Below are 55140 nucleotides of genomic sequence, written 5' to 3' on the forward strand. Positions count from 1 at the left end.
CCAAGGACTCCCATAGCACAGTAGGTGTCCCGTCTCCAATTGGAAAGAACCTCCAAGGCTCATGGAGTTCAACTCCATTTCAGCCTTTCTTTACTAGAGGAGCTGAACACAGTTCCCTGCAGCATTCACTTCTCATCTGCTCAGGCCAGTAGCAGATACTTCACAGTTGTAACAGCTGTGAACGTTAAGGACAACGAACACCCCCAGGATCTACCAGCAGCTGCTCCTCACCAGCTCGTTGCACACAGTTTTGAGACTCAAATTAAGGACACCATAAACACAGTCCATACACAAAGGCCATAATGACTCAGATCTATTCTGAGATATCTGCAAATCCAGGACTTTGGATTCCAGTCTGCTCTCAGCACTGCAATGTCAACCCAAGCCCATAGCAGTGCTACTCCCCTTTATACCTACAGCCCCCCCCCCATCCCCTGCAGACCCTCTGCTGAAAGCAGTCCTACAATCCAAGCTCCACATTAAAGTATCCCCATGTCCCACCAGCTCCATAGATACTCCACAGGCAGTCAGACAGCACTTCTTGTACCACCCAGAGAAGAAAGAGCTGTTTCCATGTTGATAAGGATGCAAAAAGGCTCATGGTTGGGGCACACCACTACCTGGGAGGGTGAGACCCCACAACCCAAGCACGAGGTATAAAGGAACCTAATGGCTAACCCCAAAATCTTTCCAAAACAAAGCCAGCTACAACAAAAAGCACCCAAGCTCTGTGGCTCCACAGGGAACAGAATCTTACTCTAAGCACAGCCAGGCTTCAGCCACAAGCAAAGCACACACTTTACAACAACCCTGCTGTTCCCATTCATCCCTTCATAAAAAGGACACAATTTCAGTAAAAATCTTACAGTACAAAAAGAACAGATCACTCACCGTGGGCGCAGAAAAACCAGGAACATCTCAGGAGAAAGAAAGACACAAGACTCCAACCAAGAAGCAACCAGGAGACTTCCAAAAATGCTAAAACTGCAGCCAACCTGTTTTTATAGGGGCTGGGGCAGATGAGCAATTACCAACACCTGGAGAGCACAGCAGGGACCCACAGCATCGTTAGCTCCCAAGGCTGCCATCCTCTTTCTATTGGAGCTGGGGCAAACGAGCAGGCACCAGCACCTGGGAAGCACAGCTGGGACCCATTGGGTCATTGGCATTTGTGAGCTCCAGGAGAGTAATAAGTTCTCCTTGCAGAAAATGCCTGCTCCTGCCCACCCAGTTGGTACTGAAAATTAGCAGTAGTTTATTTATCAGACATGCTTTAAGGAACGCTCTCAGTAGACAATGCTGCTTGTGGCCCTAAGGCTTCTCTAAAAGGGGCTGAAGTTTGAATGGCTACAGTGAAGTATTAAAGGGGAGAAATGGGGGTAGAAATGAACGTTTGATGTCTTACTTTGCTGCCTCTCAGTCAAATCCCCTTTATTCCCTTTAAAGCCTCACTGTCAGCTGAAATAAAACTCCAAGATTTATTCCTGGGGAAGCGCATGAGTAATAAAAGAAGAAAAATTAAGCACAATCAGAAGATTGCACAACAGCAACCCCAGCCTTAACCCTCCACGTTTCAACACGAGAGCCATCCTCTCGCTGATGCAAGGCAGGATGGCTTGATGGTTGCAGCAGTGCACAGAGCAAGGCAGCAATGCTGGAGAAAAGCAGATCAGGTTGGGACTGTTCCTCCAAGTTAAGATGAAAGCAGTGCTTACAGAACTCCTTCTGAAAGGAAACAAACATCATTTGAAAATAACCCCATCCCCGGCCGTATGAAAGTGACACAGTGAGTGATGTAGGTGGTATGGCACGGCACACCAAATCTAAGCCACACGGGATACAGAAAATCCCTGCAAAGCTCTTGAAAGCCGGCCTTAAACGATGGTGACATGTTTTGACACCATTCCCTGACAACAATGGCTGAAACACAAACAAAAATTAATGATGTCAGTATTAGCACTGATGCTGCGTGAACTCAACCAATGTGGTCCCAATTACGTATCGTTTCAAGTATGGTTATAATTTGAGAAATGATCTGCGGAAACATCATTGCGCCATTCCTGCTCGTGCCTCTCCCCGATGTCCGTGCCAGGTCTGCGCCTTTCCTGTGGGATGTGGCCCCTTTCCCAAGCCTGGCTCATTTGTGGCTGCTGGAGGAACCCCGATGTACAGCAGGAGCCATCTTCTGTAAGTTTAGGTCTTGGTTTATTTGCTGAGCCACTACGGAGGTCTCGTGGTGTGTTTTTCTCCATGAACACGAGGGCTACAAAAGCATTCCCTTTATCACAAAAGCCAATGTGATTCTGAAGTCACTGGACTCCAGGAGGAGTGAACACACATGGATTTGAACAGAACTCTTAAGCCTTGGCAGCACCAGTCACTGGTCATAAATAATGCAGCAAAGAACTTCACTGGTGACACGAGGTCAGGCGCTGCCCAACGCACCCACGCTACGCTGCCTCCAGTTGAGGATCTACCCAACTCTCAACCCCTGAAATACATCCAGGAGGTAGCGGAGTCAGCGTGGTGATGCCTGTGTGAGGACGTCACAGACTGGTCCTACTGGGCAGCCTTTAGGGCTACGATCTGCTCTGCTCTTCACAACAGCACCGCGACCCATTGACTTGCACAAACATGAACAGGCTAACACCTATTTACCATGCCTCCATCATTACCATGTCTGTCTCCATCATTACCATGTCTCCATCACACTTTATCTCAACGCTTCTATGGCAGATTTCCCTCTCACCTTCCGCTTGCTCCCTTCTCTTAAATGGTCCTTACTTTCCTTATTCCCTTCCTCTCAGAGACAACGACAGCCTGCCAAACACTGACGGACAGCTTTGTAAGGACCTGGCTCAGATGGGAGACAGCGGTCACCCCTCTGCAAATCCCACCTGACTGCACAGCACCTGAGCAAACGCTGCTCTGAGTTTCAGTCAGGGGGAAAAAAAAAAGACCAAAAAAACTAAAACAAAAATTAGACAATTAAAAAACCCCCCTATAATGCGAATACTTTATTATCAATGAGTGACTGGTATTAGCTTTTTGTCTGGGTATTAATAATATTTCAAAAAAACCATACATCAAAATTAGGGCTTTTCTCTCCTATTTTTGCTGTATAATTTTTTTTTTCTTTAAATCTGTATTGAAAGAATTATATAAGCCAAAGTGCATTTTCTGTTTTTTGTCCATATACACATTGCACCATACATAAATAATTACATTGTAAAAATGACTCCATAATTACAAGTATAATATATATTTTCATATAATATATAAAACTTTATATTAAATCTAGGTAGATGATATTTGGGATAGTCTGTGTCTTTCTTTTTTTGTTTTCCTTTCGTCAGAGGCTGACCGTTATCGATTGTTACTGAGCAAGATCTCCAGCCAACACGGGCAAGAAGTGATGAACTGTCTCGAGTAACACGGCCCCCAGCCCTTGGCGAAGCTGATCCGCACGCTGTTGGGGTCGTAGGGCCCGTCCGCATAATCCAGCTCTGCAGTGTGCTGCAAAAGGCAGGACTTCTCATAGTCAAACACCTTGATGGAATAGCCCGGCATCACCTTGCGCACTATCAAAGTCCTACAGTTGGGGATGTCCAGTGTCGGGGAGTTGACGAAGATGGGATGCTCGCTGCGATTGTAAGCCCACACACCGTCCGGTTCTTTGCTAAGTAAAATCCCGTAACCGATTTTACTTCGAGTCCTTCTCACAGTCTCGCTCCTGTTTTCCAGGTTTAGCTGTCCGAGGCAGAAGCCGTTTCCTTGAGGTAGGTCATAAAATATACTGACAGACTGTTCGTACACTGTGTAGAGGCGGCCGACGCGCGTCCGGTGCTCCCAGTAGGCCACGTTGCACCAATGGCTCCTCTTCACGGCATCGGGCGACGTGCTGGCATCTGTGGGGAAAGAAGAGCACAAGTCAGGTTTGCTCTGACCACCTCTGATTAGACAGGCATGGAGGGCAAATGCACGGCGATTCCCACCCATGAGCTCTGCTCACGTGAACAGAACTCGAGTTCAGCTCAAGGTTTGTCCTTCAACTCAAAACGCGTCATCAACCCAAAGCTCATTATCAATTAACATCTCTAACGCAAAGCTTGTCCGTAACCCAAAGCTGGTATTTCATAAATTGTGTCAAATGCCAACAGGAAAGAAGGCTCAAGCAAAGCCTGGTGATTCAGTGGCCTGCTCTCCGGATCCCATGGGGCTCAACAATTTCTTCTGTTTAATTTACTGCTCAATCCTGCCTCCATACGTCAGGATCCCACGTACTCGAGAGTTGTTCCTGTCACAGAATCATAGAATGGTCTGGGTTGAAAAGGACCACAATGTTCATCCAGTTTCAACCCCCCTTCTCTGTGCAGGGTCATCAACCAGCAGACCAGGCTGCCCAGAGCCACATCCAGCCTGGCCTTGAATGGGGCATCCACAGCCTCCTTGGGCAACCTGCTGCAGTGCGTCACCACCCTCTGAGTTTCCAGCACCAGAAGCCCATAGTGCCATGACAACCCAACAGCTGCACCATGGCTCATCCACCCCTGAGCCTGGCAGGTCCCCAAGCTCCTTCTGCATCCCATGCTGCCACACCCTCATTTCCAAAGGTCAACATTCATGGAGCCATGACGCTGGGGATGTCCATGAAGCGTTCAGATGAACAACCTGGCAGTATCTCCTCCATGTAATATTCCTTGACAGCAATGTGAGTGTTCCCATGGGGAGCATGAAACTGGAGAAGGCATTTCATGCCAATGGGGAGTAGTTTCTCTGAACCATATATGTCATCCTACAAAGCCATTGGAATTCTCTCCAGAACAAGAAATATCTTTTTCTAGGAATTACATTCACGGAAGATGAAAGGCACACAGATTGCCCGAAATTTGCTCAAAGCTCACTGCAGTGTTTATGGTGCCTCCGGAAGGAACACGGGAACCTCAGCCCTGGAGAGGGCGAATTAACCTCTTGCTGGACATTAGCCTCACTCCTACCCTCAGTTAAAAGAAAATTGCTCTTGGATTTCAACAAGGAGCTCCTCAATGAGCCAGCCCTGCATTAAGCTCCCTGACAATATATCACGCGCCTGTGGCCTGCTGACCCCTCTGCATCCGTGCCATCAGCTCCGATTAACTCACACGTGGAGTGATGCCATTATTTTGCTTCAGAGACCCCATTGACGCACAGGATTTCAAGCACATCCCCGCAGCCCCATTTCTTTTCAGGCTCAAATTCCCCTGGAGGGTAATGGGCTCTCCTCCCCATTAGCGATCTTTGAATTAAGCGGCTTTGTTAGAGTTTAACTTGAGTTGTAACTGTGCAAATTTAAGGGGAGGGAGGCGGGGTCACTGAGCAAGCGAGGAGGCAGCAAAGCTGGCGGGATGCCCTTGGCTGTGGGCAATGCTCATGGTCCCCAACCAAGCCCTCCATGAGGTCCAAACCTCCCCCAAGATGCCAGATCCCCTTCTTTCTCCCCACTGCCTGCTGCAACTATTTATAAAGCCCCACATGGGTGCCAAGAGCCCCATTTTGATGTATGTTTTCTCCAGATCTGGGAAAGAATTCCTGCAGCAATAACAGACTTCAGCCCCACTGGGAAAAGTTTACCAGCATTTATGTCCATCTGCCACTAAGGAGAAAGACATCATCTCTGCCCCCTGATTCTGGAGCTGATGTGCTGTGCCTCCTGAAGCCATGGGAAAATGTGTGGCCTGCAGCTAAACCCAACAGAGATGGCCAGGATAAAGGAGGACCATGCTTCAGGTGGGCTCTATTTAGGGATACTGAGGTTCAATAACGTAACGCCCCTGAGGAAGCGTTGCACCCAAGCACCAACAACACGTAGCAAAGCAGCAAGGGAACGACATTTCTCTAAAGGGCTGGAAACCATTCACTGCCATGCTGCAATAAGCTCCTCCAAACGCTGCCCTTTGCCAACAACGAAGATCAGTCAACACAAAGGTTTTTCCATTTTTTACTCTTTGGGCAACAACTGGCATTTCCTTTTCCATTCCAGATCTCTCTGGCTGCCCACGTGAACAACCCAAAGCATTCCAAAGGGTTGGCAACTGCTGGATCAATGTGTCACATCCACGCTCATCAATTCATTGATGCTCATCAATGCTGGCTGGATCTGACTCCTGCAAAAATAAATCATGCTGCCTTGCAAAGCACGAGCCATGGGAACAAGGGGGTCTAGAGGAGGAGAGTCACATCTAATTCTGGATTAGAAAACATCAGATTCCTAGTGCCCACATGACGCACTGAGATCTGGTGAGAAAAAGTTTTGGAGTCTCTGTGCAGCACGTCTACCATGGTTGCAAAAGCTTTATTTACCAAACTTATTATCAAAAACCTGACGCCAACAGACTCACTGAGCTGAACATTCCGGAAGCAAAACTGTCCTCAGCCACATCTGCACAACCCTCAGAAATGAAGAGCTTAGCATGGGTGAAAACCAGTAACAACCCTTGGTCTACCACCATGCAGATGTCAAAGTGCTTTGCTCATTACGAAGCAAGTAATCCCACATTTTGAGACATGAAACATTTGAAAGAGTTCATAACTGATGAGAACAGCAGTACAGTAGGCAGGAAAGGTGCTGAGCACCTGAATGTCACCAGGAAGTGCATCACAACATTCCCCATCACCCCTCCGATGGAACATAAGATAGCTGAGATGCCCCCAGTACTGTTCCCAAATGACAGATGTTGCTGCTGTCCCATCCAAGTGTTGCTGGAGGGGCCACAGACGAACTCAGAGCTTTTCATCTGGGGCCCAAAGGCTGGTAGCATCTCTTAACCTCCCAGCCTCCATGGAGCCCCACATACCCATCAGGTAAGGAGGCTTTTTCTTATTTTTTCTTATCCCACTTTTTAGAAACTCCCACTTGTCTCTAAATTTCCTTTAAGAATGAGGTAACTTCAAAACTCAGGTTTCCCCATCAGCTGAACAAATTAGGGGAGCAGGAGCAGAATTAGGATCATTTAGGCTGGAAAAGACCACTAAGATCACCAGGTCCAACCTCAACCCACCCCCACCACACATCCCTCCCTAGACCATGCCCCCAGTTGGTTCCCATGGTGTTTTGTGAGTTAAGGTACCCACTGGGGGGAGCAAAGCAGGAGAAAAGCAGCACCAATGCTACAGGAACATCTGCCTTTTGGGTATCCCCAACGTGCCACATCTGCTTTCCAGGAATTGGAAGCATTTTGGTAAAGATGCTGATATATCACGTGCTCCAAACAGGGAAAGGCTGTTAATATCTTTTGTTTCAATGCACCTAAACTATGAGATGCCTTATCGGTGCACAAATAAAACACTCTGAGAAGAAATAACTTGGTCTCACTGGAGAAGTCCTGCCCCAAGGACCCTCCTGGTGCCGGGCTGGGTTCCTCACCTCCTTTTATCTCCCGGTGCACTCAAACAAACCCTGGGAAGATGAACTCATCTTACAGCCCTGACATAAAGCAAGCACTTTAGCAAGCCCCTCGTACAAGGGGGCCTGTGCTGTGTCTTATCCGCTGCCAAGTATTAGTTTCGCCTCCAGCTATTAGCCGCTACCACTCAGCAGACAGCAGGGGCGGCCGGCAGAAAAGCAAGCCCCCTGCAATTTAAATAAATATCCCATTTCTCCTCCTCTCTTTCCACGCTGCCCTTTATGCACAGACAAGAAAACACACTTTTTCTTTCTTTCTTTCTTTCTTTCTTTTTTTTTTTCCCTTCTTCCCTGGAACAGAGGCGTGCTTGTTGCCTCCCTTTTGGAAGAAAGAAAAACATTTTAGTCCCGCCGTGCCTCCCTCGATGGTACACGCCGCATTTCTAACAACTATCATTGTAGGCAGCTCCAACTCACAGCTACATTTTGGCTGGCGTCAGGGCTATCTCCCCATCAAAGCCACCTCCATCGATCCCACGTACAGACTCAAACTCTGGCTCTTGTTTACTCATGGGCTCGTTCCTCCCAGTCCCCATTTCCTCTGCTGCAGCGCTGCCTTGCAGCAGGCGCATCCAGAAGGAAATTCAAACAATCTGAGATTAAAAAAACAAGATAGGAAGTGAGACGGGGGAATCAAAACCAGAACTTCATGGGGAAATGGTCTCAGGCAAATGGGAGCCAGGTAGAAGGCGTGCAGAAAGCAAACTCTGTGCTTGCTCCATATGAAAGAGTGGAGGTAAAGAAAAATAAGTGGAGGTTTGGGGTGTTTTGTCATTGGACAGCACATGGAGCCACTCGGGCAGTTCAAAGCAGTTTGTTAAAAGAGAAAAACAGGCTCTTTTCCCAAAACACAACACTGTGCTGTCCCTGCCCGCTGCCTGATGCTGCTCTTAAGGGCAGGGTGGGAACCATGGGCAGATCGGGTGTGCCACTGAAACACTGACCCGTGCCAACAACCCTGCTGTATCAGCCCTTGGTGGCAATGGGGCCCCAGTGATATATGGCTGCAAATAAGGAAAGAGGGGTGAAAAAGGAAGTCGTGCCCCAGCGGCCCCAAGTACCACCCCCAGCAGCACACCGTGTGTTCTGTTCACTCACTGCAGGGAGGAACACACTGATTTTTTTGCACCAATTCCTCATGAAACAGCCCCGAATCACACAGGTTGGTTTTTCAAACAGAGCCCACTGAGAACAGCAGCCCCCCCCCCTCCATTACCATCTTGTTTGTGGCTTGTTCAAGACACACTGGCAAGCCACCCAAAGAAAGGAACGCATTCAAAGAAAACTCTCTGCAAGCTCCAAACATGATGGGGACTCCAAGCATGTCGGGGCACCTGGAGGAGCCCTAGATGACTGCTGAGGGGATCAAGTGGGACAATTGCACGTGTCCCCAGGACTCGGTCTGTCTCCCATGTTCACATCCCACCTCTCTGCAGCACTCCTGAATCACTTGCTGCCATGGGCCCAGCACACCTGATGCCCGATGGCCAAGCTCTTCCCACCATTTTATCCCACCTTGAGCCCTATTAGATACAAACTCAGCCTACTTTTCCTGCAGCCCAGGAGCGTGTTTGCAGCCCAGCACATGGCAGCAGGATGGCTCACTGTGAACGAGGTCCAGATAAAAAGCCTGGCACAAGGAACACACACATTTCCCAAAAAGCTTTTAACAGCTCACTGGGGAGCCATCAGCTCAAAGCCCTGATTAATGCCCTTAGAAACAAGCTCCAGGGGTAAGGAAGAGGTTAAAACTTTCCACAGCATAAATGGAATTTTTATGGCCCTGCAAAGAAAAAAAAAAAAAAAATTAATTGTCAATCTGCCCCTGCAAAGCTCACAACCATTTTCGCTAAGCCAATATACTTAAAATACCTCAGCCTTACAAGTTTCAGCTGGAATGTGTCACCCAGCCCCCTGTGAGCCCACGGCTGCAGCCAAGAGCAGAACAGGATGCCCAGACTGGGACAGCCCTTGTGCCAACTGTCCTGCCCGTCCATCCCTTGCTGGGATCACTGGGGTGGGATTCCAAAGACAATTTCCCAGCTTTCTATGTTCCATATGTTGGCTAGCAGCTGCTTCATCAGCCCACAGGAGCGTTCCAATGTTGGCTCTACTGTATATATGTAAGGTGATGGCCAAAGTCCACCTGCAAACAGATGGAGGTGGCCATCCCATGGTGGTTCTGTGACACCTGAGGTGTGCTGGCAGCAGGTCTGCATCCAAGCAGAAATCCACAAGGACAAGGGCAGCTCCATCCTTTTCTGGATGAGTCAAGAAGCTACAGGAGGACAATGGGCAGCAGAATGGGAGAAGACAGCTGGGTGGCAGCAGGAGGTTGGATGGCTGTCAGCTTCTTCCTGCACCTTCTCCTTCATGTCCAGAATCACTGAAGGGTGCTTGAATATCCCAGCTTTAACCAAGACAAACTCAGTCCCTGGAAAAATCTCCAGCCAACAGCCACAGTCACTCACAAGGACAGCACTCTACACCTTCCCTATGTTAAAACCACCACGCTCCCTGCCAGGCTGCTGCTTTGCAGGGCTGGCAGAGACACAGAAGTTCAGCCTTACTCACGCCCATAACTAAACAAGAACGTGACCTCCTATTGTGATTAATCTCGTGTCACCGCCATTGTGGCCAAAAGGGTCCCAGCTCCTCCATCCCCAGCAGGAGGTCCTGGTGATGTCCTCCTCCTGCACCCCTTACCTTGGACCAGAGCTTTGGTGCCCCCCAGCCTCTTTCATGAGCCTATTTAATTTGTTAACCCAGCAGATGATTAACTCAGAAGAACACTTGCGCTGGGTTAATTAATTAAATTAGTTCAAAAAATAGGGTCTGGCGGGCAAAGGAGCCAGTGGATGAGGCGCGTGGAGAGGGCTGGGGGAAGGGGGGACATTTCCATGGCAGCCCGAGAAACAAAAGCAACACAGGACAGGAGCCAACGCCAAGAATGGGGATGAAAACAATTTTCTCTGCATAAAGAAACCACTCTGTAAAATCATCAGCTCATGCTAATTTCTTATATCCTTCAAAGAAAAGCACATGCCATGTTTAGTTCTGCCCTGGAATTCGTAAGCATCACTGGTTAAGTTATTTTCAAGCTAAACTCAAGTGGTTTCTTTCCAATGCACTCTCTCTATCCATTCAATATGCACTCCAGACTATGTTTGAAGGTATTTTAGCAGTTCACTTTTTCATTTTCCACCTCCCCTGCGCAGTTTCCAAACGTCTTTTCAGCCAAAGGTGAAACAAAACCTACCAAGCAAACAAAAAAAGAACCCAACCATTTAGAAGCGCCACTCGTGTCTTTCCCACTGATGTTTTTAGGCATCACTTTGGAAGGCAACATTCAGGGAGATCACGGAGATTTCTTTGGGTTGAGCATTCCCAGGGTAACCTCAGCTCCTGGGCTGTGCACGTGGCCATGCTGTGCCTGGCACGCAGGGCTTAGCACACAACAATGTAAATACCTCTTCAAAAGCAGCCCAAAACATAATCACCTGCAGTTGCTGCCAATTATGAAAGCACCGGACCTGTCATCAGCTGAAATCTGGCTGAGGTTCCCCCCCCCCCCCCCCTCCAGCTTCTGGAAGCCAGCCTTGGGTCCATCCAAGTCCTGCGAGTCCCAGGGTTAGGGGCTGCTCAGACCAATCTCCCACACCATCATTCATTTGCTGAAAACCTTCCCACTCCTGCCCAGTAGGGGTTGGCTTGTTGTTTTTTTTTTGCTGGGTGCGGCACAAAATGCTTTCAAATGAGGGTAAAAGCCTCATTCCCTGAGGGCCTTCAGTAGGAAAGGAGTCTGAGAGGCTGTGACAAAGAACTGGGGAAAAGAAAACCCCTTTTTTTCACTCTTGAACACTCTCAAGTTTGCATCTTCTCCAAATGACCACAGTTTGAAAATCTGGCACATCCTGAGCCCTGCTGAGCCCTGCTCACTTTCAAACCCATTTGCTGCTGCTGGCTTTGGGGTTGGCAATGTCAGAGCAGCTTCCCGTGCTCTCCAAGATCCCCAGCAATGCTCCTAGGGAGGAAAATCATCCACTCTATGGCCAGAGCTGGAAACTGCAGCAATGCAGAGCATCCCACAGAAGAGATTCTGGAAAGGGGCGTTCATGAATAATAATAGTTTTTGCTTGTGGAGCAGTTTCACTCGAGAGCTTCAAAGCATTTTAAAAGCAAGACCTAATTAGTAGGTTCCTCTGAAGAGAAATGGGAACAGTTCTGCTCTGTTGTGCCCCGCAGGCAGAGCCCACAGCTCCATGACCAGTTCTGAGCGCTGCCCACTTCCCAGCAGCACCAAACCAGGGGCTTTCCGCCTGTAACAGCTGTGGTGTTGGGTCATGGAGCTGCTCTGGGGAGCTGGATGCTGATGTGCTGAGAGCACCGGGGCTGTGAGAGCCTCTGAGGATGCTCCAGCCCTCCCACTGCCCACACTTGGTATCATTCCTGCAGCACCCGCACAGCAGCAGGACCACGTGAGATGCTGGAAGCATAACCCTCTGCCATTACCAACTGGAGGTTGGAGCTCTTTGACCTTTAAGGTCCCTTCCAACCTAAGCCATTCTATGACTCTACAACAGAAGAAGAAAACCAGTGGATATTTTTAAGGCATTCTTTTGGATAATCCTTCTGACTGATGGATGCCTACACCTGGCCATCCTGCAGAAGCCACACCAGGTAAAATCCATCTCCCACCACCCCCAGCCCCATATTCCAGTTCAGCTTCTTCCCTTCCCAAAATCTGCTCTTTTCAGAAGGTCAAAGCCCAACAGTTCCCCAAGGTCGGACCTCTTGGTCCCCCAAAACTCCAACAAACTGAGATCTGTGGGGCAGAGCCCTTGCACAGAACATGGCAAACAAAGCCAGCTGCCAATGCAACAGCTTTGCCATACTCTTCTGTTTTTCCTAACCAAAGTAGTGGGGATACTTCACAGAGAGGAGAACTCAAGCAAAACCAAGGCAAACATCACCACTGGTTTTATTAGGCCCTGCACAGCCCCCAGGCCCCAACCCATGAGTGCTGGGAGAACAAAAACCTGTTTTTCCCCCCCAAAATCTGATGCTGTGAGTCCTGCGTCCCAACCCACCCTCTGTCCTCAAAAGGACTCTGCTTTTCACTTCCCTGCAACCTTCCCAATTCCCCCCAGCAGCCTTTACATAGGTTGCTGCTTTCCTTTTTTTTTCTTCCTTCCCAGTGCCCTTACATATATGGGAACCAGGCAGGGGCTGAGAGTGGAATGGAAATTCAGGCTTTGTTCTCACTGGCCAAAGCCCAAGATCCTTCCCCAGATAAAGCTCCCAGCCTTGCTGGCTGAGCCAGCCTCACCAGACCGGGCCTCCTCTGCTCTCATCTCATCTCACAGAGCTTTTGCTGCAGAATTTAAGGATCCGGGGAGCCTTTGTTTTGCAAGGAAACAACCCCCACTGTGTGCGAGCTGAAGGGGTAAAACCTGCCAGGAAGGTGCCGGGGCTGTTATCTGGTGGAGATAAACACAAAGCCATGGCCATGCAGACGGCTCCTGCCCTCCCTCACCCACACACCGGCGCAGGGAGGGACGTGCAGAGGGCTGCGTGCGTTGTGTCTGCACCCACACAGACAGATTTTCCGATAGCTGCTTCATGGATTGATGTGTAAACATTTTCTGGGGCCATTCCAGCCCTTCCCTGCAGCTAGCGGCTCGCTCCACCAACACGCTCGTGGCCAGCATCCATAGGCTCTCACTCCCACTTCAAGCAAAGACTAAACAATGACTCAAGCATCTCAGGATCCGCGCTCTGTGCTGGTCCCTCACCCCAGCAGCCAGGCAGTGGGGCTGCTCCTGCCTCCCATTCCATGAAACCCACAACGCTGGCAGTCCTGCAGCAGCATAGCAAGAGCCTCCCTGAGTCCCTGAAGGCATCTCCATCTCCCGGTGATGTCCCATCCCTCACCGAGGGTTTGTGCAGGGCGAGCGGAGGTGACTCACTCTCATTCCCCTCCCTGGCCATGCAGGACTTGTTTTCGTTACGGAAAACCACAGTTTCTTTTAAAATAAATAAATAAATAAATAAACCAACCAAAATACACACAAGTCAGTGGGATGCATCCTGTGCTGCCGCACGAATCCCAGCCACCCCAACAGTCCTGCTTGCCTTTGGATGGTCAAACATGGCCAGGAGATGCTGCAGTGGAAGGTGTGTGCTACATCAGATTCCACCATCAGTGACAGCCCCGTTAGTCCCATTTCAGGGGGTAAAACAGAAAAAGAGCAGGTCAGGCTCTTGGTAAAATCAAAGACAGGGAGATTACCAAGAGCAGAGCTTCCTTGTGGGTTAATGAGCTCAAGAATGCACGCCCCACACTCAGCCTAGTGCTAATGGAGGAATGCTGAATACTTCTCCCCTCCAGGGAAACTGAGCTATAAAGTGAGGCTTTTGGGGGGAAATACATTAAAAACACAGCTTGTCAACCACTGCAAAGAGACTCGTGGCTCTTTCCGTTCCCCTGGAGTTCCTCTATACAAAATACACATTGGATGTAAAGAAACCCCAGCTGAAAACTGCCTGAAGAACGACTGAGTGTAAAGATCAGACTCGGCTTTTTGTGCAGAAATGCACTCACAGAGCAGCACATTTTCAGCTCCGGATGCTTTCCTCCTTTGGATCATTTTGCTCATGACTGCAACACTTCAGGCTGTTTGTGATGGGGAGGAGCGACACGGGAAGCCTCAGCCTTAAAGCTCAGCCTTTGCATGGCACAAACAAACCACTCTATGAATGCTAAAAATTTGGTCATGTTGCTGTGCTCGAATCCTTAAACCGTTAAAAATAGGAAAGAAACTGCACAGTTCACATATTTTATAAAGCTGGGTTAAATCAACATCTGCAAAAAATATCCCCGTTAAACGAAATAGCAGGATTTCATTAAGTAAATTGCAAGTTGGCAAAAATTCTGAAAGAAAGGGAAAAAGCCACAGCCAGCCCCATAATTTAAACCTTATTTTAACTGTGACTGCATGACTGCGAGAGGCTGCATTTCCAAAGGGGTGGGGGAAAAAAACAACGTCTGAAAGGAAGGCCTCTGCTGCCCACCTAAGCAATACCTTTGGGGCCGGTGCACCCCCCCATGCTGGGTACCAGCGGTTCAGGATGCTGGAGCAGGCAGGGCAGCGCCTGCCCTCCCGGCCACTTTTCCAAACCTGCCAAGCTCCTTTCCTGCCCACGGTGACTCACTTGGGATAGGCTGTGCTCTTCCCACAGCTCTGGCCAAAAAAAATCCCCTGTGAGAGGGAGCCCTGCGGGGACTGGGGACACCCCGGGGAGCGCTGTGCCCCAGGGCCGCCTCACCCAAGGTGAACCCAGCATGGCACCAATTCGAGCAGTGACCCCAGACTGACAAGGAGAAATTCATATCCCACCCAAGAGCTCCTGCATCCAAGGAAGCATCCTGGACACAACACTGCAGCTGGCAAAATCTGGCATCCAGTGAGCACTGAACCCCTTTGCTTTGGAAATATGGGCTCATGGGGTTAAAAACCTCAAAACAAAACCTAAAAACAACAGGCCCGATAGGCAGACTTGGAGCAAAAGAGGACAGCTTTCACAGAAGGCACAGTTCTTTTCTTGCAACGTTTTGGCTCCGCTGTTTTTCCTGGCATGGTGAGGCTGGATTTATTTTGAAGGGCTGTTTGCTGCACGCGGAGCCCAGAAAGCAAAGACCTGATTTCCTTTTGGGTCTAAACATCCGTTTGCTGTGCAAGCAGGAGGAAAATAAACGAAACGTGCATCTTGGGAAGTGCTGCTGGGGAGCACCCAAGAGGGGCTGCCAGCACCAGGGCTGGGATGAAAGAGGCAGCACCGCTCAACTGCAAAATGCAATCTGATGGCACAAGGAACATTCACCACGGGGCAAACTGCAAGGCAAAGCAGGCAAGGAGCTGAGCGCTGCAGAGCTTGCCCCAGGGCATGGCCCAGTGTGATCCAGCTCTGCTCTGCCTGGGGCAGCCCAGCCCAGGGCATGGCATCTGCTTTGGGTGCTGCAATGTAGGAAGGACAGAAAGCAGTGAGATTGCTTCCAAAGGAGAGCAACAAAGACAGGGAAGGATCTGGAGCACAAGGCATGTGAGGAGCAGCTCAGGTCCCTTGGTTTGTTCAGCCCTGGGAAGAGGATGCTGAGGGGGATGCCTCACAGCAGCCTACAGCTCTATCACAACCCTACAGCTCCATCATCCAAGGAGGCTGTGGATGCCCCATCCCTGGAGGCATTCAAGGCCAGACTGGATGTGGCTCTGGGCAGCCTGGTCTGGTGGGTGGTGACCCTGCACACAGGAGAGAGTCGAAACTGGATGAGCATTGTTGTCCTTTTCAACCCAGGCCATCCTATTATGATCATGACCATACCATCTCCTGCTCACAGCAGCCTGCAACCACAAGGGCTACAAGCCACAGCCAAAGCTGCTGCAGTTCCCCACTCAGGCTGCCCCTGCCCCCACTCCTTGTGCACAGAACACCTTTGGAATGCCCACCCTTCATCCACCACCTCCTCTCAGCCCAGGCCATGGCCAGCCCAGCCCACTGCCATGCTTCTACATTTCCTGGCTTTGGAGGACGCAGGCCAAGCCATTAACATTATTTATAGGTTCCTGTGCATGAACTTCCATTTGTTTGTCTGCTTAAAAACACTGAGGTGAAAAAAAAATAAAAAGACGACATTCCTGGAGGTCAGACCATTAGAAAAAGAAATAAGAAAGAAGCAAACAGCTACGATCTGATGGGCCCAATGCAGCAGCAGCTCCTTCAGAGACATAACAGAATTTCCTTAAATGCTCGTTCTGTAAATATTTAAGCTACTTTATAAGATTTTTACAATGTACTTAGGAAGCGTAAATCTCAGCAGCGGAGCACGGCACGCCGTCAGCGTGGCACATGCTGGGATGTTTGAGGAACACAAACATGGACGTCTCCCATGCTAACACTGAACTCTGGGCCAGGAGGGCACAACCACAATGCTGCTGGGATGGAGGGCCTGTGGAGCTCAGGGTCTTCCCAGCATCAGAGCAAGGAGGAAATAATTACCTTCGCCCCCAAGCAGAGGGTGCCTATGCACTGCACTATTATAACCCCCAAACGGAACAATTTACAGCTGCATGCTGGCTGCCAGCTTTGACCCAAAGCCAAATATCTGCCCATTGGCTTCTGCACACACAGCACCTGAGATGCCTTCTCACAGGTGAGCGTTCCCTCGTGATGGAAAAACAGCATCATGCTGACTGACGCATCCATAGTCAGGGTGGTTCCCATATGGAAATGCAGTGTAGCTTTATGAGCTCTGCTTGGATACGGTGGTTTCTACCTCATGTTCTCCCAATAAATGCAGGTCTTTTCAACTAACCAACACACCAACACACGTAGCAGTTCTCCTCTGCTGTCATTTAGGTGTGTCTGAGGCAATGACAACAAATGGAAATGGAGACCTGGAAGTTTATTCGCATCGTCACAGATGACAAAGTGCAAAGAAAGCCCAGAAAAGAACTTGGATGCAAGTTCAAACACTGACGGTCTAAAGATGAAAGGGTGCTCTTTGATTCAGTGTTTAAATAAAAGTTTTCTCCTATTAAATCACTTAAACATTTTTGCATTCCCCGCATTTCTAGAAGCACTGTTAGCTTTTATTCCTTACCCTACCCCAGCGCCCTCAGTGACCACTGCTATTGGAGGCAAACCACCCTCTACAGCTCTCCAAGGACAGCAGGGAGCTCACCACAAATGGAGCACTGAGCCACCTGCACTCACTTCTCCCATCACCATCCCATTTTCATCCTTTTCTGAAGCAAATTCTTCCTTGCTGCACACAAGGGTGGCCAGCTCCTGTTCAACACACTGTCCTGAAATTCACGGTAACTCAACTGACTTCACCGAGTTTATTTAGACAGCTCTAACTCGGAGCTGAGACTGTTTACTGCTCTCATATTGTCTGCTTTAGGAGCTATTGCCTGCCCCACCAGCTACAGAGGAAGCCTGGGTCATTCAACATCAGTCATCAGCAGCACGAAGCAGCTCCAACAAGCCCCAATTCCCCATGCAATACCTCCTAACAATGCAATTACATCAAAGACAAGGGTCCAGACACACAAAATTTGGCCACAGCACTTCAATGCCTGCAAAATGACACAGGCAACCTGTGCCCTGCCACCATCCTGATGCTGGGAAAGCTTTCAGATGCTCACATGACCAATGGCCAAAAGCCTTTTTGGTTTGAGAAGCAACATTCCCACCCCAGCAGGACTCGCTGTGTGCCGCCTTGCATTGCTCTCAAGCTCAGTGCCTACCCTGCACTGCAGATCCTAAAGGAAAGAGCTACCGGGAGAGTCCCAGAATAAATGTGGGCATGTCTGTTGTAAACTTAGATTAGAAATATTGCAAAGGGTTCCCAAGGGTTTCCATCAGAGCACAACACAACAGCTGGGTGGAAATGTGGATTTCCTTTAAGACAGAACTCAACCAAGATATCACAGTTTTCAAAGCAAGCAAGCAAGAGGGCTGAGAGCAGCCCCACGTGCTGTTGGCAGCCCCTCTGCCCTTTTCTGCTTGTAAATCCATCATAAAGGCAAAAAAGAAAACCCTCTTCTAAAAACAAGTTCTTCTTCTCCTGCACTTGCCCCACAAGCACTGAGAGCCCTACACAAGGGCAGTGGGACGTCCCAAGGATCATTTCAAGCTACAATCCACATGACCCAGGTTCACAAAATTCCTAGAGGCCAACAGAAGCAAGAGCTGATGGCACAATGTGATGATGTGAGCTGCTTCTGCTCCCACTACAGAAATGGCATTTACCACCAACAGCACAAAACCCAGCAGCACCAAACTCAAACAGCACAGAGCTTACTAAATAGCAAACAGGTCAGGAGGGAATGGGATCAGGACCAGAGCCATCCTGAGGACTGCCAAAGGTGGCTGCAGCTGTCTGAAATGAGCCCAGCAGGGATGAAGGGCTGCAGCCAGGCCCACAGTGCTCATCCAGTTTCAACCCCCTGTTACATGCAGGGTCACCAACCAGCAGACCAGGCTGCCCAGAGCCACATCCAGCCTGGCCTTTCCCTGGTTCAGCAGTGAAGGTGCTGCTCACAGCACTCCTATCCCAAACCCAGCGATCTGTGAGTGGCACTTTATATTTTTTTTTTTTCTTCAAAACACACTTTTGCTGACATTTCCCTTTCATTAAAATAGCTCAACAATGGGGGGAAAAGCAACTCACGGCGCACATAGGATCTTTACCTTACTTTGTACTCACAGAGGAATTTCCTTCATCTCCTCCAGAGTGGAAGTTTCCACCGACCCCCAGCTCCCATCACACGCAACGTGCAGCTCAGCAGGAACTGGGCTGCTCTCTTTTTGCATGGTAAGGCTGCACACCTTTAGGGCCAGGTGTAAAGGAGCTGGGACAGGCAGCTCCCAATGGGCAGCATGTGGGTGATGGTGGTTATCAGCTTCCAGCGGTGCTGTGCAAGCCTCCAGATATAGCCTAGAGCAAGTGAAATTCTAGCATGGATTCCTCTGTTGGGAAGCTCCTGCTGTATATGAAGATGATTCAAATGATAAAAAGGATCTGTGCTGGTGCCTGGTTCTAAATGCAAGTCATCATCTAGCTCACCGAGAAGCATCCTCAATCCTCCACATCCCCCAGAGGTTGCAGCATCTCCAGTTCAGAATCTCAGAATGGTTTGGGTTGGAAGGGACCTTAAGACATCCAGTTCCCACCCCTGCCACGGGCAGGGACAACTCGCAACACACCAGGTTGTCCACAGCCCCATCCAACCTGGTCTTGGATGCTTCCCTGGGCAGACTCTTCCTATATCTGACCACTCTAACCCTTACACTACTGTGTAGTCATCCTCAGATCAGATTCCTGCACTGCTCCAGGAGGGCCAACTGTAACAGCCCTGCACAAGCACCCCGAGCAGCTCTGTTCTGCCTGCAATGAAGCAGGGGAGCAGATGGAACACAAGGGTGCAGCACATGCACATCCTCACCTGCACAACAGGAACCTATGAGAGAGACAGAGGAATAAACCCCCAGCCAGGTTCAGCATCCATCCCTACCCTCACCCAGCTCTAGGCCCCAACCATAAAAGCAGCTCCACCAGAGCATTACTTATTTGTCTGAAGTCGCAATTATTTCCAGCAGCAGCAGCAGGGTGGAAGGATGCAGCATGCAGGACCCTGGGCACGCCAGCACCAAGCCAGCCTCAGAAATGGTTGGCAGCCAGCGGAGCAGCCACCCGTTCCTAGTGAAGTGAGCTCGTTACTGCTAATTCTTACTGGCTTCCCAGGTGATTCATAAAGTTCAGGTTGTTTTTTGTTGTTGTTTGGTTGTCAACTTCTCCTTTTATTTTCTGCAGAAATGTAATCTCAAGGAGTGCTCCTGGGACACATGGAGGGGAAGGCACCCAGCGCTCCCCACCAACAGCTGCTCCCCGTGCTGTGGCACAGTGCAAGGATGGATCCCCAGGGCTTTAAAAATAACTTTTTGGACAAGTCAAAACAATACTGACCAACCCCAGCAGGGCCACACCACCTGTACTGAGCACAGGACTGAGAGCAGCCAGTCTAGCCCTTATCCATCCATATCCATTCTGCAAGCATCAAGTCGAAGCCCAGCACTAAGGGTGAGACAAAGCACTGCACAAACCCCCATTTCCCTTTGTGCAGAGTTTTGCTGAGGTTTCCACTGACCTTCCATCCACAAACATCTCATTTCCACACGTGGGCCAGACACAGACATCATGGGAACGAGGACACAACTGTGTTCTGTCAGTGTGGACAGGGCAGAGCCAGGGGTGCTCACAGCCCCCAGGGCCATGGCTGCCTTCCCTGCAAACCACCAACTGCATTTTGCTCTTTACTGAGTAGACCAACAGCAAATTGCATCACTATGCATGAAGGAGTAAAGCAGTTAAAAAACAAACTTCAGGGAAAAGAAAAAAAAAGTCTTTAACATTCTTTGGCTCCCTGAATGGAAAAACCTCAGCAAACGAGACCTTAATAAATGGAAAGAGCTGAAAAAACAGCCCTTCTGCTGGCATGTTTTGCTCCTTCTAATGGGATATAGAGATAAAACTGGTGCAGTGCTGCAGTAAGGAACCCTCTCCACACCCTGCCTGACACCAGAGCCCCACTGTTGTGTGCACAAAGGAGCAATGAGGTTCCCAATGGGGGTGCCACGATGGGATGCAGGCACTGCAGCACCAAGGATGCTCTGCAGCAGGACATCCCCAGCTTCTCTTCCAGCCTCCACATCCCAGCTAACAGCAGCTACGTGGGTGCACAAGGCAAGGGCCAGCTCCACAGACACACGGCCCAGTGCAGCTCTACCAAACCCAAGCATCAACAGAAAGGTCTCCTGTAAAACTCTGAAGTTTCCACTGACTCTTTTCTTGTCTCCTTGGGAACGTGATCTGTCTGTTGGCAGACTTTGTTCATGGGTTTTTATAGACTGAGGCATCCACCACCAAGTGCTCCGGAAGCGCTTTGGCCAGGCTGCTCCCAGCACCCATGTGCAAGGCAGAAGGCTTTGCTACGCGAGGGAATTTGGGTCTGAAAACCCCTGGGATGGTTCCCACCTCCAGCTGAAAAGGACCTGAAGCATTTTTGGCCCCTGCAGCACAGACACACCGATGCTGCTGGGCTTTCTAAACCTGGGAAGGGCCAAACAGGCAGCAGCAGCAGCAGCCAAGCAGCACCTTGTAGCCTTTGAAGCAGGAAGGGAGCAGCTTTTCACTCCTGAGTGCATAAACAAGCAGCATTCCAGCAAGGCAGGTCTACCCATCAGCTCTGAAGGACGGCTGATGTTTTCCTCAATGTTCTTCCCAAGTCTTTTCCTTCTTCCCCCACTACAGGCACCTCAAGCCCCCTGCTTGGCTGGGAGCATCCTCTGGAGGCACAGCACAGGGCAGGAGTGCAGAGAGGACAGGAGCAGCCTTTGATGCACACACAGCCCATGGACTTCAATCGCTTTGCTCAGCGCCGCGGATTTAATAAGTTATTTCCATGGAAAACCTTTGCAACTCGGTTATGAATCAAGCCTATAAACACCTCCTGCTCATCAAAGAGCCACGTAAAAAAAAGAAAATAATAATAATAAAAAAAACCCTATGACTGTAACTGTGAATGCTCGCCTCTCTCTACAGGTCCCCGTCAGCAGCCAAAATTCCCCTTCAAAACATTCACCGCTTTCAAAGGCCATAAATACTCTGTGTGTCCAGGATCCTGCAAGCCCCTTGCAGCAGCACAGTTCAAACAAAGCCGTACCATCAGATAGGCACTGCCCAGAGACACAACCCCAGCGACATCAAAGGCACTTTTACTACCTAGAAAGCCATATGCCGCTCCTAATAGGCTGCAGGAATGCGGTGTTTTGGCTACAAAGATTAGACTAATTTACTTTTAAGTAACTTGCTCACTTCCTGATGTTTCTTTTTTTCCCCTTTTCTCTAAGCACGATGTTCGGAGAAGTGAAGGCTGTGATTACTCTGTGATTCAAGGCCAAACATCACAACCACTCACGAACCACAGACAAAAACACGTTTTATCGGGCACTGTGCTCGCTCCAAGTGCTTGCATGCAGAAAAGGCCCTGCCAGCAGCTCACAGCCAGCACAGTCTGGGTAAGGGCAGGAGGAGAAATGCAACAGGCTGCATTTGCTCCACAGCATCCTACTAGTTTCACTGCAAGAAATCTTCTGTATGTCCCACAGAGTTGTATGCATACAAATCTGCAGAGCAGCCGCAGTCCTTGCATGATGCATGAGGCCCAACACAGGTAAGACCACCCTTCTTCCACACATGGTGCAGCACACCAGCTCTGGCTGTTCCCTTCTTCTACCCTTCTTCTGAATTGGTCACCACATCTCCAATCATCCATATTTTCCCAAGTGCTGTGCTGGAGGGCTGAAGCAGGAGCAGCAGAAGAGGAAGGACGCTGCTCCAAGGGAAGCAAGGCAAGAGGCAGATTCCAGCTCTGCAATCCGTCCCATGTACCTGTGCCAGTGATGCCCCATCACTCCCAGCGCTGCAGTTACCTCCCATGACATTTTGGTAGGGCCAGGGCATTCTCCCACTGCACTCCCCAAGAACAATCCTTTCTTGCTGCACAAACCGCCTTTCTTTGCACCCAAATTCCTTTTCCCACCTCTGGCCAACCCCCCAGAGCTCTCTTCAACCTCCACAAAACTCATTTCCCCACACACATCACCAACCTGGCTCAGCTCTCAGTCTGAGGACCAGAACCCTTGCATCACAAGCTCACAACCCAGAGGCTATCTTACAGACAGCTATTGCTTGCCTTAAAAACCCCTCCAGAGCCGTTTGGCCACTGCTGGAATTGCACCCTCTGCGTGGGATGCGGGGCACACAGGACCAAGCACTGTAGAGAACAGACTCGGTGCTTTCCCAATGGGTCAACCACAGTCTCCAAGGGTACATCTGGGAAACCCCAATGTCTTTGGCCCTGCGGTGGGTGGAGGAAACAAAACCATCATCATTACATCAGGAGAAGCCCACCCAGCTATGGGACCATCCATCTTCACATCTCCTCCCCAGGAAGGACATCTCTCTGGGCTCCCCAACCCCCCTGAGCAAGAAAGAAGCATAGGAGTTGGCATGAAAGGAAGGATGCTGCACTGCACCCGAGCATCCACAGCAGCATGAGGAGAAACCTCCCCAGAACTCCTCTCCAAAGCACACTGGAAAATAGATGCGCTTTTATTTCCCACTGGCAAACTAAAAGTATGGAGGAAAAATGTTTAATATAAAAACATCTGACAAAGCACCTCCAGGATGTATTTTTTTGCATCAAAGAAGTAGCTCTTGGCAACGCGCGCGCTGCTCTGCCGAGGAAAGCTTTTGGCCAAACCCTGATTGTTACAGACTGCTCCGCGTCAGACACGCCAGCGAGCCTGCAGTTAAATAGGAAAGAAAAAGGAAACCAAAAGCACCGCTGGCCCAAACAAACATCTGTCTGCGATTACTCTGCCCATGCAGATACGCCCAGATCTGCCTTTAGCAGAATGGGGGCAGGAGGAGCTGAGCCCAGCGCCTGGTCCCCACCAGCAGAAGTCACCATGGGAAAAATATCACCTCTTCTCTGAATGGTAATGGCACTGTCCCTCCCCCTGCCTGGAAAGGGCAGTGTTTGCCCAGTTTCCACACACATCCGCCTTACATATTTATAGGCTTTTTTTTTTTCCCCTTTCCTACTCTTAACACAGAGGATCTTCATAAATTTCCTTGTTAGCATAAATCCTCGCAGCCTGTTATTTCTGGGGGGAGAGGAAGAGAGACGTTCACTTTCTCCATTCAGTGGGTTTGAAACTATGTTTCCTTGAGCTCATCCTACACACTGCTGGAAGCAGGAACACCCCGCGGTGCCCCCTCCACAACCAGCCAGGGGCATGGGACAGCCCCACCTCCCACTGCCATCCCTGCAGCTCTCCGAGCCTTGGGCACAGGAGATGTCAATGAGCTCTGATCCGCTCAGTCCTGGCTCCCTCTCTCTCCCCGATGCCACCCACCCCCCCACTTTAGCCCACAGATGCTACCAGCCTGTCCCATGGGGCTGAATCCAAACCGCCCTGCAGTGTTCTCCACTCTTCCCATTTCCTTCAATGAACACCAATGCCCCAATGCTTCCATCGGCTCCCACAGCCTCCAAAAGATCCACTCTGCCCTGCCCCACAGCCAACAGGGACTGCATCCCACAGCACTGCCACGGCACTGCCTGCAGCAGAGCCCAGTGCCACCATGAATGACACGGCAGGATGCCAACATCTGGTACGTGTACAGATGTGTGGGGCTGAGCCTACCAGGAATGCACAGCAGCGCCGCACGTTGGGGATATCCCATGGTTTTTAATAGGGTCATTTAGGTCTGTATTGTTCACCAGCACAGCAGTGGCACAGAGCTGCCACCAGCAGCACCCTGCTGTCCCCCGAGTCTGCCCACCGAACCCCCTCCATAAACCAGCATTCGTCCTGCAGGTCTGTCCCATGAACACACCCCAAAACAGCCCCAGCGTGTCCCCAGGCATGGGCTGGAACTGCTCTGGAGCGACACCTCCAACTTCAAGGCTGGGAAATCAGGGATTCACCTCCGAGCGCCTGCAGCACCAGCCTTGGCAGACCTCAAAGCTGAGGACCATGGCACACCTGGAGACACCACCCATGCTCAGAACCACCCGGTCCCATCCCAGCAGCTCAATGACAGCTCCTTCAGGCTTTAAGAGCAGCTTACAGCCCTGAGAAGGTCTACTTCAAAAAGAGCCACCTTTAATTCCTCCACATATCACAGAGATGAGCTTTTTTCACACTAACGTTTCCTGCCTCAGAGTTCATCAAGTAAACGAGTAAGAGAATGGGGCTCTTTGTTATCCGACACTGAACTCTGTGGTTTTTGTAGGAAAAGCCTTTTTGATGATCAAAGCCGGAGCAATAAATAGCAGCAGCCTCACGCCAGCTCCAAAATTCACTTATTTTTGGAACCCGAGTTCAAACGCACTTTCGGTTCCCTCGGTGCACACTGAGGGCCACGTGCCCACAATGCACACTGACCAAAGGAGAACCAACACAGAACCACAGCACCATGCCTGCGCCCCACAGCTTCATTCCCTCTGGCAATGACACGCACGGGTTAACTCCGGCACAGCTCTTATCCTCTTTCAGCAATCAGAGCACCGGGGACAAATAAATCAGGCAGCCCCAGACTCTTATTAAAAGTTGCACCACTTGGAAGTACACCGGGGGAGAGCAGGGATCTGGTTTCATACAGTCCCGGTCACATGTTATCATTGCATTGTTCAAGTCAAGTTAAAAATCTCTCCTCTCTCCCCCAAAACCCACCAGATGTCCCATAAAGAGCTCAGCCACGATGGGAGCTAAACCATGACATCCCCAGGAACTTCTGCTTTTAGAACTCCACCGCTGTCATTAATGGCTCTGATCAGGTTACAACAAAAGCCGCAGGCTGTGCCGAGCACGCAACCAACACACACACACTGCAATGGGGGCCCTTGCAGGGAGATGCTGAGAAACCCCCCCATGGGAAACGTGCCACAGTGTAGGGACACACCACACCGTGCTGCTTTGGTGCTCCATAAAGCAATGCAGCAGTGCCATCTGCTTGAGCATCCCCGTGCACATCGGCATCCCCACCACAGCTCTGCTCCAAACCAAGCTCCTGGCACAGGGATGGGGCTGACCCCACGGCAGGTTCCTCCTGACTGCCCACCATAAACAGCAGCACTGGCATCTCCCCAAGTGCCACCTGGCTCCAGTGACAGCCACAGCCCCAGGCCACTGCAGGAGGACAAATACAGCTCTGGGTGCCACAGTGCGGGACCCAGCCCAGCAAAGCTCTCCCCAATGTGATGGGGAGCTGCTGCAGGTAACATCATACCAGATGTGGAATCACAGCATCATTATGGATGGAAAGACCATGGAAACCATCACATCCAACTGCAACCACGTGGACAACCACAGCAGTGCCATCTGCTGCTGCCACCACACCAGCAACACGCACACATCCCCAACGTGAGCACCATCACAGCACGTGGGCTCTGAGCAACCTCTCCCCCTCCTTTTCCCCCCACTGAAACCAAGGAGCACCCCAACAACACCCACTGCCCTGCCCCACTCCCAGAGCACACAAAACGCGAACCTGAGAACTCCCCGGGTGTGATGTTGGGTGAGTTTGTCGCCTCCGTTTCAGTGTATGACAACGTGGAATCCGAGAGATCTGCAAAGAAACAAACCCCAAAGGGCCCATTTAGTCCTTCTGCGCTTGGCAGCCCCCAGCCCCACAGCCCCCCCTCCAGCCCCACACCATGCACTGCAATGCCCCGACTGCCCCAACCACAGACAGAACTGCAGTCGGGCTGATCCAACAAGTAGGAACTTGGTGCTTACTGGATAAGGTTACATTAAGCCTCTAAACAATTCATAGTTACTATACTTAATTATCACCATTAAAATTCTTGAAGCTGTTTATTCTTGCTTCCTTCCTTCCTTCCTCTTTGCTGAAGCGAAGGAAACTTTGTTTTAACAAGTTAAGAGTCTTTGTTATTCTCTCTTGCTTACACCCCTCTAATTAAGTGCTCAACTGTTTGCTCAAAGATTAACCATTATTTTCCCAGCCCCGCAGCCTGCAGAGCACACTGCCATCCCAGGCTGTTGTTTTAACAAAGCCAGAGGCACTCCCCCCACCTTTCCCAAGCAACTCCTGCATGGAATTAACTCAGTAAGGGGGGAAGCAAGGAGGGACGAACGCTTTATTTCCCCCCCCACCTTTTTTTCCCCTTCTTCTCCGCCCACCCCCCCCACCCCCAAGACCAACAGCCATCGCTCCACTACTGCACTCCCACTCCCCTACTGCACTCCCGTATCCCTGGCACATCCTGACACCGGACCCAGCCCTGACCACAACTGCAAACCCTGGGCCCTTGGCTCCTGATTTACTGCAGCAAGAGCTGAGCATGCAGGGTCAGGAAGCAGCAGGGCTGCAGTCACCCCGAGCAGGAGAGCACCGTGCAGGAGCACACCACTGCATGCACCCTCTGCCACTGGCTCAGCCTGCCCACGCCAACCGCTCTCACGATGATCTTCCATCTCCCACAAAAGCAAAACGCCCTCCCAAACTCAGCCGGCGCTGCCTGCAAGGAGCCCCCAGCCCAGCCCTGCAGCAGGAAGGGCAGCAGACACGGCGCTGCGCCGCAACCTCTCATTACGCCTTCATTAAAAATAGCGCTGCGTCTTATTTTGGAAGACGTGCGTGCGTCGGCACGGCAATTTGCTATGATAAACGGCCTTCATTAATTTCACAAAGCTCGTCAGCTGACGCCTGCCCAGGAACAAGGAGCAGCCCCAACAGCCCGACCACGCGGGGCCGGCCCTGCGCGGCAGGAAGGAGCGCAGCACTTACCCAGTGGCTTTTGCTCGTCGTTAGGAGACAGCCGGGAGTAGGGAGGCGGCGGAGACTCTGGGAAAACAGAGCTCTGTGTTAGCACTGCTGGGCCACGAGCAAAGCCCTCCGAGCCCCGAGGTGCCCCCGCCGCGTCCCACCCCACTGCCCAGCTCAGCAGCGTGGTGTTGCCGCTGCTGCCGCTGCTGTGAGGCATAACTCGGGGCTGTACACCAGGTCAAGGTCCTCCGGCGTTTTTATTTCCACAAGTGCAACTCGCTGAGATGCAGCCACCTGAGCGCCGTGCGGCCACCAGCACTGCGCACACACCGGCTCTGATGCAGCTCAAAACACCGCCCCCCTCCCCACGCGGCCGCTGCTCCGAGTTACAGCCCCGACAACGACCTCAGCATCCCCCCGCGCTGCTCTGCAGCCACCTACTGCTTCCCAAAAACACCGCACTCCTCCCGGGCCGTGCACTGAGAGCGGGCTGCAAGGTGCTCCGCTTTTAAGGGCTCTACGGCCCCGCTTGCTGCACCACGCGCGGGACACCGCACAACAACCGCAGCAGGAAAGCAGCTCGGAAAGTTTGGTGGCTGCCGAAATCAAAGCGGCACTCCTGCTCCCAAAGCATAGAAGTTTCTTTCAAGCAAACGATGCAAAGGCAGGAGCGACAGCGCGTTGCAAAAGGAATTTTAAATAAAAGAAAAAAAAAATAAAGGTCCTTCGGAGTGTTAATATCGGGGGAAATAAGGAAGGTAATAAAAAGCGGAGCCCCACGCAAGGCCGAGCTGCGGCCCCACGGCCCCGGGGCGCTGCGGCTTTAAGGCGCGGCGGGGACCGCCCGGGCGCGATAAGCGGAGCCAGGCGGGAGCCAGGCTGGCGCCGGCGGCGGGCGGGCGGCGGGGGGCGGCCCCGCATGGCGGGGGAACCCGGGGGGAGGGGGGGAGAGGAAGAAAAAGGGAAGGGAAAAAGGTGGAAAAAAATATATATATACGTAAAATTCAAAGAGAACTAAACAAAGGGTTCGTTTTTTTTTTGTGTTTGGTTGTTGTTTTTTTTTTTTTTTTTTTCTCTGCTGGAAGTAAAAGTAGCGCTGGGAACACCGCTCGCGTTAAGGCATTCCCTGACCGCAGCCGAGCATCGTCCCGAAGAGCTGGGATTCCGCTTCCTTCACCCCCGAGTTTGGGGACCCCCCTCCGTTTTTCTCTCAGCCCCGAGCTGCAGGGACCGCATCTCCTCCCACATTAAACGCGGGGAGTCCCTCCCTGACCGCCCCAGCCCCAAACACGGAGGGTTCACTCTCCGTGCCCCCAAACCTGGGAACCTCATCTCCTCCAGGCCCAAACATTCCCCATGTCCCCATATGGAGGGTGTCCCTCCCCACGTTCCTAAACAGGGGAGCCCCATCTCCCCCAGGTACCCAAACCAAACCCCAAACAGGGCGATATCCTCCCTCCTTACCCACCCCGTCCCAAACTCGGGCACCTTTCCCGCAGCTCCCCAGACTGGGGTCCCTCCACTTTGGGGCTGAGAAAAACGAGGTCCCTCCAAACGGGACATCCCCTTCCCCACGAACCCAAAACCCAAACAAGGTGCCCTCACCCCCCTGGCCCCATACTGCTGGGTCCCCGAAGAGAGGCTGAGGAACCCCAAACAGGGTGGGGGGGAGGGAGAACCCGTTTCCTACAGCCTTAAACGAAGCATCTTCTACCAACGCCCGCACGTGGCGACGCTCCCGAACCCCAAACGGACGGGAATCCATCCCCCCCCCCCCAGCGCTCACCTGGCCCACAGAGCCGGCTGAAGTGGTACGGATTGCAGCACACGGTGGGGCCGTCGGCCGCCCCGAAGCTCTGACATTCGCACAGGGCCTTCAGCTCGGCGGGGTGCTGCAGGTCTGGCCAGCGGAACAGCTTCCCCAGCAGCAGGTGCGGGGGGGCCGCCTGGCCGCCCCCCAGGCGCAGCTCCCCGCGGGCCACCAACACGCAGCCGCCCGGAGTGCCGCCGCGCGACTCCACCGCCTGCAGCAGGCTGTGCAGGGAGCGCTCCTTCAGCCGCTTCAGCAGCGCGTAGGTGACGGCCTTCAGCTCCCGCTCCAGCAGCACCAACCGCGACCGCGCTTCGCCTCCGCCCGGCCCGGGGGGAGAGGCGCCGCCGGGAGGAGGAGGGGGTGGAGGAGGCGGCGGCAGCTCGGGGCCGGGCCGCTCCGCGAACAGGCAGCAGCGCACCGGGCGGCCCTCGCCCTCCTGCGCCCGGCGCGGCTGTGCCATGCGCTGTCCCTCGGCCGTCACCGCCGCGGCGTCTCGCTCCGAGCTTTGGCCGTTCCCATCTCCTCCGTCCCTCTCCGGGATAACGCGGCTCCTCCAAAGCCGCCGCACCAGCCCTGAGCGTTTGGACCTGAACATACGATACGAGGGCGGCCCGGGGCTCGCTCCGCTCCGCGCCTCTATCTCCTCATCGCCCGTCCGCCGCCTCCGCCCCCGGAGCCGCCGCCCCCGGAGCCGCCCGCAGCGCCCGGCCCGCGGCGGGGCCGCACCATGGGGGAAGGCGGCGGCGGAGGGGATGGGGAGCGCCCAGCGGGGAGGGCATAGGCGGGGGGCATAGGGGGGGCTCAGGGAGCCATGGGGACGGGGGGGCCGAGGCGGGGGGGCAGCGCCAGGGCATAAAACGGGGGAGGAAAAAGGGGGGGGGGGAGGGGGGCGTCCCCGGCGGCGGAAAAAAAAACGACGGGGGGGAGAAATGAAAAGGAGGCGGCGATGGGGGCGGAAAAATATGAAATAATGGAAGAGAAGAAGCGGGGGGGGGAAAATCCTCAACAATAATAAAAACGGAGGAGCAAAAATGCAAAAAAAAAAAAAAATAGAAACCGCGACGAAAATAAAACGAGGAAAAAAATGAAAAAAGGCGAAAAAAAAAAAACCACAAAACCCAACAAGAGCAGCAACACGAAGCCGAGGAAAGGAGAATCACGAGGCAAACAAGGAGAAGCCCGTCGAGACGCCGCTCAGCCCAGCTCCGCTCCCAGCTCCGCTCCCAGCTCCGCTCTCAGCGCAGCTCACGCCGCTCGTCGTATCCCGGATCCTCCGCTCCGCTCGCGCTGCGCCGCGCGGCCGCCCCGGGGCCGCCGCTGCCGCGCTCCCTGGCGCCCGCCCTCGCGCAGCTTTTGTGTGGCCGCGGCGCGCACGCAGGGCCCCTCGCGAGCGGCGGCGCGATTGGCTGCCGCCCATCATGTGCCAGTCTAGACACTTTGGCGGCTCCGCGCGGCACCGATTGTTGCGCAAACAGCGGCTCGGGTTGCCGGGCTCTTAAAGGCGCCGCGCGTCGCGAAGCCGCGTTCCCCGCGGCGGCCGCGAGGGGAAAGTAGGTCACGGCGGCGCCGCGGCGGCGAAGGGGTTAAGGCCGCCCCCCCCGCGGGAGACGCCGCGGCGGGACACGCCCCCGCGATGTATCAACTTGTCCGCCGTGGCAAAAGTTCAGGCCCGGAGCGCTCTCATTGGTCGATCGCCGCGTGACGCGCGCTCCCGCCGCTTTCTATTGGCCCGGTGGCCGCGTCGGCCCCGCCCTCTCCGCGCGGAGCGGCGTGCCTGTGAATGAACGGCGGCCGGCGGCGCCGCGCTGGGTCCTTGTGCCCGCCCGTGCGGTGCGGCCGGGACGGCGGGGGGGGGTTAAAGGGATGCGAAGCGACATGGAAGGTTGCAAAGGGATGCAAAGGGGCTTCGGTGGGATGCATTGAGATGACGCCAAAGGTTGCAGGGGATTGCGGTGCGACGCAAAGGGATACGAAGGGGTTGCAATGGGATACGAGGGGATGCAAAAGGTTGCAAAGGGATGCAAAAGGTTGCAAAGGGATGCAAGGGGGTTCAGCGGGATGCAAAGGGATGCCAAGAGTTGCAAGCGGTTGCAGCGAGATGTGAACGGACACAAGGGGTTGCAATGGGGAGGAAAAGGTCGCAGTGGGATACGAGGGGACACAAAAGGTTGTGAAGGGATGCTAAAGTTGTTTCCCACAGCCGTACTCGGTGTTTGGAAGCCGTGTGTGCTCCCTGCCCCTTTTTCTCTCTCTTTTCCACCAGGGCACCGTGCAGGGATGGCGCAGGTCGGTGCCGGTGCGGGGCTGGTGCTGCGCTGGGACAGTGGACACGGAGCCATCCCGGACTGCAGCACCGCACCGACAGCGTTTGTTCGCGCACATTTAGGGCTGAACGTTCGGGCGCTCGCTTTGCTCCGAGCCACGACGGGGACGAGCGGGGAGGAGAGCAGCGCAGCTTCGTACTGCGCCGGGAAAGGGGGAGGAGGGAGAAAAACCTCCATTCCTCCGACGCTGCCTTTCCGCGGCCCAGAAATCCACGTGAGCGGGTTAATGGGAACTCCCCGGGCCCGTCCCACGGCACCTCCCGCGGGTGCGGAGCGCTGACTCACACTTTCCAGCGCTGCGATGCTCCGCGGGGGGGAGCGGTGGCACCGAGCGCCCGGGGCCGTTCTCACGTGTGCGTGGGGCACGAAAGGGCGCCTCGGCAGAACCGGGGCTTGTTGGGTTATTGTCATTGTTATTTGGCAGCAAGCTGCCGGTATCCGTGATGGGTTGTTGGCCCTGGAGTTGGAGCCGCAGAGGTACAATCATTTCCCAATGGGCTCTCACCTGTGGGTGATGGCACCATCCGAAGTGCTGCTGGAGCCAGGAGGGGACACAGGCATGCGGCGAGGACACGGAGATATGGGGACATGAGGATATGGGGATGCGGGGACACAGGGACAAGGGGTAAATGGGGACATGGGGATGGTTGGACTAGATGATCTCAGTGGTCTTTTCCAATCTTTGTGATTCTGTGGGAACATGGAGATATGGCTTCTAATGTCAAGAAGACCCTGGGACTTCAAGGGAATGGCAGGTGCATTTCTCTAAGTCACTTCTGGGACAGTGAGTGTCAATAAAGCAGCAGCTACTCAGGGAAAGAGCCTGACTTGAAGCCCAGGGAGGGGGGCACCCCCAGGACGTGGCTGTCGGGGTCAGGTCCTGCTCAGGGTCCAAACCTGCACGTCTGTGCCCTTAAAGTACGGGGTTACCCCTGTGCTGCTGCTCTGGTTTCATAGGAAAACAAATCCAAACCAGACCTGACACAACCCAGGGCAAACACTGGGATCTCAGGCCGTGTAGAACAAAAACGTGTTCATTGAATCCAGTGCCAAAATCTTCTCTCCTGGTCAGTACAAACCAGGACAAGAGCAGCTCGGAAGCACAGACAGCACAGAGATTCACACTTTTCTCTCTTAGAAAAGCACACAATGATCCAAAATGCATCCCGACCAGGACATCTTTCCTGTATATAGCAGGCTGTGTGCAAAGAGACATTTGGGGTTGTCATGGTGCAGCACCATGCAGCCAGGCAGAAGCTGTGGATGACATTGATAGAGATTTTCAATGTACTTTTGCACTCACAGCCTTATAAAATGGGATGTGGGGACAGAGAGGATGAAGACAGGCTGCCCGGAGCTGCAGGTGCCCCATCCTTGCAGTGCCTGATGGGTGCTGGGCAGCCTGAGCTGTGGGGGCAGCCACCCATGGCAAGGGGTGGGCATTAGGGGCTTTGAGATTCCCTCCGACCCAACCATTTCACGACTCTATGATTCTCTGAAGACATGGGCACAGCTCAAGGCCCTCCAGTGAAGGCACTTAGGAGGTTTCTAAGCCCAAAGGAGCTCAAAGCATCTCCCTCGGCCTCACTTTTCACAGGCAGCACAGCAGAGCCAGCCATAAACTTCTGTCCTGTCCTGGCTGCCGGAGCCTGGCACTATCACGTCAACCAGATGCTCTGTTCCAATAGGAAGGGAATTGCAGCCTCCCTCGTCCACCAGGGGATCCATCGCAAACCCTCACCACCCATAACAAACACAGGGGTTTGGCCTTTTTATCAGCATTTGTTCAGCAGCCTGTGGAGACAGTCTGCCTCGCCGGACTCCTTTCCAGGCAGATAACGCCCAGTTCTGACAGCGCCCTGTGCTGTTGTTTTGGCTCCGAGTTGGGGAATTGCCATTTTCGAGCCGGGTCTGTCCAAGGAAGAAAAGCAGCCGACGTCACGGGGTGATGTGCCAAGCACAGCACCCTTAAAAAATAGATCTCTCCCCATCCCTATCCATATCTACCCATTCCATTGCAAACGCCAAACTGGAAGCTCCCTGGGAGGGGAGGATTAAACCAGGATTACTGTATTCGGAGCCAATTCAAAAAAGAGGGAGTAGAGGTGGAGATATATATATATACATATATATATATCAAAATGGCTTTAATTAACTGCAGAGGGTTTGTTGTGTCCAGCGGTGCTCTCCTAGCAGCAGGAGCTAAATGTGCCGCGGGCAGGACGGGAGGAAGGCTAGGTTGAGGAAGACATCAAAGCAGATCTGAGAAAGGTCAGATATAAATGGCAACCTGTCCGCTTGTGCGAGGGTTCGCTCTTCTATTTACGATGGTGTTTTCTGGGAAGAGCCACTCGGAGCCAACTGGGGCAGGCTTGTAAAAAGATAATTTTTCTCCCTTAGAAAACACACAGACAGACAGACAGACAGACAGACAGACGGGGCTTCTGGCTCTTCTCCCTCCCCGGGATCTGCTGCCCTGGGCAATTTGTTCTGTTGCAGCAGCTCTGTGACCGGCGTCTGGGCTGCTCAGAGCAGACGCCAGCACTCCGGCAAAGGGCTGCTCACCGCGGCGCGGGGAAATGTTTTCTGCAGCGATGCAGCAGCGTCTTAAAGAGCAGCACTGTTATTTCACAGTCGTCTCCAATAATAACCCGGCGAGAGCAGCCACAAAGCACAGGAGTGAAGCTGCTGCTGCTGACTGAAAGTTTAAGGAAGGAGGAACAGAAGTGGGAAGAGAATAGAAATAGGGACTGAGTCATGGGCTAAAGGCAGCGCGGGCAGAAAAAGGCTTCCAGAGAGCGTCTGTGGGACGGTGTGGTCCGGTGCCTCCCCAGATGTCTGCAGCCTCAAAATGGGGATGTGAAAATCATTGGGGCAGAAGGGAGAGTGTCTGCTCTGCTCTGAATCTGGACCGGAGGCGCTCATTGCTGAAATGCACAAACACATCTCTTCTGGTGCTGAAACTCTCTTTGAGTGTGGCTGCATTGGGGCTTGCAGGGCTTGCTTGTGCAGAAGGGCACGGTGGGGTGAGGGCTGCAGAGGTGTCCACAGCTCCCCACCAGCCCAGCCTACCACGATCCGGGATGCAAGCAAACAGATGAAGTGCTGGGGCTGGCTGTGATGCCCGATGGAACCCAGCTGTGTATGGGGTTGGTGGGTATCAGCTCCATGTATTACCTAGTGACTGAGTGGCGATGAACCTACGCCAGTCAGATCACAGAATCACAGGACTGATTGAGTTTGACCTTTAAAGGCCACCTGGTCCATCTCCCCTGCAGTGAACTGGGATACCCACTGCTCCATCAGGTGCTCAGAACCCATCCAGCTGACTCTGAATATAGTGAGATGAGATGAGGGTGCGGAGGTGCAGAACTCTCTGGGGTCCCCACAGCCATTGTCTCACTTTCCATGGGACTGTGTCTCTCTGCCCTGAGTTTCACTGGGGGCAAAGGACAGCTGCTGCCCAACAGCATCTACCAGCAAGAGTCATTTGGGAGGAAAGAGAACAGACCACATTGCACAAAAAGCCGTCGGTCTCCAAAGCCAGGTTAGGGCATTACTGTCCTCCAGCTCCCCTCGCTGCGACACGGGCTGGGTGACAGTGACAATGACACCAAGAACAGCCCCACTGTTACACATATAGGACCGAGGGATGGCACACACCATCCTGCTGCCCATTGATACCACCATTAGTCCAACAACAAATGTTTCTCTTGAAGCCATAAAGCACGGGCGGCGTGTTTATGAGCTGAGGTTTCCTCCTTTTTTTTCTCTTTATTTTCTCCCTTCTTCTTTACAGCCTTATCCACAAACACTGAGAGCCAGAGGGAATTATTTGTTACTTACATTAAAGCAAGCAGCCATCAGACCACAGCTCTGCAGCCACTCCCCATATCATTATTTTCTCCTCCTGGCTTTATATGAAGTTCGTTATTAAACCTTAGCTAACGCAGACAATGCACCGAGTGCTAATAACTGCTAAGCATCATTATTAATTATTGTAATTACAGCATTTCAAATAGATTCTTGATTCTGTTAAAGAGAATACTTTCCTTCTTTTGCAACCAAAAAGAAAAAAATCCACAAGTGTAGCTTATTAACACTCATTCTATTCTTATTGGTGAAGCTATTGTTAGATTTCAAAGGCAGAGCATGCTGGGACGGCTCGGTCTGGTCTCACTTGGCTGGAAGGACGTTGGGGTTGGGGTTTGGTCATGATGTCTGACTGTGGCCAGCACCAATTCTCTTTGGAGTCATCGAGTCACAGAATGGTTGGGTTGGAAAGGATCTTTAGAGATCACCCAGTTCAATCCCTGCCGTGGGCTGTGTGCTCCCACCAAACCAAGCTGCCCAGGGCCCCATCCAGCCCGGCCTTGTGCACTGCAGGGATGGGGCACCACCATGTGTGAACATCCCCATCGCTGCCAGCAGTGGATGCGGGGCGAACGGGACCATGCATCCCACATCAGTGTGTGTGCCATAAGTGGGGCCAGGTGTGCTGAGCCATGTCTGCTCGTAAGGATCCTTATAGGTGCGCTGTAGGGTCGCAGTGCTGCAGTGCGTGCTCACAGTGCTACCTCTCACAACGGAATTATTCATGTTGAAGCCAGACAGGCACACAGACGCACGGCCGCGCTTTTAATTACAGCAGTGAGGAGATAAAAGCTTCAGAAAAGAATCCGCAGCAATTAAAGCTAATATCGGGGGCTCGGCGCCCTGCAGCTGGTACCGCTCTGCCCCACACACGGCGTTGCCATCCCCTCCCCAGCACTGCTGGGACATCTCCCTGCCACAAAGAGTTAAGATCTCCCTGTCAGGCTGTTTGTGTTTCTATTCACGTGTCGGTGCCTGTCATTTATTTAGTGGATGGGACATGTCCAAGGGATGGAGACAGGCGGGTTAGTCACTGCCCGTGGGCTGCCGTCTGCAGCCTGAGGTCACTTCCAAGCCCCACAACAATGGGAGGGAAGTGGGGCCGGGGAGACCTGCAGGAAGCGCTGAGATTAAAGCCGAGATAGCCCCGCGCGAGAGCCGCGGGAAGAATGTTCCCTATGTTCTGTCAACAGAGTTTCTTCCTCGCTGAAGACTGTCTATTTTAAGGCTGAGCTCGCACCAAAAATGGAAATCCTCGCTCAATGGCTATCGGCACAGCTTGGGTTTGCGCGAGGAAATGAGCCCTCCGGCTCCATCCGCGCTCTCCTGCACCAGGGATGGCATAGGGACACGGAAACGCCATCAAAGTGCCGTGGAGATGCCCTCTGTAGCATCTTGCTCCCAATCTGAGCCCCGTGCCTGCTGATAAATTGGCAGTTCCTCCGGCAGCCGTTTGGGCATCAACGCAAGAGCACTTTTAGGTGCAGACACACACTTTGCTTTTTAAGCAAAGCAGCACAGGGCCGCTCATACTTAACACATCGAGTACCTCTGGGTGTTTTGGAAAACAGTAATAGCAACCACATGACTGGTGTAAAACACTGATTTTCCATCCAGACATGCTATTGTTTGCAGATAAATACATTCCATCACCTTTTTTTCTTTTTGCATTGGAGCTTTCTGCGTGTGGCTTCTGTGTCTGGGGTGGGTGGGAATCGGGGTCAACAACAACAACAGCAGTGGGTTGGGGATGGGTGGCACGGGCTGAATCCTGCCCTTTGGGGTAATAGGGATGGGATAAGGAGCTGCACAATGGCTATAGCTGCTGTGGAGCTAGGGCAAGGCAGAAAGCGCATCCCTTAGAATGCAAACATCCATCACCCGAGAGCATCCAAATTCCTCAGTGTTATATTTATGAAGCCATTCAGAGACATGACACAGGCCAGTTCCTGTAGCTTCTGCCATGTGTTGTTAAAGACTCAAGTTACAGAGCTCCGTTCTGCCTTTGAAGGCACAGGGCTGGTGGTGCAGGGCCGCGGGCAGGCTGGGTCCCACTGCGGGCAGAGATAGAGCAAATATGGGGTTGTGGGGATGGCATGGGGGGGATTTGCTGTGGATAGAGAAAGCGTCCTGCTAGAAGCATGAGAAATAAACAACTGGTAATGAACACAAGGTCACCTGTGGATCAGATCCCACAAGGGGATGTGGCTCTGAGCCTCTGGATGGAAGGGGAAATGGAAATGGATGGGTTCGTGTCCAGGAGGAGGAGTGGGGCTCCCGCCTATTGGGTGTGCATGTAGTGCTTGGTCTTGCCCAGGGTATGAATCACCAAAAAGCTGGGCAAAATCAAAAAAGTGTTAAGAAGAGATTAAAAATGTCTTTTTCAGCACTCAACTCTTGACGCCAACCAATGCTCCCACTGATTGCACAGAATGCCCAACCAAACTCAACTCAGGGGTGTTTCCATTGATATGACTATGAAATGCTCATGGGCTGGGAGCAGGAGAAGCACACAAGGCTCGGTGTGACATCTGGGACTGCACCTGGAGCCCAACCCTTAGCATGATGGGATCACTGCAGTGCTCAGCCTCACATACCACTCCATGAGCAGCCCCCATGTCCCTATGCACCCCACAGTGACATCTCCCAGGTGGCACTCGGGAACAGCCCTTTGCCTTATGGCAGGGGCACAGAGATGGAGCAGGGAGCAGACCTCATGCTGGGGCTGATTTATGGCTGAGGCCTCAGGCACAGTGCTTACTGGGTTTGTGGTTGCATTTCCCCATGTCCAGAATGTGTGAATGGGAATTAACATTCAAACTTTGTTGTTGTTGTTGTTGTTTTATGAATATTTTATGATTTGTCTTATATTTTGTGAATGTTGGAATCATCTTCCTGCCCTTGCGTGGGGCTCTGAGCTCCTGTCTCTGCGGAGCTGCAATGCCTCTGCTGCATGGCAGCTGCAGGTTTTTGCTTCATGGAGTAGGGATTTAGCTGCTCTGTTAAATGCAATGTCATGGGAAGAAGGGTTTCTGTGGAGCAAAACAGTTCCCCTGTAAAACAAAGCGAAGCAGGTCCAGCACAAGCCAATGGGCTGTGGGTTAGCAGGAACTGGGCGACCCCAAATACCCCCAAACTCTTCATATATGGGCAAAGCTTCGGTGCAAGCAGCTTTTGTCAGCCCTGCGTGGTCTGGAAGGGAAAACGGGGGCTTCAGAATTTGGAAAGTGGAAACTGGGAGCGGGTCGGACCCGGGGACTGTGCACGCTTTGGTCTCCGCCTGGTTGTTGTTAAACTCATTAAAAACATCGGGGTTTGTGCATCTTAAAAGCCTTTCTAACTTCATAAAATATGTGAATGTTTAAGAAAGAATCTGTGTCTGACTGCATGCACGATGACTAACAAGTAGGAATCTTGTGGTGTTCAAAGGGAGCAAAGCAGCCGCTGAGCCTGTGGCATAACGAGTTCGTTTGCCTCGCAGCCTACCTGGTGCCCTCCGCAGACGATGGGTCATCGCCTCCTCCGCCCAGATGAGTGATTTTAAGCTAAAGACACAAAATTAGCTGTCTCAGACACGCACCAGCCCAAGGCCGGTCGCTTCCTTGTAATGTGGATGCTGTATTTCTAATAGGAGAAAATTCAAAGCCTTTCAAAATGAAAGATTTTGATACTTTGACTTAAAATAATCCCCATTTCTAAATGCCATTTCATTCTATTTTTAAAATGCTGCAAGGTTTTGACAGCAAGTCCAAGCACGCATTCAACCAAACCAACATTTTTCTTCAAATCCTCATTTCCCAGAAAAATCGTAAACCATTTGTTTTATTCAGAGCAAGAACGAACCTTTTCCCCCAAACTCCGGAGCTGCCAATAATCCATTTTTATCCCAGATTTAATGCTTTCATAAAAACTCCCTTACCGGAACTGCCGGATCTTGAAGATGTCATTAAGCAGATACCTTGTGCTGCCGCTGAAATGCCATTTTGTAACGCTGCCATTCCCCAAACTCATCTCAGAATCGAGCACCCCGCTCTCAGGGATGCTCACATCGAATTCTTCCCCTGTAGGCAAAATTAACCAAAGAGCTAAAACCGATGAAAGGCACATCGCTGTGTGTCATAAGAGGCACGAGTTGAATACTTGGTTACTGCCCTGTGTGGAGTCACTGAGGCTCTAGAAGCAGGCTGGTAATAAACGGAATGGCTCGGGATGGTTCAGTTTAGAAAGTTAATGGGCATCTTGGTGAAACAAGAACCAGAACCAGCTGAGTGCTCCACTCCAAACACTCACAGACTGTAAAGCAGCCCCTGCCTTCCTCCCCACTTCTCAAAGTAGAACCCAGCCGAAAATCAGTCATTTCTGAAATAACACCTTTCTTCTGCACAAAGTCCCCAGATAGAGACAAGTTTCGTTTCTTCTGATGTCTCCACTAACAAGAAGGTATAACAGCCTCACTTACGATGAAAAGTAATGGCCTCATGTTGCATCAGGGTAAGTTCAGGTTGGATATTAGGAAAGATACCTTCTCTGAAAGGGTGGTCGGGCACCAGCACAGGATGCCTGGGGACTGGTGGGGTCACTGTCCCTAGCGGTGCTCAGGAACCGTGGAGATGTGGCACTGAGGGACGTGAGCAGTGGGCATGATGCGGTGAGTGGGGTTGGACTTGGGGATCTGAGAGGTCTTTCCCAACCTCAGTGTTTCTACTTGATAACACAGCTGCCTTTTAATGGCATCAGGAGACACCACAACCAGCACTGCAGTAGGTCACTGCAATTCCCTTTCCTGTTTTTAAACTGTTGTATGCCCATGGACCAGGGCTGACGCCTTCACCATGCTGATTTGGCCTTGCCTTTGGCCTCCAGACCACATAGCTCGTGTCCATCAGCTGGGGCAGTGCTCCCCTGGCACCTCACAGAGCTGGGCTCTGCCTCTCAGCCATCTCCACGTGACTGCTCTGTAGGAACTTGCTCTGGCACTATCAGATCAGCTTATCCTGCAGCAGGTCCTTCCCAGTGAGCAATGAATTGTACCTAATCCAGGCAGATTAAAGAGAAGCACATTTCATCACCCATCCCTCGGCTCCGACTGCTCCATCAGAAGTTTGGTTGATGGGCTGCTCGCAGCTCCATCAGATTGAAGCAAGATCTGGCATATGGGATAGGGTTATTTCAGATGCATGGGGATGACGGGCTGTGAAAACAATTTCCACCATGGATTTCTTGAAGCATCGGTGGATGGGTGTCTCCCACATCCCATATTTCATCCAGCCTGTAGTCTGCATGCTCTTGGGAGTCCTGAGCCCCAGGCAGACCCTGCCAGGGCCAGGAGTGAATCACAGATGGTTCTAGGGATGTCTCTGTTGCTCTTTTCTGAGCTCATACTCTATGAACCAGCTTAGGTTCAAAGCAAGCCTTCCACTAAATGAAGCAGGCCATGGAGCTGCTATCCTCCCCAAAGCACAGGGTTGTTTTAATGACCTTCCATTTAGGCATTAAGGAGTGAAATGTCTAATCCTGCTGAGTGTGTAGGAATGTGACTCACAGCCTTAATGCTGGGAGCTGCCTCCCTTCTGCCAGCCGCTCTGTATGGAGCTTCACAACACGGGGCTGGAGCCTGCTGAAGGAAAGCGATAAATAAATTCTAACCGCAGGTGATGCCTAATAGAACGTGTGTGTGTGTGTAATAATATTGTTCTTGTCGCCAAGCAACTCCCAGGAAGCACAGGGAGAGAAGCTTCTGTGTACAGGTATGTGCTGTGCTCCACACGGGACTTGTGCTGGTTGTGTCAGATGGTGCCCAGTGGTTACACCAAGATCTGCTCTGGCAGGATAACAGCAGCAGTGAATGGCTTCCAATGGCTTGGGGCTGCATTCAGAATCCAGCAGAGTCCCTGAGCCCTGCCCTGGCAGCTCCGAGCTGTGTCAGGCTGGAAACGGGATGTTGGCTGCTCCCACCTCTTGCTGTTGCAAACCCTGGTGGTCCTGCTCCTCAAACCCATCCTGAGATGCACACCGTAAGCAAGAAAGCAGAAGCAATTTGCTGTGCAGCTAGGTGTGTGTTTAACTGCATCTGTTGTTCATGTAACCACTTGTTTGCACACATCTGTGCGCGTTGCAAGATGCTACTTGGGCAATTAACAATGTGAGCTAGCCCCTAATGGGTTTTCATAAGCAAAACCCAAACCACGGAGCCCTCTCTTGCAACTCCCCAAACAACAGAGCTGCCGCCTTCATTTTCAGTTGAAAAGGGATAATTGCATTATCAGTAAGGACTTGAGAGCTCTCAAGATCTCCCAGGAGATGTTCTGGAGCTAGCAGGATCAGGTGCTAAGCATGCATGATTCACTGAAATAAACAGTGGTCTGCGTGTTTAAACTTGGTTTCCAGTGTGCTCCCAGGAGCTCGTGGCCCATGCTGTGCTGCAGCAGCGCCAGGCAGGATGGCCAGCAGCTGTAAGGCTGGCTGTCCATCAGGACGGCTCCCCCAGGAGACACATCCCTGCTCCTACCAGGTGGGAACTGAAAGCATTTGAACTCTACAGCTGCTCCTAGAACCTGGCTGAGCACATGTAGGTAAATGCTCCGTGTGATCACCAGCACTCGCACAGAGCAGCAGCCATGGGAGAAGTGGGTTTTCCCTTTTTCCTCCTCTCTGGACGCAGCAGGAGATGATGCACCCGGAGCCAGCAGGATGCTGGAGCTCGTGCCATCCATCTCATCCCCCAAAGTGATGCTTGGTTCTTTCAGGATTAATTCACTGCACGTGAGTAAGAAACCACTCAGACGTGTCTCCAGCTTGTTAGGCTGGCAAGCTGGGAGGAATCAGACACGTACTCTGTGTGGCACCTCACAGTCATCTCGCTGTGTGCAGTTTCTCCATGAAAAACACAACAAAAGCAAATACTAGAAGATTTTGCAAAAAAACAGAGAAAAAGAAAAGCACCCAGGAAGAGAAGAGCAAAACAAGCATCACATAAATGCAACGCAAGGAGCCAGGGCTTGTTATCTACTGAGTGCAATGTTTGCTGTAAATGTTGCCCTATTTTTTCTCCTGTTTGCAGCTCTGTTGGGTTGAAATGAATTCCACACTCACTCCTCGTAGCTGCAGGACTGCTTGGGCACCTGCAGCAAACAGCTGCCAGCAAAGGCTCCTGGCTTTGAGGGTTTAGGGTTAAGGATTTTCAGTAGGAGGCTCTTTTGTGCCGACAGTTACGAGCCTTCAAGGCTCCACAGACACATCTATCAGTCCTGGCCATCACTCAGACGCTTGCAAACAATGACTAACGTGAGCCCACACAGAGCTCTGGTGGAGCACACGTTGTGCTCTGCATCCCACCCAGCTCCCTGCCCGCGGTGCCACAAGGCGCTGGGCAATGGGATGCTTCCTAGAGCAGGATGCTGCTTGGGGCAAAGTTTGGCATACACACATCCTCACCGTAAGCCCCAGGAATCGAATTCTAGCCCCAGTGCTCGGCTCCCAGCACGGAAGCCCACTCTGCAACCCAACACTGGTCACTGCATGCAAAAATGGGAAGACCAGAGACAGGTTGTGTTAACGTACACACACCCCAGTCACACCTCCGATGGCAGCCACAGGGCCTGTGAGTCACTAGGAAAAGATTAGAGGAAAGTTCCCTTCTGTTTTAATGAATGAATAAGCTCTAAGTTTCTTTGAGGGTGTGGGAGAAGATAAGGCTTAAGAAGGAAACACGATGTCTGTGTGGTGCTCAGGTCTACCCAGCGCTTGCAGCGCATTCCTGGAAACAGCTGCCATGTGATGGTGCAACGTGGAGGTGGTTCCCAACCATTTCCTGGCCCACTGAGTGGAACTGGTGTACCTGAGATCCTAACTGCACCATGTCTCACTGAGGAGAGTCTGATGAAGGTCTTACGTGCACTGTTAAAAGTCCCAGTGTCTACGTGGATAAGCCTTTAGGAGGATTACTCGCTGGACTGTTGACCCAAAGGATGCAGCAAAAGCTCATGGTGGAAGAAACCTCTTGCTGTGGCTTCCCAGATCTCTTCAGGGCAGGTTTTCCTTCTGTTTCTGCCCCAGAGGGGCCCAGGCTTTGAGGCAGTCTATCCCATGAGCGTGGAGCACCAGCACAAACTGAGGGTGCTGCTCCTTCTGGCATCACTCTGGTCTCAGCCAAGAGAAGGCTGAAGCTTGGGAGATAGCAGCGAGACACGAGCGGCCACGACAGGACCTCTCACAGCCAACTTTCGGACTCCTCACAGTCTGAAATGATATTTTATCCCCTCCCTGGCTCTGCAAGATGTCTGTGCAAGATGCAGTCAGAAATGCTCAAGTTCACCCACTGGGGAAACATTGTGTTACGTGAGGCTCACGGCCCTCTCCCCTTATCTGTGAGGCGGCTGCTGAAGGGCCTGGCGTCAGTCTGGCAAGGCTGATGGCTCCCATCTCGCACCAGCAGGGCCGGCTATCGGCGGGAAGCCGGGCAGATAGCGGGCGGGACTATCTAATCACATACCTTTTGCATTAGTGCTGCCATAGATCCCTTCCATTTACAATCGGGGGCTGGAGCACGCTGAATTTTCGCAGGAATGAACTGTCAACAACCCCATCCTTCCCAAGGCCTAAAAATGGGTGCTTTATCAGCGGCCATAGACTTCTTTTCTTAGACTTCCAGGCAGTGGCCGGAGCAGACTTGGAGCCCCACGAGCGAGACACGAAGGAGACCTTTTTGAGATAACAGCAGTTCACTTGGCTCTCTCAAGAATGCCTCATGGCTGTTCCTTTTCAAAGCCGAAGCAAGGAAACGAGCTCAATTAGAGCATATCAAGAAACTCTGTGTCTCCTGGTTTGTTTACCTTTTATCAGCGCTCTTAATATGCCTTCCTGCTTTTCCGAGGGGAGCAGGAGGGCCATGCTTTGTAAGATCACACTAGAAAAATCAAGCCAGCAAGAGGCAGCTTTTTTAAAGCAAAACATCACATTTAATAACGGGACAGGCAAGAACTACTACCAGCTTTCTGACGGCTCGGCGTCTCGCTGTATTTCAGGGCATTGGTTTGGGTGCACAGTTATGTTTTGTTTCCATATTGCAGAAGCTCGTCGTTTTGTTTAACTTGCGCTGCCAACCTATTATCTGCAGGTCATGCTTAAATAGTCTGTGTAGCTGTTAGATCTCTCTCGAGCCAAGCACCCATTAGGATATGTCCTAAACGAAGAGCCCAGTCAAACATCTTTCCTAAGAACGGTATCTCAAAACATTTCTCAAAGCCAAGCCCTGACCCCGGAGCAGACTCAAGTTCATCAGTTCCTGGAGCCTCCAATAGGCCATTAATTTCAGGCATAATTAGCAATGGCCAAACTTCAAAAAGGTGCCAAGTTAGATTTCACTTGAGATGTATTTTGGATGACTGGGTAAGGCCAAATCCTGTCTGCTACCAAAACTTGCAGCCTCGTGATGGAAGAATATCCATTGGGCAGCATTCACATGGCCCAGCTTTTCAAGCTGGAAGTGGATGGTCAAATCCTCCCAGCCACTTCTGAAAATGAAAGCTTTCCTTTGGAGGCTGGCAGGTTTTTCCTGCTTAAAGATCTCGGTTCACCCAAAGTGGGGCAGTTTGGGAGAGGGGAAATGCAAAGCCTGCCCAGTGCAGCCCAATGTCCAGCTGGCTCCATCTGTAACATGGGGATGGGCTATTCAGCATCCAGTCTCACCCTGTCCCCCTGGAAAACTAATTTTACTCATTTCCCACTGAGAGATAAAACGGAGGTCCTCTCCCACTGCAGGGCCCTTTGGCTGTGACATAAATAGCTTTGGAAATGTTCTTATCTGTGCACAAACGTCCTTTCAGAAAATACATCAGGCTGTGAAGGGCTGGCTTGGTCCCACTGAGCCTCTTTGTAGGAAAAATGCAAGCTCAGCCCACAGCCAGAGCTTTTTCAGATCAGGTTTCCTCTTAAGACTCAAACTCACCATACAGGGACAGAGCCTACACTCTTGGGGATGTCACCCATGTCCCCAGCAGTTGGGTACCTAGGGTGAGGGTTAGGGTTACGGCACGGGGCATGGCAGCCATCTCCTGCAGCACTCGAAGGAGCTCAAAGGAGATGGCCGCCATGCCCCGTGCCATAACAGAACAGAGCAGAAGCTCCTGGATCCCCTTTTCAACATGCTTCGTTTTTATTTTTTATTTTTTATGGTTCCTCTTAAAACTTAGGCACAGCCTCAGCTTCCAGCAGGCTGAGGCCAATGCCTGAGACCGGTCGGTTCGGAAACACGGGCAAGTCAGAGCCCGGCCCAGAGCAGCTCAGGGCTGTCCCGTGTGCCCTCGGTTCCCTGAGTCTGACCTCCCTGTGCCGCCAGTGACACTCGGTTCACGTGGGTTTGGATTTCACAACAAAAGCTCTGGCACTGCTACAGTGCCAGAAAGTTACGAGCCATCGCTAACTCCTGACACATCTGCTGCCTGAGGACATCCAAACCCTGCCTGCTTAAACCATTACAGGCGTTCCTGAGCAACAACAGAACTTGGCTTTGCAGATCACTAACAGCAAGAATCGCTGAAGTTAATCAACGTGGGGATGGGATTTTGGGGAGCCATGCAGCCGCTGCTGCCACCTATGAGGAGCTGCAGGTTTTCACCTGACCTCTAAACCAACAGCAGATTCATGTTTTTTCTTCATTTACTGGTGTGGAACAGTTTGCCCGGATCACCCACTCGGACCTGAGGTTAAGAAATGTCAGGTTATTTGAAGGGTGCTTCTTGCAAACCCCCGCTGCACATCCCCATGCTACAAGAGGTGCCTCCCCCGTGCTCATGCCCCAGAAGTCATTCTCTGCCTGACACAGAAGATCCTTCTTGCATTTATTTAATGGAACACATTTTTACAGTGCCTTCCTCCCATCTTTGAAACAGCAGTCTGCTTTTTCTTGGCCATGCACTTTGTTACCTTATCACACCATATAATGTTCAGACAAATGAGAATCTGGGCTTTCACTCACACAAACACTTGGACATGAAAATCTTGCTATTGCCAACTTGTTCAGTCGTATCCTCTTATTTGATGGTTTTTGTAAAGCCTCTGTCCTGGGAGACCTGTGAATATACCAGAATCTCAACTTTCAGTTTTTTCAGAAGACATTTTGTAGCCCTCACGGTTACAAGGAACAGCTGAAAACCCAGGAATGCCAATAGCACAAAGAGGAGGAGGCAGAGAATAAGAACTGCTTTGTTATGATGCAAAGGAACACATATTCGTTGAGTTTTAAGTCAGACTTGGGGAACGGGGTTGGCAGAGGAGAGGGAACACAAACTGGGACCCACTGCAGCCCCTCCCCGAGGCTCCTTTGAATGGCTCTGGAGCTCCTTTGGGCTCCTTTAGAGCTTCTTCGGAGTCCTTTGGGCTCCTTGTGGCTTCCTTGGGCTCCTTTGGGTAGCTCTGGAGCTCCCTTGGGCTCCTCTGCAGTGCAGGCTCTTGACACCCTTCACCCTGCTCTCCAGTCATTCCCATTTCCACCCCGTTTCTCAACTTGTTACAAAAACTAAAGATGCATTGTATGTATCGGACTTGCCTTTGCCAAGATAAATAAACCCGTAGATGCTTTTTTTCCAGGCATTCAGTGTCAAATGAACGTGAATATTAACAGCCACTCCATTAGACCCAAACTTTGGTGAGATAATAAAAGAGAACGACGCCGTAACCCCGCACCTTCAATCACGCGCGTAATGCGCTCCTGTCTATCTGCTGCTCTTCATCCAAAAGCATGGGTAATTAATAGAGAAGTGATACGACAGAAAGTAATAATTCCAGGAAGCAGAACAATTCATTTTTATGACGGACTGCAGCACTGCTTGCTCACCCTGGAGCGATGCGGTAGCACAGAGCTCAGTGCTGCGCGATGGGCAGATCCCTGAGGCTGCTGGATTAAGTGGGGGAGCAGCAGCCGCACGGGGGTCTCATGGGATGTGCTGGATCTACATCCAGCTATACACAAACTTTACACAACCTCAAGGCATAACCGTGAAGCTTAGAGCATCCTGGTCTCATTCAGACATATTTCAGCCTCCTATCTTTACCCGCAGCCCCATGTCCCTTCCCGCTGCCAGACAATTCAATGGAAGCACGCTTACTCAACTCCTGGAGGGTAATTGTAGGCTAACAACATGCGCTGGCATGTGGGCTGGGATGCCAAGTATGTGTGTAGGTGCCTCTGGAAATATGTCACTCAGAAAACACCCCTGCAGCCCACGGGTTCGACAACAGGAATTCCTTCAGATCCAGATTCATTCAGACTCTAAAGCCACTTTTTTGTTGCCATGCCAGGCAATAAAATAGTGATAAACAAAGGAATTCACACATCAGACGTCTCAGATTCCTCTCCCCTCTTTCCCAAGAGCAGCACGAGGGGACAGTTAACGATGCCGGTTTATGGTATAAATATTTTGACAGAATATATTTTGATACCATAAATTTTAACAGTTCTGGCTGGTTTTAAACACTGTTTTTCCCCAACCAGGAATCTGTGTAAAGTAATAATAGCTGAAGTGTTTCTTAAGGAGCAGAACCTGTCCCTAGGAAAACATTCTCCTGACAAAGAAACGCCTGCGTCGCAGAGCCTCCATGAGTTACAGCTCCTTTCCCCCATCTCTGGGTGAGACCCCATGGCCACTTCTGTAGGACCGCTTTGCTCAGAGGCAGTAGTGGTGGGCTGTTGTTCCCATGTCTCTGAAGACCTCATGCCCACCTCCTCCATCCATCCCCGTGGGGAAGCACTGCTGGTCCTGCTTGTCCAGAACTGATTGACTTTCCAGGAAGGAAAAACTTGAGGGAAATGGGGCAGAATGTGGGGAGCAGTGTGACAAGAGCAAGGCTGTGCTAGGTGTGGGTTTATCCTATAGGTGAATCCAGAAGAGCCTGGGTTACAGAGTGCTGAGACACTCTTCCCACAATGGAGCTTGAATTCTCTGCAAGCACACCATTAAAATTCTCACATTGCACTAAAAACTGCTACAGCTCAACCTTTTGCAACAATTGTTAATGGCCACATTCTTCTCTTTTCTAGAAAAAAAAAATACAAATAAATCTACAAACTGCACAGCCTGTGTCAATCCTCAAACATGCCAGCTCAGGGCTGAGAACGAGATAGGCAGAAGAATGCTGCTCAGAGAAGGGTCTGGCCCTTCTGCTGCAGAACTTTCCCATGCAAAGAAATGAAATGTGGACCCCGGCACCTCGGTGTCTGGCTCCGGCTCTAAAGTGGTTTCCACTGGTTATAGAACATGCTGACAGGCTCTTCAGATAAGTAGGGCAAGGCAAGGGCACTCAGGCTCTTGGCAGCAGGGCCACGGGTGTCCTGCTTGCGTGGCTTCAGGAGGGCCTTTTGAACCCCGGATTCAGCATCTGGGAACAGTTCCTGTTCTTAAGGCATCTGACCCACAAACCCCTTCGGTAATTTAAAGCTCATTAAAATCTGCAATCAATAGTGCAGGACACTTGGAAGCCCGCAGCTCCATTACTGTAAATGTAAAAAGAACGGGAGCGCAGTCACTGTTGGATCTGAGCTGACTTCCACGTCTGCTCCCAGTTTTAAAAGGACCTGGGGCTGTCTGTCCACGCTGTGCTTCCACATTGTCACCTGAATCCCCATTAAATCACATGCAGGGACCGGATCTTCACTTGGCTTCATGGAGCTGCTGCTCTTCTTCCCTCTGAAGGACATTATCCCTCTGAAGGATAACATTTCAATGGGACGTGGAGCTCTCGTGGTCTGATAGGTTTGGAAGCAGATGCAGGTTTGTGTCTGAGTGATGCTTGCCTGCATCCCAAGGCTCTGGGTGGGCCGTGGCCACAGCGAGGCTTTGTGTGTGACTTTGGGGCAGGAGCTGCTCTTTGGGACGGTTTCTGCATCCACTCAGGACATGGTTCTGCTGTGGTGGCTCAGTCAGGTCCCCTCCTGCACAGACATCCCGCAGAGCAGCAAAGAGGCTGTCAGAGGGTATGACTTCCATCCTTGTAATGTTGCTGAAATAGAAGTAGAGGCTCTTTCACACACACAAATTATGCTGTAGCGTAAACATAGCCTGGAGGAATCCGCTCGGATTTCAAAGCTGCATGGCACAGTCCGTCAGCCTCACACACACACTCTCTTTTAATGACAATGCAGAGAAGGCTTCTGCCTAACATGAATCAGAGTCCACAGCTCTGGTGCCGGGCTGCCTCTTTTCCAAACAATGTCCCTGTACTCAGCCTGAACCAGGGGCAGAGAGCAGAGCGCAGAGTGACTTCTCCCCCATGATTAGGTCCTCAGCTGCATGACCCTGTGCCCAGAGAGGTGGCGATGACCCATCCCTGAAGACTTTCAAGGCTGGGCTGGGCCAGGTTCTGGTCCATCTGGACCATCCTCTGTTCAGGATGGAAGTCCCAGATTTCCCCACTGTGAGACAAAGAGGTGTTAATGAGAGAAAGGCAGAGGCACGATGGCAGCCAGCCCTATCTGCTCCTCGTGAAGAACACGGTGTTGGTGGGGAAGTGGTCGAACTGGTTTCTGTGGCTGAAAAAGGCCCTAAGAAGAGCTGGAAATGTTTTCGTACAGCGAATGTCAACAGTGCAGGACTCTCCCCTGTCGCTTTCAGCAGAGACCCGAAGCGAAGCCATGTGGAGGCACGTAGGGCATAACTCAAAGCAGCCTATGAGAACTACACTCCTATCAAGGAAACGCCATTATCTGTGTTTTGACATCTTATCTCCAGTGTGATTTTCCCAAACAAACAGCAGTCTGGAAGCAGCCAGTGGATGGATGATCCATCCCATCTCCGGTAGCTCCACAGAACACCACTGCCCGGGGCTGGGAAGGGGACAGGAGGGTTCCCCAGGGCTGTGCCACACACGGGGCACCTCCTCCTGCTGAGCCCCAGGGAGCAGCAATCACTGCGGAGCCATGGGCTGAGGCTGCCCTGTGCATTCCAATAGAATAACACATCTCAGTCCATAAGAGAGAAATGGCGTGCGAGTGCTTGTGAAAATGTGGAGGAATTTGGGGAAAAACACAGTTTTTTCAGCATTCCTTTTTCTAAACTTCATGTTTCCCAGTGGAGTATCGGACTCTTTGTCCACTCTGTTATCTCAGCACACTTAAAGCCTGTATCCTGGGTCAAGCAGTGAGAGCCACTCAGCAAGGGCGGGCTCCTGGACACTCCATTCTGACAGCAGACCAAGGAAAGTCTGGAGACTGATACATTTTTCTCTCTATTTCTCGCAGGCTGAATCTGAAACAAACATGTTCCTGCAGTAACACTGACCTAACCCTGGCCCCAAGTCCCATCCTACTTCATCAGTGGCAAAGCTCCTTGCAATGACGACAGTGCTAATGACTAATTCTGATAATAATTAAATGTCAAGGAGAACTTTTCATCCCAGACGATACCAGAAGTACAGGCGAACATTGTGCAGATAGGAGAACCAAGTGTCTTGCAGTTCACCTGTGTGGAACGTTTCCTATTTTCACACTTGGCATGCAGCAAGTGATTGTCCCGCACTGGCCTGGAACCAGCTCTTCATTGAGCAAAATCCTTCGTAAAGAAGGAACTTCAAGAGTTAACAGTCCATCTAACCTGCAGCACAGCTTCCACTAACACGAGCAAGGCTGAACATCTCCCACTGCTGTCCTCAGAGCCTTGTAACTGCACTGTGCTTGTTCAGCAAGATCCCCATCCAAACCCCGATCCAGCATCCTCATGTGCTCATGGGCTGATCCTTCATGAAACCTGCAGAAGGAATTTGCATGAATACAGGTCATCCCATATATATTTGTATGTATTTGCTTGCTCTCTAGCTGGAAAATTCAAATCAAGAAATGGGAAATGCCTTATTTTGACCTCAGCACAGCACTGCACTTGCTCAGAACTGGAATCTGGACCCACACAATTTTTTTGGTAATGGGGCAGAGAGCAAGGGAATTCCTCTGCGACTTTCCCAAACCAACACACTTCCTTAAAATAGCTGCACAGTTTGTTTCTCTGGCCCGAGGTGCATTGCATTATAATGCATTGTAGGGAAGGTGCATCTTTATGCAGCAACCTCTTAATCTCATGGAAGATCATTTCTCAAGAGCCACCACTCCCTGTCCCACTTTAAAGGTTCATTTTCTTGTTTATTTGTTTTTGCAATCTCTGTCATTGTGTTCAGCAGTCACGATAATGAATGCTTTGCTGGAAAGGTGTGATGGCTTTGTGTGATCATCCTGATGCAGAGGCAGCAGGATAGCTGCTGAAAGAGCCAGAATAATTGGTGTTTGGAGAGTCATAAGGCAAGAAGCAAACCGCTGGCTGGCTCTGGATCTCTGCAGGCTGCTCTACCCAGCAAGAAGTGTTGATACTGAAGCTCTAGCAATCTCTTCTTTAGCATATTGCAACAGCTGTGCAAAGCGCGCTGCACGTTTGCACTGCACTGAAACAAGATGAGTGCTGGGTTGGCACGATGCATTTTCTTTTGTTATGACAACACGCTGCACAGAAGCCAAGATCCAACCCTCTGTACCCAGATGTCTCACAAGGCTGTGAGTCTGGTCACCTCAGGTTCCCTGCCCGGTGAGTGGAGAGCTGTGTGCATCTCCAGTGGGCACTGCCTAAGACCTTAATTACTGCCTAAGATGTTAATTAATCCCTGGAGGTGTTCACCTGCATTCCTCCACTACAGAGGCAGCCAAGAGCAACTGCACTTCTACTTCAGGCACCCCATGCAAGGAGGTGACTAAAGAACGTGGGATGGAACCATAGATGTGCAGAGCGGTGGAATGAATTTTGTTTATGGCTCAGTCTGGACTCTTTCCCCATAGTGATGATCTTCTCTATGTTGAACTTTCTCTGGAAACCTTTCAGTGCTTCATGGCAGGATGGGTAATTCAGGGCTCTCTTGCAGCAGCTCCCAAGGCCTCTCAGGGTCTGTCCCTTGGAAATAACAGTGATGTTAATCTTTAATCTTTCAGTCAGAGACTGAAGCAGGATGGTATAGAAAGCAGACAGAATTCCCTAGCACAGGTTCCAAACCACCACAGAATCCATTAGAAATAAGGCAAAACAAACATTTAGAAACAAGTTTCCTGCAAATCCTATGGGTGCCACGTGCCTGTGAGACTGACAGGACACCAAGCACCATGTCCTGTTCCTTTTGTTTGACCACAATCCCATCACAGAGCATTGCTGGTTGGGTCAGCACCTGTCCTTGGCTGGGGTCAGCTCTTTGCTCCATGGAACAGGCTCTGGACTTGATCTTTTCCCAGATTTATCCTGCAAGAAGAGCCTTGGGCTTCCTCCTTCATTCTGTGTTGGTGATTCCCTACAGCTTACTGTCATTGATAATGGTCCTTTTTTTCCCCCATGGGCTGGATACCTTCTTGAGCCCTCCCAGACATCTGGGTCCCAGGCAGACAGCAGACCTGGGGCTTTGCCCGTGGTCCCAGTGTTCCCTGCCCCGAGGATCTTTAGGGGGCTTCTTTAGGGCTATCTGTGCCCTACCTGCGGGATGGCCGGTCGCCATGGTCAGAAGTTCTTCCTCACTGAACTGGTCCTCACATCTCCAACAAAAACACCCTTTTTATGTGCTAAACCCAACATCTCCTTCCAAGCATAACAAATTAAAGTGTATGAAAGTTCGAAAATACCTTAAATGCTAGGATAAGCAAAACTATAAAAAGCCTAACGCCACAAATCAGGGACTGTGCTGGAACAGGAGTCTGAAACACCCAGCACTGTCTGGGTGAGGGGATCACAGCTCCTTGGGACTGCTGCTCCCCAGCAAGAATTCACCATCTGGGAACAAGCTCCTGGATCTTTGCTCCTGCGTTGGTTGCATCTGTTTTTTGTTGGGGGTTTTCATGTTTCTCCCATCTCTCTCTCTTCACAGAATGTATTTTAGAATAGTACCCACCATGAAAATGTTCTTTGGGACTTCTAAAGAAGTTCATTACACTGAACTCAGGTTGTTTGCTTCTGTGCTCCTCACCCAAGGTGCTTTTATTTCTGGTGTGTTTGCTCAGAGCCGGTGCCAAAATGGTCTGCACGGCACACCACTAAAAGTGCAGGCTTCTGAGTTCTAAGCTGCAGTTTTTGAAGAGCAATTTATGTTTGGGTGGAAAGCGTATTTTCCCATGCAGAGTGGGACAAAAGAGCATCTTTGCAAAACACGGAGTGTATTCGTGTGTGTGTGAGAGTGCGGCGCACAACTGCTTCCTTGGCATTCCTGATGGTATTCGTGGCACAGAGCTGCAAACCATGGCAGCCCGTTTTTCTGATGAACCTGGATTAGGAGAACAATGCTGCCTACATCTTGTTTCATTGCAGAGTCTTAGAGCCTTTCATACAACTGTGCCACGCTGTTTCCACTGACATATCCCGAACTCGTCACAGCCATCATCAGACACAAAAAGTCACCGCTGCCTCTGGAAGCCAAAACTGTACCAAATCCCTGAGAGCTGTACGTCGTACCCAGGGCTGGTGCTGTAGTTTGAGGAATCTTCCACAGTGCCTAAACTCAAAATATGCTTACGGAATATTTCCTTCCTGAAGCTTTGTTCTATAGAAAACAAAAATGATATGTGAAATGAGTGCAATGACCCCAGCATTAAAAAAGAATGACTGATCAACTAAAAAAATCCTTAAGGAGCCAGCCTTCTATCCCTCCCATATGCACTGTGTCCTTCCCTGGCTGTAAAGAGCCCCATATGGCTCTTTGTACCCCATTCCCTGCAGGCAGACCCTCTCCAGCACCAATGGATGGGGATGTGCTCTGGAGCCATGTGTGTGCCAGCACCCAGAGGGGCCTTGTCCTCCCTGAGCCTCCTGTGTGCCTTCTGCATGGTGATCTCTGGTCTCAAGCTTCTCCAGAGCCTCCAGCACTGGACATTTGGGAATGGTTTGGACCTGCAGAGGGTTTCTGCTCACCACAAAGGTGATCCCCGAGCAGCACCACACACAGCACAGCTGCACAGCTCCAAGCCCCAGCACTGCTTGTTCTTCAACAGAGTACAGTTCTATTGCCTAGTGTAATATACCTATATATCTGGCTATAAATTGTTCTCCATGTATTTGCTTTGCGATCCCACTTTGCAAAGGATTGATAGGTAATATATAGTCAAATAAGACAGAGGAATACTGCCTGGGTCTTGCAGATGAGAGAGGCAAAAGAAACACTGTGGAGTGAATCACAGAATCACTGAACTGTTGGAGTTGGAAAGGCCCCTTAAAGGCCATCTGGTCCTATTCCCCCACAGTGAACAGCAACACCCACAGCTCCACCAGGTGCTCAGAACCCATCCAGAATGACCTGGAATGCCCCCAGGGATGGAGACCCACCACATCTCTGGGCAGCCTGTGCAGTGCCTCACCACTCTTACTGAAAAGCTTCCTTATATCCAGTCTAGATCTCCCCTCTTTTAGCTTGAAATCATTTCCCCTTGTCCTATCTCCCAGCTAAACCATCTGTCCCCTTCCTTCTCACAGCACCTTTAGGTGCTGACAGCAGCTCCCAGGGAAGCAGTGTCTGAGGGATGCAGAGGCACCAGACCTCAAACACATCCATAGCAATCATTTGGCCATTGGAGCTGGGAACATAAAGCTGGAACAATCAAGGAAGCAAAAAAAAAGAAAAAAGAAAAAAAAAAACAAAACAAAACAACACCACAAAAAAACCCAAAGGGAAAAATCAGAAGTAGGAATTTTAAACAGGAAAAGCATGGCGTCAGGACGGGCGGAAGATAACAGAGTGCTCTGCTGAACACACAAACAAACAAAAA

At 51.4% G+C, this 55140-nt stretch overlaps 1 protein-coding gene across 1 annotated transcript; it reads right to left on the bottom strand.

The window, feature by feature from the left end:
• Positions 1–2983: 2983 nt before the first annotated feature.
• On the bottom strand, positions 2984–30017 carry SMAD6 (SMAD family member 6). Its single transcript, XM_072345514.1, has 4 exons — positions 29155–30017; positions 27390–27446; positions 26130–26207; positions 2984–3908 (listed from the first exon to the last, which is right to left on the bottom strand). The coding sequence occupies exons 1-4, from the start codon at positions 29774–29776 to the stop codon at positions 3367–3369; spliced, it is 1299 nt and encodes a 432-aa protein (XP_072201615.1). The 5' UTR covers positions 29777–30017; the 3' UTR covers positions 2984–3366.
• Positions 30018–55140: the final 25123 nt, after the last annotated feature.

This window comes from Excalfactoria chinensis, chromosome 10 (genome assembly GCF_039878825.1).
Source record: "Excalfactoria chinensis isolate bCotChi1 chromosome 10, bCotChi1.hap2, whole genome shotgun sequence".
Taxonomy (NCBI): Eukaryota; Metazoa; Chordata; class Aves; order Galliformes; family Phasianidae; genus Excalfactoria; species Excalfactoria chinensis.

What these genes read in the sequence shown, in the direction of transcription:
- SMAD6 (XM_072345514.1), bottom strand. Translation starts at nt 29,776, where the DNA reads ATGTTCAGGTCCAAACGCTCAGGGCTGGTGCGGCGGCTTTGGAGGAGC. An exon ending in CGACGAGCAAAAGCCACTGG is followed by an intron (nt 26,208 to 27,389) that starts GTAAGTGCTGCG and finishes GTTTCTTTGCAG; the next exon opens with ATCTCTCGGATTCCACGTTG. An exon ending in CACACCCGGGGAGTTCTCAG is followed by an intron (nt 3,909 to 26,129) that starts GTTCGCGTTTTG and finishes CTTTCCCCACAG; the next exon opens with ATGCCAGCACGTCGCCCGAT.